This window comes from Podarcis melisellensis (assembly GCF_964234715.1).
Source record: "Podarcis melisellensis genome assembly, chromosome: 11".
Taxonomy (NCBI): Eukaryota; Metazoa; Chordata; class Lepidosauria; order Squamata; family Lacertidae; genus Podarcis; species Podarcis melisellensis.
Window position 1 is genome coordinate 6,785,059 of NC_138543.1, and position 72,089 is coordinate 6,857,147.

General features: G+C 43.8%; 1 protein-coding gene across 2 annotated transcripts; it reads right to left on the reverse strand.

The window, feature by feature from the left end:
• Positions 1 to 4,009: 4,009 nt before the first annotated feature.
• On the reverse strand, positions 4,010 to 54,793 carry SLC28A3 (solute carrier family 28 member 3). 2 transcript variants are annotated; one of them, XM_081930581.1, is made up of 18 exons: positions 54,622 to 54,793; positions 44,062 to 44,154; positions 42,276 to 42,358; positions 41,486 to 41,577; positions 36,978 to 37,167; positions 33,167 to 33,311; positions 24,608 to 24,721; positions 19,617 to 19,694; positions 17,053 to 17,133; positions 15,488 to 15,568; positions 13,907 to 14,032; positions 13,066 to 13,196; positions 11,920 to 12,088; positions 10,762 to 10,959; positions 8,956 to 9,037; positions 7,536 to 7,634; positions 6,057 to 6,165; positions 4,010 to 4,651 (listed from the first exon to the last, which is right to left on the reverse strand). In XM_081930581.1, exons 1-18 carry the CDS (start codon positions 54,679 to 54,681, stop codon positions 4,531 to 4,533), a joined length of 2,052 nt encoding a protein of 683 aa, XP_081786707.1. In that variant the 5' UTR covers positions 54,682 to 54,793; the 3' UTR covers positions 4,010 to 4,530. The 2 variants fall into 2 exon arrangements, with proteins under 2 accessions (XP_081786707.1, XP_081786708.1); XM_081930582.1 differs by lacking the exon at positions 24,608 to 24,721.
• Between the last annotated feature and the right edge of the window lie 17,296 nt (positions 54,794 to 72,089).

The window sequence follows — 72,089 nt, forward strand, 5'->3', positions numbered from 1 at the left end:
CAGAAGCACATGCGCAGAAGCGCATACCGCTTTGCCCTGCGTCCTTTTTGGCTAGCAGCCGGGGCTCCAGAACGGATCCCGACCGCAAAACAGGGTACGATTGTATTTCCAAAAATGAGACCTAACAGTTTTGGGCTGAGAAACTTACTATATAGTACTGTATGCCTCTCTACTCGGTGGGACTTATTTTTAGGTAACAGGGTACAAGCAAGAACCTCTTTAAGCTGTAACTGTAAAAACAAAAACATTCCCTTGATATTTGACTGGTTATTGTAACAACTTTTGTAAGAGCCAGAGAAAGTAGAAGACAAGTAGACCATTGAGAAATTGAGTGATTTTGTTAGGTACTGGAACATGGAAATACAATATGCTTTATGTCCTAATGCAGTTGTAGGTGTAGTTGATAGTTTTATGAATTGCGTTGTTTAGTAAATAAACAACGCAATTCATAAAATTATTTACTGTTTTCGGCTCAAGGGCTGCCTTCTTGGATGAGCGCCCTTCTGGGTGCCACACACCAATGGTGGGTGCTTCAAAACTGGCTGTGACCAAACACACACATCCCCACAAGATGTATTGTCATCATTCAAGGGCACATTCCAGCCAAGCAGAATCAGCAGCAGAACAAGGCCAGCAATTGGTGTTTCCTGGAGAGGGTGTGTGGCCTGGCCAGAGTCCTAAAAGCCAGACAGAGACCCAGAGAGCTGCATTTGGCTTGAGGTTTCCCACCCCTGATTTCTTAGTTTATATCCAGATTAGAAAATTAAGAAGAATTTATAATTTTTGCACACTCCCCCTCTTTATTCTCCTTTGAAGAGTCTTAAATCCATGTAAATTAATGATTATTTTGCAAAAGTGTAATGACTGATAATTTTTCTTCTTCTCAATTACTAAAATAAATAAGGAATTGCAGTCATGACTGCTCAGTTGCTGAAATACTCCGATTCATAGCACTGCTATGTTGTTTTTCAGTTTATTAGAAGTTCAGATTAGCTTTACACCCCCTAATTCCACTTTTAAAACTCACACATTCCCTCCACAGGAATGTCTTTACCAAGGACGTGACCAAGAAAGCTGTACGTGCAGCCAGAGAAAACATTGTGTTCTCAGACAAAGGATTCTTTTCATTACTACATTTAAAAACATGCCAGTCAAAATTACCTTTGCTATTAACATGTTTTTCTGGAAGTAGGAAAGGTGTTTCCAAGCATAAGAAGACCATTTCAATATTCTTGTAACAGGGATTTTTTAAATATATTTTTTGTACGAAGACAGAATTATATAAGAAACAATGTAGTTTTATTGACTCTAGACAATAAATAGATAACCAGTTCTTAAATTTTATTAACACTTGACATTCTTGCAAGAGTAATATTTTTGCAAACTGTAAAATGGTTTGAAGGTTGTTTGACTCTGCAGTGAAACAAATTCCGAGATGTGAAATGAAATTGACAAAAAGTATTAAGGAGGTTCAAGGGTGGCGCTGTGGGTTAAACCACAGAGCCTAGGGCTTGCCAATCAGAAGGTTGGTGGTTCGAATCCCTGCGACGGGGTGAGCTCCCGTTGCTCGGTCCCTGCTCCTGCCAACCTAGCAGTTTGAAAGCACGTCAAAGTGCAAGTAGATAAATAGGTACCGCTCCGGCGGGAAGGTAAACGGCGTTTCCATGTGCTGCTCTGGTTCGCCAGAAGCAGCTTAGTCATGCTGGCCACATGACCCGGAAGCTGTACGCCGGCTCCCTCAGCCAGTAAAGCAAGATGAGTGCCGCAACCCCAGAGTCGGCCATGACTGGACCTAATGGTCAGGGGTCCCTTTACTATTAAGGAGGTCCATACTGCAGTCCTCTGCATAGTTACCCTGAAACATTCTCCATAAAGTGCAATGTATACTCCAAAGTGCAGGGCAGCCATCACTGTGCCCTCTAGAAGTTGGTGAACTGCAGCTCCCATTGTCCCTGACCTTTGGCTGATGGGACTTGTAGTACAACATCTGGGGGACACCGGGTTCTCTACCAATGGTTGACTTGTGGCATAACAGAATAATCTTATGGAGATGTCAATGTTGGGGAGAATCCATGGCAGAATGACCACCACTTCCTGTGTCCGGCTGGTAAGATGCAGCCATCGCAAGAGATGGAATGCTGATGATTTTCTCAATGTTTTTCCTTTTCTTCCCCCCTCCCATTGACCACATTGACCTCAGCAGGATCTGGCATAGTTTAGGGACCTATTTAGGGGCATTTCAGAAGGTAGGATCCTACAGATCCAAGGCCTGTCCCAATACACCTCCACCATTTGTCCCCCCTCCCCACCAGTGGGACATCCATACCTGCAGAGCTTTCTGTGGGCATTCTGGAGTGGTATGTGCTGGCAAGCCAACATCTCCACCTCTGGAATGGTGGCTTCCTAGCGCCCCTCAGCCAGCCAAATGCTGGTGGTAGGACTGCAGCCTTAACATCTTTTAATATTGTAAAATAGGTACCAGAGGAGTGCTTCCCTTATCTGGTTCCACCAGAAGTGATAACAATGTAGAGTTAATTAACCTCTGGTGAAGTAAATAGCACCAGAGTATTGTTACTGGTCATGTAAAAACGATTGCAGTGAGATCCATGGAGTTCTATATTATGAAGCTTTTCTTATATAACAGTTGGTAGTCACATTGCTAACAGCAGCTCATGCAGTTGGTTCAGAAGAACAACCCTGCTGTTTTACAGTAACCAGGCATTAATTTCTAACTATTTATTGACATTTTTAATTTAATTTGCTGCAGATTTCATTAAATCCCGCTGGCTGAAATTGAAGAACTGTTGTTGTTTTCTTGGTCATATGGAATATCACCCCTCGTTTGCCACCTGAATCTAAAGACACATAACTTTCCAGAGATGTTCAATATCGAAAGAAAACCACAGCTAGATTTCCAACAGATCCCAAGTAGTGATTTGTCACCAAAATAAGTCAGTATTTTTAAAAATAAATAACAATAATAACTAGTTTAGTCAAAGTGATGTCCTCCAGATGTTTTTAGACTACAGCTCCTATCATCCTTGACAGAACATGCTGTCGGGGGTTGGAGTCCAGCAACGTTTGGACAGCAGCATATTGGCTTCCTCAAAGGAGGTCATGTTTGGTATGGAGAAATACGAGGGATGCTTTAATGCAAGGCAAATACAAAGCTAGTTCCAGATCAGATCTCTTAATCCCTATAACCACAATTATATCAGTGAAAATCTAAGTGTAAGACAGATGGCAAATATTAGCAGATTTAGTTGGAGAAAGTCCTACTGAGATATATACTTAAGATCACACTTAGGTAATTTTGCGTTAATAGAGCAAGACCACAGAAGGGGCTGTAACTGAGGAGAAAGGTCATGGGGGGGGGGAAGCATCTGCTTTGTATATAGAACGTCCCGGTTTCAGTCCCCAGCATCACCAGGTAGGACTGGGAAAGTACACTGTCTGAATCTGTAGGATGTGAAACACAAGAGCAGTCAAGTACAACATTCCTAGAGTGAACATGTTTACACATGGGGAGGAATGTTTGTCCAGCCAGCAGGTAAACTTCCTGTTTCCTTCTGGGCTGGGACGGACTTCCTCTGCATGTGACTAGAGGTGGGTGTGGTCTCACCTGTGCAGGTAATGACAAAAGCACAGGGCAGGGCAGCCATCTCTCTCTCTTTCACCACATGCATCGAAGACACAACATCTACTAAGCCAAAGATGCCCTCTTGGCTTCCAGCCAAGAGAGGACAAAGGGACGGTCTTCTTATGAAATAGATTCCAAGTGTATGTTACTTCATTAAGCTAAGTCTGCCTTCTGGGGTCCGATTGTGAACAGAATGTGAGTAAACTCTTTTTATACTTTTGTAAAAGACTGTGCCGTCTCTTATATTTTATGAGGGAATAAGGGAGAAATACCAGAACAGTTATTATAGAGGCTTTAGTGAGCCTGAGCAAACACATCCGTTGCAAAGTTTAAAATAAGGGGAATGTTACTCTGCTGAAATTGTGGATAAGGATATAATCAGACAATATATCCTCTCCTGCATCCCTGAACATTCCCACAGAATCCCTGTAAGTGTAGACAATATTGTCAGTGTAGACAATATTGAGCAGATAGACCAATGGCCTGACTTGATATATAAGGCAGTTTTCTATGTTCAGTGTGAGAAAGATCTTTGATTGAAATGTCTCTACCTGATCTTAAAGAGAGGCGGGAGGTGTAGGCAAATACGGCATTTGGAACAGTTTTAAATAAATATTTGAAATAGCATTTAAAAAGTTTAAACATGCCCTTCATCATGACCAGGTGCTTATGTCAGGACTTAAGAGCTCATCAGAGATACGGAGCAGATACTTACCCAGTAGCCCCAATGAAACCGCAGCATTTACACAGCTGCCAATCTACTTAAGCTGGGAAACAAGATTTGTCTTGTCTGCAACAACCACCAGACAACTCCACTGTCCTTTTGTCTTCCTACCAGTCCACCAGTGAAGTAAATCCCTCTGCTTGTCTCTTTACATAAAGTGCCCAGTTTAAAATTCTGCAGTTGTCCAGGAGCAGTTAAACGTAGACGGGTTCAGAAGTTTGCAGCATCCATTCAAGGACCTCAAGGTGTTGTTTGCTTTTACAAAAGTCTCTGTAGAACTGTTCGCACTGGTGGAGAAGGGAAAATAAGTTTTAATACTGTTGTAATAGTAATTTAAGTGCCGGTGTATAAATTCTATGGGTTCCCTAACCTGAGCCACACCACCATATTCCCTGTGTTTGAAGACTGTCAGTTTTAAAACTATTCTAAAAGAGTCACTGCATCCATGAGCTATTATTGTTGATTTCTCCCATCAGTTACTCTGAGGCTATTGGGCACATCTCAAATATCTGTTGGACTTCAGGGTACCTATTCATCACTTGTTGCTGAGAGTATGTTTTGTGTTTTATTCTACTTTTATTTTAGGTGTTGGATTCTAAAATGGTTATGTGCTCTGTTCTGGGATGAGCAATGAGAGTGGGTAACAAAACATCTGAAACCAAAGACCTAGCGGGTTCCTTAAAATAAATAAATAAATCAGTCTCTGGGTTGGCTTAGGCTGTGTACCAATGCACAGAGATTGAGAGGCGAGCCCAATGTGGATCTGCTACTTTCTGCTTTTGGCCAGATGTACACACTTCCTTAGGGACGCTGTGGTCTAAACCACTGAGCCTAGGGCTTGCCAATTGGAAGGTTGGCAGTTCGAATCCCCACGACGGGGTGAGCTCCCGTTGCTCAGTCCCAGCTCCTGCCAACCTAGCAGTTTGAAAGCACACCAGTGCAAGTAGATAAATAGGTACCACTGTGGCAGGAAGGTAAACGGTGTTTCCATGCGCTGCTCTGGTTTCGCCAGAAGCGGCTTAGTCATGCTGGCCACATGATCCGGAAGCTAGCTGTGGACAAACATCGGCTCCCTTGGCCAGTAAAGTGAGATGACCATCACAACCCCACAGTCGTTCGCGACTGGACCTAACTGTCAGGGGTCCTTTACTTTTACACACTTCCTTACAGAATCAAGCTTAGGGCCAACAAGTTCTTTCTGTTTCCAGAAGAAGTTGGCTGTGCACAGTGCTGATTGGCTGGTCCCTGTGACAGCCCAAAAAGCTTAAACCATGGTTTCTTGCTGTGCTCATGGTTTATCATGGGGAGAAAAGCCTTAAATAATGCATTTGGATGTCATGCTATGTGAGCCCTGTTGTGAAGGGAGATGTGAAGTGGGCATTCTTGGGTTGCAACATCGCTTACTAAATGACACTTTATGGAAGTGCTATTTATAAATGTGGCCTTTGTTTGTGTGTAGCTGGTGAGAGGTGACGTGCATAGAAACCAACCTCAAATTCTAAGATTAATAGTTTTTAAATGATAGCTCGACAATGTTCATGAAGTCTGAAGCATTAACCTTTGAGTTACATTTTCATTATCTTTGTATTATCTTTTTGCAGCATTGCATATAGTATTCCTGTATTCTGTAAGAGAAATAATTGAACTTCAGGTGTGATTCTGTGAAGTGAGATTCTGCCACTCTATAATTACCTGTTAAAGAGGTTTAAGCAGCAGCTAACTATTTCTGTGCTATTGCTAGTCATATGGAAGTTGTTTTCAAATAAAGCAGTGCATGGATCTCCTGCGACAGATAATATTCCTGAAAATAAAGCAGAAACCCTCCTTTATTAAGTAATAACCATATTTCTTGGTTGCATTACAAACTTTCCCCCTTTTCAGAACTTGATTCAGAAATTTAAAGTCTATTTGTACTTAATGTGATGCTTCCAAAAGCCCCACTGAACTAGAATATATGGGCTGCCAAATGTTAACAGAATCTTTTGTCTTTGGAAAGGGTGGTTTAATGCACACACTGATTTTAAAACAACAAAGCCAATTTGATCCCCAAACAAGCTTTTTATCTGATTTTTAGCCAATGAGACAGACTTCCAACAGGGGGTGCTACCACTGAATTTACAAACGGTCAGGCAGATCTTACATATTGGCCAGGACAGTTGATAGAGCATTTGTCCTTTGTTCATCCTGATAGAAAAGGGACTTATTTGGCCTTGTAGGTCTTTGCAAGGTGCTCACAGTTGGATTGGCAGGTGGGCTGCCTGCAGGCTTGCCAGAGGCTGTGAGGACAATTTGCTGCCCTTTAATTGGGCGCAAAAATAAATCAAATCTCTGGTTAAAACATCCAGTCCAGAGTGTATCAATTTGAAGTTTCTACAGATAAAAGTCCACAGTTTTAGCTGTCAAGGAACAAGCAGCCTAGACTGATAAACACCACATTTTCACAGTGCTCAGGTCTCCAAAATGAAAAGGATAACACAAGTTAAGTCCAATTAAAAGCTGTATTAAAACCAAGTTAAAAATCTCATTAATTACAGAGCACTGGTTTCAGCTGCCTCCCACATCACCACTCAGTAAAAAGAAAGCTGACAAAACAAATAAGCTCCAGGCCTGTTAATTGCTATTGGAATCACAGCTCCACATTCTTCGGTCCTCTGATTTTCAAGATAAGATAACTGATCTAAAACACGTTAAAACCAATTAAAATTGTGTGACCTGTGGAGCTTCAGAGGCAGCTGTCTGCCCTGTCGCCATCTGAACCAGAAGGCAAAGTTTCACTGATTTTAGTGGAAATTCCAGCCACCCATGTGTGCAATACAGAAGAGCTTGAGCTGGATTGTAGGTTCATTAGTACAAAACTTTCCTCTTCTTTCCAGTTTGAGAATGTATGGTGGAAGTGCAGCGTTGGAAATATTATTTTCCTTTTCCTTTACCCCTTTCAAATAGATGCACCTCCATCAGTTTGCATGCCTGCTAATATAGATCTTTAAAATTACTGATAAGAAATAAAGAGAGAAAAATTAACCTTAAAATAATAATAATAAGGAGATGAACACAGAATACATCCTTGCAATGAGGTTTAGCACCACACCAAAATGTCCTGGAGCCAGCAGGGCCTGTTGAAGAACACAAACCAAAACACTGCCATCCTGTGGTAGAAAAAATATATAGTACCTGCAATGCAAGCTGTCATGAAGCAGGCCACCGTGCCAGCGATCATGGCTCTCAAGGCCCCGCCGGCAATGTCTCTCTTCCGGGAAGGAGCCATGGATGCTGAGGAAGAGATTTGAGGAAAACGACATCCACTATCAGTTCTTGCATTCTGGAATGTGAAGCAGTTCCAGTCAAGGTTTTCCTGAACCCTCCAACCAGTGCCGGATTCACATATAAGCTAAACAAGCTATAGTTTAGGGCTCCACTCTCTTGGGGCCCCCAGAAAAATTTAAAGGGAAAAAAATTGAATGTACATTTCCACAATATAAGATAAAAAGCAAATAAAATAAAACAGTGTTTGGTGTTGTGTATGGCGTATACTCAACACTAAAAAACCAGCTACAATTTGTTGACAAGGGACAGCTGGACATATAAAGGGCCCCATTACCTTCAGTAGCTGAGGGCCTCATCAAACCTAAATCTGGCCCTGCCTCTATCTCTGCACCAGCTATACTTGACCAAGCAGCCAGGAAAGAGTCCAGTAGCCTCTGGGCCAATTTTCACATTAAAGGTAAAGGGACCCCTGACCATTAGGTCCAGTCGTGACCGACTCTGGGGTTGCGGCGCTCATCTTGCTTTATTGGCCGAGGGAGCCGGCGTACAGCTTCTGGGTCATGTGGCCAGCATGACTAAGCTGCTTCTGGTGAACCAGAGCAGCGCACGGAAACGCCCTTTACCTTCCCGCCACAGTGGTACCTATTTATCTACTTGCACTTTGACGTGCTTTCGAACTGCTAGGTTGGCAGGAGCAGGGACCGAGCAACGGGAGCTCACCCTGTCACAGGGATACGAACCGCCGACCTTCTGATCGGCAAGTCCTAGGCTCTGTGGTTTAGACCCCAGCACCACCCACGTCCAGTGCAGGACACCTTTGCCATTTTGGTATGACAACGGCTTCCTTAGGCATTAGCACCAGGTTGATGCATTCTCATGTATCATCCGGAGCCCATAAGTTCTGGCTACTCTTTGTAGATAGCCAGAATTGGTGATTTTCATGACCTTGAAATTTCCGCACCTCAGGAGAGGGGTGCAGAGTGTCTCTGACATCACACTGAGCTAGAGAGATGCTTAAAGGACCTCCACAGTACAGCACAATATCAGATTTTATTGGGATGGAGAGGGGAGGACACACTGGTGGTGAGGCCTGTGCGGTTCAAACACATCAGCAGAGCCAATCCAGTGCTCTTGCTGCCACTGCACAACCTTGCTGCCATCACACCCCTCCCCCTCTCTGCAGTGACTCAGCTAGACAGATGTCAGGTCAGCAGTGCAGTCCTGCCAAGCCATCCGAAGCTGCATTTATTGCAGCAGCAGGAGCGTTTGGGTTTGGATTATTTTTGTCCAATACTATGCCCCAAACAAGAAGTAAATGTTTTCTTACTGAGTCCTCCAATTACGAGTCCCAAAGAGCCAAAGTTTGCAAATCCACAGAGAGCATAAGTGGCAATGGTTTCGGATCGAATCTAAAATTTGAAGAAAGGAAAACATCTTGCTAGGTTACATCATCTTACCCTTTGAAATGGCAAAATCTACCAAAATATGATTTAACCAGCTTCTCTGCTGTGGAAACTGCTGCCTTTCTTTAAATGATTCTCAGGGACGTCTTAAGCATATCCGGCGCTGTGGTGCAAAGATCCCTCTGGTGTCCCTCCCCCCTGTTTCCCAGACCTTTTTTGGGGAGGACAGCGCTCCCAGCAATGCGACCAGCTTTGTGAGGCTGGAGGAGGCAGGCAGCGGCTGGACGGCAGCTCTTCCGGCACGGAGGAGGCGGAGGCTGGACGCGGCGGCTCCCGGCTCAACTGGCCGCTTCATGCCATGGTGGCCACAGCAGGTGGAGACTCCAGACATGGTGCTGCTTCGGCGCAGCATGGCGGAGCCGGGTGAGTGTAGCGAGCTGATGCCAGGAGGTGCCGCGTCCAGCCTCCACCTCTTCCCTGGCGTCCTCCAGAACTTGCCGCCCTGGCGTCCTGCACCACTAGCCTCTATTGGTAAGACACCCCTGATAATTCTATTGGGTATATACTGCATATACACATTGTTTTCCAACTGCAAGAGATACAACTATGAGCATATCTTCACTCTTCCCACCCGCTGTTCCCTGTTTATAATAAAATTATACAAGCATTTCAATTGATTATATGCTTATGAGTGCCCCCTCATGTTTTAAAGCAGCAATTTGTAGATATTTCTGGTCGCTTCTTGCCTATGTAGAAAAACACATTTCAAGGTCTCTTTTGTCCAACCTTTTCCTGGAAATGTTTGAAAGCTGGGAAGCCTCATTGTTGCAGGCTGTGGGGGTGGACATGTAGCAGAATCGACTCTATTGGAGATATATACCTGTATCTAGACTTATTAGAAGGCTCTGAGAAAAATTAAAAGTTAAAAGTGAACCTTCCAACCTCTTTTTCACTATGCCGTCATGTTCTTGCTGAATAGTTCTGGAATTACCAAAGCAGAGAACCCTTTATGATGCCTGGCATCAAACCAGGAGACACAGGTTCAAGCCTAACCACAACGATTTCTGCTGAAATATGAAGTGGCACAAAAGTTGAATAAATAAATTAAAGTGCTTCATTGCAGTGACAGCACAGGCTTTCAACTTGCTCGGGGTGTAGTAGTGAAATGACCACTTCACCATGAACAGGATGGCAGCCTAGACCACTGGAAATCAGTTTCTGATACTCCAAAATGGCAATGAAAATGGACTGTCAGTTCAGGTTCAGTCTGAAATGGTTCACTCTGAAAGAAAATGTGGCATTTTTAGGCAGAAAGTCTTGGATTCAGAACTCTCAAAGTACTTCCTAGGAAGACGCACTAGCTGTAAAGAAAAATATTCTGCCACTGTCTTCAGATCCCTAGGGAACTGTATTTTGTACCATCCCTTATTGAAACGGTTCCTGGAGATTGGGGCAGCGATAAGAATTAGCCTAGTCATCTTATCCCCCTGCCTCCACATTTGTGCCCTGCTCCCTGTTGCTAAATGGGAGATTATGCTGCTTAGCTCAGATTGGGTGCTGTGAGGTAACAGAATTAAATGGGCATTAGAAGAATATTCTGTGTTGCTATAATAACCCATGCTTAACCAAAGTGGTTTTTAAATCAGAAATCAATTTTATTCAGTGTGACTATTGGAACCTCTGAGAAGGCTGGGTCAAATAAAAGCAAAGAACTGTGCAAGGATACTCACACTCAGATATTGGTTCTCTCCACCAATGTACTTTTCCCCTCCTGCCTTCCTCAGTTTGATCAGTTCTGAAAGATCTTTATAAGCCACAAATTCATTGAAGAAGGTCTTATAGCCTAGAAGTCTACCAACAAGAAAACTGTCTTCCCAGTCGACTCCCATCATGAATGAAAATGGCATAAAGACATAAGCACAAATGACCTAAAGAGAGAATGGGGAGGTTGATCTAAAAGCCAATAAATACATTAACCACATATTGGTATTTCTCAGGGCTTTTTGTTTACGTAAAAACAACCACCACCTCCTATGTTCCATTGCTTTGCTGTGGTAACCAAGCTGGTCAGGCTCACAAATGCATCAGTAGGGCTTTAGAAAGCAAGTCAATATTAGCCAAGCCATTTCTCCCCCACCTTTTGTCATGTGAAGCTATTGGCGCCAGTGCAAAGCACGCATAACAATGAGAAACAGAAAGGAGCAGGTAATTGGGCAGTCCATTAAACTCCCCTTCCCTAATCACAGCCACCCACCCACCCCTCTCTGAAGTTGTGTTTTAATAAAATTTAAAGACAGAAAAGGGGGAATCTGATTATGGATCTCCACTGTCTCATACAGTCCAAGGACACAAGTGACGGAGGAAGGGGGCAACACCCTCCACCGAGGAACTGAATGAATGGTGCTTTGCTGATTGCTTTGCTGAATGAATGGTGCTAAAAAAAAAAAGAATAAATAAAAATTATTGATATAACTGCAGACTATAGAAGGGTTGGTTTAATGAGCAGCAGCACTTAACCATAGTTGGAAGACACCTCAAAGGTCATTGAGCCTCACTCGGTGCTGTGTAGGAAGTCCAGGACTACAACATCCCTGAGAAGTGGCCAGTCAGACTCCCTTTGCATCGGCTAAATGGGATTCATGTGAAAATATAATTATTTTATTTTATGTCAGGGGTGTGTGTGTGTGTGTGTGTGTGTGTGTGAAAGAGAGATCATGCCTTAGCTAAAAGCTTATAGGACATGAGTAAAACCTAAGTATGTTGTCCTTGTTTCTTATATTATGTACAAGCAAATAACCTTTTATAATCTACTGTCTTTTTCATCTACCATGGCTGTACTGAATAGTGATGATGACAACAACAACAGCAACGCTTATAGCACTTAATACCTCAAAGCTCAACTGTGAATAGTTGAACATATTTCCCAGCCAGGAGAGGACTGCATTACAGAAAGAGAGCAGGGCAAGGAAGGCAATCAGATTTGCAGCAATGTTTGCCACCAGAGGGATGGACGCAGAAGCCCCTTGGCTGGCTGCTTCCAACAGGTTTTTGGAGTCTCTTCACCGAGAAAACAAGAACAAAAGGCGCAGGTTAATGTGATGAGTAGGAACCCTTGTCACCTCCCCGCCCCCATAACAACAGAAACAGAAATCACCCTTTTAAAAAACCACCAACCAGAAAAATGATCAGAACCAGTACAGTGGTACCTTGGGTTAAGAACTTAATTTGTTCTGGAGGTCTGTTCTTAACCTGAAACTGTTCTTAACCTGAGGTACCACTTTAGTTAATGGGGCCTCCTGTTGCTGCCACATGACTTCTGTTCTCATCCTGAAGCAAAGTTCTTAACCTGAGGTACTATTTCTGGGTTAGTGGAGTCTGTAACCTGAAGCGTCTGTAACCCGAGTTACCACTGTACTTAATCTTGTTAACAATATTTAGGATTTACAGAGCCCTTTGGACACTTGGAAGCATTTCATGTGACACTTTCTCAGGGCCAAGCAGCACAAGATGCAACCGGTGACTGAATGTCCTGAGCTACAACTGCCCCTAACGTTAGGCAAAGTGAGATGGTTATCTTAGGACCAGGCATTTGATTTAAGGTCTTGTGAAAGGGCAGGAAATGGCTTGTTATGCAATTTACTGCAACTGTATTTTTGAATGTCTGCATAACAACTCTATATATTGTCTTTTCCCTAGAGTGGCAGAGGACATCCCTCTATCTGAGAGTCCTGTTCAAGTCCAGCTTAAAGATAAAGAACCACAAGAAGCATAAAAAAGTTGTTAGTCACCCACCCACAATTAGCACCTGGACAGCCGTCCAAGCTGCCACAAAGGCCACTTGATCACAGTCTTCTCCACTAGGATGAGTTATATTTATTCTTATAATGCATTTGAAATTTGCCTTGCCCTATAAATCAGTGCATACACATTTTATGCAAATTGACATCCTGTATTTTTGTGATGAGAGAGAGAGCTACTCTACCCTTCCCAATTCTGCCTAAGCCTTTGCACCATGCAAGTATAAACCTTCTTACCCTTTCTCCACTTTTGCAGCCTGCTGTGCAGTTATCTGGGGGTGTTCGGTCTCTGGCCAAAAGAGCTTGGCAATAGCCAAAGCTGCTGGTGCTGACATCACGGAAGCTGTTAATAAGTGGGAGGCTGGAATCTGAAATGTCAAAGGTCAAGAAGGACAACATTTAATTGGGCAAAAGATGCTGAATATCATTCTTGTGGTAACCCTGCTGAAAATACGCACCAGGCTGCCCCCCCCCCAAGATTGAAGGGGCCCAGAACACACATGTGATGTCACATGTGCATTGTGTGATGTCATGCACACCTCCCAAAGCCGTGCAGGCCAGTGTGACCTCGTGCCAGGCATGCTGGTCCCTGTGGCATCTCCTGACACCACAGAGGCCGGTGCAGCCTTCCACCAGCTGTGGGAGGGCCTGACAGCTCGACAGGCTGCGGAATATTGAGGGGTGCCAACCCTCTCTTTGAAAATTGGGCTCAGCTTCTTGCCCTCCCTAGATGGCACCCCTGCTGACAAAATAAATAGGTCAAAAGGTATGAGTGATATCTTTTAAAAAAGATTCATGGCTTGCCTGAATCAAGATATATGCATGTCTAGCTGCAAACACTAACTGGTTTAAATGTAATCAGGATAGTCACATTGGTTTGCAGCAGGAAAACTGCCTACTCTGAAGCAAGGCCTACCGAGTTCAATGGAACCTTCTCCCAGGAAAGTGCTGTTAATGAAAGATTTGTCTTCTAGGAATCTGCGTGGTTAGGGAGAACTAATTCCCTTTCACGCTCTTTGTTACTAGTCAAGTGGGGATGGAAAACAGTAATTAAGAGCTAGCATGTTTCTATACTTACGCCAAATGAAATATATGCTCCTAAGACACTTCCAGCAATGGTGGCGAATCCTGCCGTCATGACAGCATGGAGTTCAGACCTGGTGATATAGGGCAAATAAGGCTTCACCAAGAGGGGAGATTCTGTCTGGTGGAAAAGAAGCAAAAAAGCAAGCCAGCACGTATTAGATGTTGCCTCATATTGCTATATTTTATCCATAGTATGAAATTGAGTACATTTAAAACCATCTCCTTTTTCTTTCTGTAAGCTAGAAATATTGGGATAGGCGCAGTTTCCAAAGTGGTAGCCATACCAGTCTATTTCAGCAAAAACAGCAAGTCTTAAAGGCAATAGCAAAAGACCTTCAAGACTGACAAATGTCATTACGGCATAAGCTTTTGTGGACTAGAGACCCCTTCATCAAATGCACTTAGGGGGATCTGCAGGAGTGTAAGAGGGTGAAAGTGTATAGGTTGGTGTTAAGGGGCAATGGAATGCAAAAAAAAGTCAGTGACAATTCAATTGGAGCTTTGCTGTTGTTGTTTAGTTGTTTAGTCATGTCCAACTCTTCGTGACCCCATGGACCAGAGCATGCCAGGCACTTCTGTCTTCCACTGCCTCCCGCAGTTTGGTTAAACTCATGCTGGTAGCTTCGAGAACACTATCCAACCATCTCGTCGTCCCCTTCTCCTTGTGCCCTCCATCTTTCCCAACATCAGGGTCTGTTCCAGGGAGTCTTCTCTTCTCATGAGGTGGCCAAAGTATTGGAACCTCAGCTTCACCATCTGTCCTTCCAGTGAGCACTCAGGGCTGATTTCCTTAAGAATGGATAGGTTTGATCTTCTTGCAGTCCATGGGACTCTCAAGAGTCTCCTCCAGCACCATAATTCAAAAGCATCAATTCTTTGGCAATCAGCGTTCTTAATGGTCCAGCTCTCACTTCCATACATCACTACTGGGAAAACCTTAGCTTTTACTATACAGACCTTTGTCGGCAAGGTGATGTCTCAAAAGTAGGCAAATGATCATTTTGCTTTCATTTGTGCTCTAACGGAATGATCACAGTCAATCTATTTGGCCAGTTGAAGATGTGAATATATTACACAATATAACATAATAGCTAGCTAAAACTATGGGATTAACTTGTCACACCATCTATACATCTAGATCTAGACTCTGGCCATTTGTTTCTGTCCCTTTTGTTTCGCGTGCACAAGTGCCTGTGATGCTCTTCAATTGCTTTTTATGGAAGCAGACTTTCCTGCACCCAAGTTTTCCAAACTGATGTAAATCAGTACCACATAAGACTGATTACCTGCTGCATGGAAGGTAAAAAATATGTATTGGGAAGCACCAGTGAAGTGGTGGCTAAAATCTGCCCCCAGGGTTCCAAGGTTTTGCCTGTTCTCCAATGTCTTTGCCAATTGCAGACTGTTAAATTCAAGCAGTTCTTAATGGGGATCACTAAGAACAAAGGATACTGCTATTCATGACTATGGTGGACATACTTTGCTGGACCATAAAGGGGTAAAGTTTTTCATCTGCCTTGCCCCACTCCCTGCCCTAAAGCTATTAGTTTGTTTTTCCTGTTACACAGCTTACCTGTCCCACAAATATGTTGCCAGCTGCAACCAGAGATTCAACTGGACTCGTCCCGAGGGTTATTTGCATTACCCATCCAACCTAAGAAAAGAAAGATGCAACGCGGAAAAATAATTTCCTGGAGTTCTCAAGCTAATCCACATTTGTGAAATTCTAGAAGCGTCTTCGCCATGTCTAGAGGATGGTTACACATCTTTCCCAAAGTAACTATTTTCCAGTGTCAAACAAGGTGAGGTCCTTTTGTCATTCCATGTAAACATAATTTTACTGCAGCGCAAGAAATCACAGTGCATGGGGCAGAAATGCAGACAGTTGCCAGGGAGATCCAGCCAAAGTAATCTAAGCAGTACTTTGGAAATTGTCAAGTTGTAGTGTGCTGTTGCAGCAAATCTAGAAATAAGGCTGAAATCCCAAGGTGTGGTAGGGAAATGAAAGTGGTTTAACTACCTTATCCAGTAACAACCTGGACTCCTTTCAGCAGGACATGGGGAGGGCAAGGGCTATGGAAGTTTGTGGCAGTGGAGAGGGGGGCATCTGACAATGGATCTCCCTTTCCAAGCCAAGAGCTTTCTCTCTGCTCTTGGAGAAGAATACCTGATGGCCCCTAGAATCTTCTCCCAGCGACCATAGGTTTGAAAAATAAATCTGCGTAATGTCACAGGGCCACATAAGGCACATTACGAAATTCAGATAATACAGCTTGGATAATGTGTCTTACAACTTATGAATATAGTAAGAGATTCTCTAGGGTACCTACATCTGCTAATCTCCCCAGAAACAACAGGCTAGGAATTCTACCCCAACTTTACAGACTTAAAGCTAACCTATCACAGTTATGCCTGATCCTTTTTTCCTCAAGCTATGCAAGACGTTAGTGCTTGAAAGTAAAGTTTGCACTATCCTGTTCCCATATTTGATGGGTGGGCCCAGCCAGGCAGGTGTTTACCATTACAGGTTGAAAGCTGTACAATTTGGGTTGGTCGGATTTCAGAGAAGAGAAGACAAAGAAATTTGAATGGGGAGCTCACTAGTGAGTGGGAAAAATATGGAGTAAATTAAAAAATAAATGGAAGTGTTAGGAATATAGGAAGCTTCTTTATACTGAATCACAATGTTGGTCAATCTAGGTCAGTATTGTCTACACCAGGGTTTCCAAAACTTGGGTTTTTGGACTACAACTCCCACCAGCAAGGAGGACCAGTGGTCAGGGATGATGGGAATTGTAGTCCAAAACAGCTGGAGACCCAAGTTTGGAAAACCTGGTCTGCACTGACTGACAAAGGATTTTGGGTAGGAGTATCTCCAAGCCCTACCTGGATAGGCTCTGCTGCTACTGTGGACAAGGAGTGGGAGATCCTTTCTATGGGCAACAATTCATATCACTCAGGTGAGGGCCTGGATTTGTTGGATAGTGGAGGTGAAAAGTATTAAGTTGTTCCAAAGCCACAGAATCAGACTCTGTTGGCACAGAGTGGGGCCCTCTTTGTGTGAGAGACAGAGTGGAAGAGAGGGGTATTCTACAATTCACCAAAAGTATTAGAGAAAGTACCTGGGGGCTTTGTTACCTTTTTAATAAGCCACTGCATGAATCCAAGGTGGTAAAGCATAGACATCACCATGCTGAAGAAAATGACAATAGGCAGCACCTAATTAGGAGAGAAAAATCAAACAATGGTCAAGGACTTTCTTTTTTCTAAACTCCCAAAGAGAAACTCTAGGTAGACACTTCTGAAATCAGAGGATATACCTATGCTACAGCCTTCAGACAAGCCGAAGACCACAAAAGTCCATCAAGAACAAACATAAATACAGACCAGAAAATATTTACTGGCTGCAAAAACTTAGAAGCTTGGGTGGGGAAAAATATGTAGAAAGATGTGCCTGGAAAGGGCATTCCACAGTCTGGGTGCCACAACAGAGGAAGCCCTGTCCCCGATATTCACTCGCCTCATTTCTGAAAGGGAAGCCCTTGCAACAAGGCTTCTGCGTATTATTTTAAAACACAGGCAAGTTCAGACAGCTGAAGATGTGGTCCTTGAGATAACCTGGGCCTAGACCATATGGGACTTCAAAGTCAAAATCAGTACCTTGAATTGTGCAAGCAGCCAATGAAACTCTTTACTACAGGCAAGATACAGTCAGTTCTATAGGAACCAGCCAATCATCCGGTACCATATTTTGTACCATTTGAAATTTCAGCATTCTCTCCAGGGGCAGACCCATATGCAGCACAATGCAGCAGCCTAACTGGAAGTTGCCCAAGCATTTTGGGTGATTGTGGCAAAAGGATCATGCTTTTTTTGTTGTGTTGTGTTCTTTAAGGAACCAAGGTCCACAGCTGGTGCCCAAAGCGAAAGCCACATTAGGTTGCAAATATATCTGCATACTAGTAAAGGGGTGAGAGAATGAATACCGAATGGGGCATCGAAAGGGGATAGAATGGCAGATGCATCCAATATGATGGTTTAATGGTTGAAGACGTTCCCTGGCACAAATTTGCTAGATGTATATGCAGGCTGGGATTATCAGGTCTTGGCCCATTTTGTCTCGCTGACAATAATCACATCAAGGACACTTGAGCAGCACCTCTCCATCTAATATTTTTGCCTTTTAATAAGCCACATAAACAATGCTCGGTTCCTTTGTCATTCAGGGCCAGCTGCTCTCAATAATGCCTTTGATTAGTGCACCAAAGCACTAGGGCTGCGCAAGGGTGCGCAGGAACACCGAGTGCCTTGAAAATAAAAATCTGGCTGATACATTCCATGCATATTACCGGGACAGAGTCAAAAGCAACTTGGTTGAAAATAAGGTGGAGAAATGTGTTTGTGGCCATCAAATAACTGAGTAAACTCCATTCCCCTTAAATCACATATGGAACATGCATTTGAAAAAAACAGACAAACAGGAATCCATCCCTTTGGAAAGAATCCTAAACGAAATCCCAGGTGGCAAACTGGGGGAATGAATTACATTTAAAGGGGCAGCTCTCAAAAGCAGCAGATTTCAATACATTTGCCAGCCGATGAAAAGAGGGAGTAATCACAAACAGAAATAATGAACAGGGGCTGGGGGATGAGTGGGGGACTGGGAACACTTCATTTTCAAAATGAAGAATTCTTGAGAAAAGTTCCAGAAGGGTTGTAAACAATACAGATGAGGTGGACATAAGTTTCTTCCAGAAGGCCAATTCTTCAGCCTGACCTGTCTCCTCAATCCAATGGAGAAAGAGAGAATAAGAGAGAATAAGACCTTGTTGCCTGCTCTCATCTGCTCAAGTACCAAAGAAATGGAAAAAGATTGGTTGCTGGGCAACATCCCCTTCCAAAGAGGTCAAGTATTGCTGGGCTCATTCCTGAGTCTAAGGCAGGAGTGGGGAGCTTGGAGAGAGATTTTATTGATTCCTTTTGTGAATTAGAGGGCACACTTAGGGTGAAGATTACCTTTTTTTCTTTTTCTTTTTAAAGCAGCCTCTTGAGAATCACCCAATAGTTTCAGATTCCTCTTTTGAAACTTATCATTAAGAAAATTGTACCATTAATTAAGGAAATCAAAAGAATGTGTGATAGGGTTATATAAGGGTTATGTAAGCAAAAGTCTAGATTTATGCTGGAGGCTGTGCTGTTGCAGATCATTAACAAAGTTTGCTCCTCTCAGAAAGGATAATCATATAATTGTATAGTTGGGACAGACCCTGGGTGTTTTTTAGTCCAACTCAATGCAATGCAGGAATCTCAACTAAAGCACCAGTGCCAAATCCCGTTCCCATGGCTGTGGTTTCACCAGTTAGTAGGAAGAGAGAGTGGGAATCTCATTCATGCATTCATGTGTGTCATTAATTAGATTAAGTACAGAAATATATCTTGTGGGAAGCTGGACCTCTTTCCTCCAAACCCAACACTCTGATCAGTGTATCAAACAATTTCAGCAGAATAGAATTGCCACCATTCCATTCCCCAGCAGAGGACCTGCTTGAAGGGAATGACTGGCTAAGCCCTGAACAGCAATACAGTACTAAAATGAGAAACACACTGCAGCCTTTTGTTGCAGATACTACTTGTACATTTTCCAATTTACATGAGTTTGTGCAGTTGACACTATACCAGAAACATAAAGAATAACTATTTACCTTGAAGGCAAAGAAGTGGTCAGTGTATTTATCACCAAAGACAAACTTAGAGCCAGCATCTGTGTATTCCAAGAAAGTCTTAAAAGAAAAAGAAGAAAAACTGTTAAAAACAAAGCAAAACACTGGCAAAAAATCTTTCCTAGACAACAATGTGCTACAGACGATCGACACACTAAGTGTGAAAATTTGTCAGCATTTTAGTGCAAAATTCTTCCACTATACATGTGTCAGGGAACTGCCATCAGTGCCGGAGGGAGAGAGCAAAAGCCAGAGGGATTCCAGAGAGCGTCCAGGGATCGGGAGAAGCAGCCCATCTTCTGGGGAAGAGAATCAGCGTAGCACCAGTGGAGAAGGGGGGCAGGTGGGGGAAGTGGCAAGGCGATCCCATGACTCCTTGCCGGGGACGAGCGGGGAGAGTAGGGGTCCTCCGCTGCCCACGCCCTCCTTGCGCAGAAGGCTTCCACGCAGAGAGAGTAGGAGGAGACTAGGCGTCAAAGAGCTTCTTTGCTGGAAGAAGTTTAAGAAACGCCCACTGACGTTTCACTGACCCAGCCAGGTGTTTGCACCCAGCCGGGGAGATAAGCACCGGCTTACGCACGAGCAACCCCTAGAACCATTACAACATGTTATATGTAATTTCCCCTACTATATAGATTTTTGCAAACTGGTATTATTATTATTATACCCCGCCCATCTGGGCAGCTTCCAGAACATATAAAAACATAATAAAATGTCAAACATTAAAAACTTCCCAATACAGGGCTGCCTTCAGATGTCCTGCAAAATTGTGTAGTTCTTTATCTCCTTGACATGTGATGGGAGGGTGTTCCACAGGGTGGGCAGCACTACCGAGAAGGCCCTCTGCCTGGTTCCCTGTAACCTCACATCTCACAGTAAGAGAACCGCCAGAAGGCCCTCGGAGCTGGACCTTAGTGCTGAATGATGCAGGTGGAGATGCTCCTTCAGGTATACTGGACTGAGGCCATTTAGGGCTTTAAAGGTCAGCACCAACAATTTGAATTGTGATCAGAAACGTACTGGGAGCCAGTGAAGATTGTTTAGGACCGGTGTTATATGGTCCTAGTGGCCATGCCCAGTGACCAGTCTAGCTGCTGCATTCCCCTGATATTGTGCAGTTTTGCATGTTACTTTCACACTTTGCCGTAGTATATGCATTAGTGTACACATCACTTGGGGGGAGAAATGCATTGCAAAAAATGGATAAGTGTGTATTTTGAGGAATTTTGAAGGTGTGTTTCAATTCACATATTATTTTGGAAAATGTGAATTGGTAATTTTGCTCTGAGATGTGAACTGCCCCCGTCCATCCCTAGTCCCATCTGGTCTGCCTCAGTAGGTGGATCTGTTGAGAATAATACAGGGGGACTACCTAGTGGAGCCAGAGATGTTGCCAGAGATTATACATGTGGGTGAATTGATGACTGGCTAAGGATGCAATCATAGACTTATTGTGGGCCTATCCATACTTGCGTTTGTCTTGTGATTTCCAATCACAAGTCTGAGAGGTGGGTTGTTGTTTTTCTCCCACCCATTTCCCTGGAAAACCCACTATTTACTGCTTAATCAGAAGAAATATTGATCCACAGAAAGCCAGATTGGCATTTGTTTCGATTTAGCAGTAAAGAATGAGTTTTCCTGGGGAAAGTGGCAGGACGAAACAAACAAAAAACAGCTTCTTGGGCTCATGGCTTTAAATCACAGGACAAACAGGGTATGGATGGGACCTTACCTGGGAGTAAATCCTATTGAGCGCAATGAGGCTTTCTAAACCTGCAGGCAGAATCCTAATCCTGCTCCTGCCCTGCACCCCTGCACATGCACAGGCAGTTGGAAATGATGCTCAAGTCTCTTATAAACCATTTCCATCATATCAGAATACAAAGAGAAGTGGCCATCGTCATTCTTATTTTGTGTTAAGTTGGCCTGAGCTTTTCCTGATCCAAACAACAGTGCTTTAAATGTATAGTCATTGTGCAGCCTCAGTGTTTGGACCTGGGTCTTCCAGAGAGTTGCTGTAAGTTCAGGTGTGTTTGCAGTGCTTTCCACTCCCTTCCCACAAAAGCAGCTGCTAGTATAAAAGGTAGAGGACTGATGGTTTTAAACTGATGGAAACATTGTGAAGCCGCCAGTTAAATGTCAGTGTGGTTAGCTTACTGCTTTTAGAAATGTAACAGAATGTACTTGTTCTGAACAGCAAATGGAAAATGTTCAAGAGTTGTAGAGCTGCATTGTTATAGGTCTAGTAGTTTGAAATAAATGAACATCATTCACCATAAACAACTCCTTCAGGTACTGTATCTATTTACACAGGTTCATGTCCAGTACATTTCCTTGTTTCCTAAAAATAATCTGTTCTGCACTTCCTGCACTTACTTCTTTACCTGACTTTTTTCCTGGCACAAGAGAAAATATTTCTGTAAGTTTAGTTTATCCAAATAGTTACAGGTGTGAATCCAGACCAGTGAATCTGTTGGACTCAAGCTCCCATCACCCCCAGTCATTGGTCATGCAGGCTGGGCAGCAAGGTCAATGGTTGCGGATGATGGGAGTTGTAGTCCAACATACAGTGGTACCTCAGGTTACAGATGCTTCAGGTTACAGACGCTTCAGGTTACAGACTCCGCTAACCCAAAAATAGTACCTCGGGTTAATAATAATAATAATAAATTTTTATTTATACCCGGGCTCGGGGCGGCTAACAACATATTTAAAACACTTAATTGATGCTACAAAAAACCAGCATAAAATACGGTATAAAACATGAATAACAATAAAATCAAAAATCAAAAATCAATTTAGGGGGGAAATCCATCCAATAAACATTAGATGATCACCAGGACTAGCTGGCTAAATTAGTCATATTTGGGCCACCGAGGAGACCAGGGGAGAATTAGCTGTGGGATCCTAGAGCGGGTAATCTTTATAAAAAGAACTTTGCTTCAGGATGAGACCAGAATTTGTGCGGCGGCAGTGGGAAGTCCCATTAGCTAAAGTGGTACCTCAGGTTAAGAACAGTTTCAGGTTAAGAACGGACCTCCGGAACGAATTAAGTTCTTAACCTGAGGTACCACTGTAATTGGAGGGCCAAAGGTTCCTCACTCCTAGTGTAGACCTTTGCACTAATGCTTCAATTTTAACTGGTTAATCTTAGCAGAGGCATCCCTCCATTTCCCACACAGAAGGCCTTTTCTAAAATGGAACCTGCTTTGGCAATGACTCATTGAGCCCAACATCCTGTTCTGACAGTGGCCACCCAGATGCCACTGAAGCAGGACTCAAGCGCAAGTGTGCTCTGTCCTCCTGTGGTTTCCAGCAACTGATATTCAGAAGCATTGCTGCCTCTGACTGTGGAGGAAGGACAATCGCCATCAGAGCAAGAAACTGACAATATTATCCTCCATGAAAGGAAGATACAGGTGCCCTGGTGGAAAAGTGGACAGTCTCATCTTGGCCGGGAGTCACACACATGGATCAGGCCGTATCAAAAGTAATCGCTCTATGCTCAAAGTAATCTACTTTGCTGCTTGCCTTCAGAAAACCCCTCCACTGTCCCACTTTAAGCGGGACATTACAGAAGACATCCTGGCTTCGGATTGGATCCCAGGGTATCCTGTTTTGGCTCCCATGAGAGTATGCCCCCAAAAGACACACCTTTTTTGAGCTTGCACATGTCACCTGGCTCCTTGCGCGGCAGTGTGACATCTGGTGGTGAACTCCCACCGCAGTGCCACTGCTTGTTCTAAGCTTACTTCTGGGTTCCCTCAGTCAACCTCTGCTGACGTTGGGGTTGCCCCACTGAGCTAGTGAGTGTTGTTGGGATGTGTCCAGGGAACGGGGGCAAGTTGCAGGCCCCCAGCTGGCTCCAGCCCACCGGCCAGCAGCCGGGCAAACTCTGGTCTCCCTTGGAACAGCATCAATCAGCGACTGATAGCTTCAGAAACTTGAGCACGCTCTAATCAGCAGTGTGAATAACTCTTCATAATGGAAGTGGCGGACAGAGGCATATGTAAAGCGTATTTACAAGCATTTTATTCAGCATAAAGGTAAAGGTACCCCTGCCCGTACATGTCTGACTCTAGGGTTGCGCGCTCATCTCGCTCTAGAGGCCGTGAGCCAGCGCTGTCTGAAGACACTTCCGGGTCACGTGGCCAGCGTGATGAAGCTGCAGCTGGCGAGCCAGCACCAGCGCCACACACGGAAACGCCGTTTACCTTCCCGCTATAAAGCGGTACCTATCTACTTGCACTTAAGGGTGCTTTTGAACTGCTAGGTGGGCAGGAGCTGGGACCGAATGGCGGGAGCTCACCCTGCCGCGGGGATTCGAACCGCCGACCTTACGATCAGCAAGTCCTAGGCACTGAGGTTTTACCCACAGCGCCACCTGCGTCCCTTTATTCAGCATAGTTCAGGACAAAGAATACATGTCTGCTCTCTTTCGTGTCCAAGAGCAGGAAGCACAAAAACAAAAGCTATCCACAACGAAAGTTCCCAGCAGGCTGTGCTGGACTGTAAACAGGCATGTGACACACAACAGTCTTGCCTGTTCCTTTTAAGGTGGAAAGGAACATCAATATCCTAACAAGATTATCTCTCCCCCCCCCACCACCCGTCTTCTTATCCACCATGGGATGGATCTCTTAGATCTAGGTCTCTCTCTTTCTCTGTCCCCCTTTAACGTGACCAGCAGCAGTCACTCTATCACCCAAAAGTCACAGCCCCAAAAGACGTGTGTTTGGGGGGTGGGGAGTGTTCTCATGTGAGCCATGTGACTTGCATAGCCCCAAAAGATGCACATCCTGATTTTCCTCTGCAGCATGTTGGAGAGTATGCTTCAGCCCCCAGGATGTGACAGATAAACCTACTTTGGGATAGCTCCTCATGGAGCCACTCACATGGGCTCTCTTTCCCCTCCCGCAGCCACCCACGCAGCTCTTCTTGCTGATGCATATAGGTAAAATAAAATGGCTTACCTGCACTTGACCCCCAAGCCAGTTGAATGCATCGAATCCTACTTTTGTCCTCAAAGTTATTAGTCCAAGAATAAACTGTAATCCTATCCCCCAAATTACTGGTCTCCAGACAACCTAGCCATGCATCAAAACAAAGAAAGCAAAAAGAATGATAGGCACTCGATTTAGAATGCAAATTTGACCAATCTAATAGCAGTCTCAGGTGCTGAGCATGAACAAGGTTACAGTCCAAACAGGGCCACTAACAAATATGAAAGCAAAATGCACAGATATAGGGAAACTCCATGATTTGCAGAAGTACCCAAATGTTTTAAAACTAAGGGGACCAGAAGAAAACACCTTCCTAAAACAGTTATTTGAGGATTGAGCATGCTCAATAGCAATGCTGACTGACAATTGGAAAAGGAAAATTAAGGGAGGGGAGTAGAATGCACTTCTTGAACTCCTAACACCTTGCCATATATATCTTATATATTACGGCTTAAAATTTCTTGTATAAGGGAAAAAACCTGTTAAAGGCACATGTGTGTATTCGTGTTTTGTGGTTCTAATACTTGACCATTTGGAAGAATTTAACAGTCTAAGCTTCCAGAACATACTTATTTTAGAATATGAAGTATCCCACTATGAAGAGTTCTATCCTCTGCTTTGCAGTTTTCTCCCAGATTGTAAATCTCGACTATTTTAAAGCTAAGTGGGGTCAGGTTTGGATTTCATTGTAACAGAACTGGCCCATTAGGGGCAATAAGACTCATGGCAAAACACAAGATGACTGGCTTATTATCAATTGGTGTTTTTAGGAATACTATGTGGAGGATTATGGGTTACAATCAAGACATTAATTGTTCCAGGAAAGTGGTTTAACTATCAGAATTTGTATCTGTATGCAGTTCCTTTTCTATGTTTCTTATTTCCTCATATACAAAGAGACTTAAAAATCTTAGGCTCGCTGACTTCCGGTTCCGGTCGCGGCAGCGAGGAAGCGCGGAAAACCCCAGCTCGGGTTTTTTCGATCACCACGGAGGCTTGGGGTTTCGTAAGGGCTCTACGTACCCCAAAAACCCCAAGGGGGAGACCCTGGGGGGATAGGTCGCCTGGCAGCGCGGGGAGCGGGACCGCCGACTTTTCGGGCTTTTCGTCAGAGAGGTCACGAGAGTGGCGGATCTGCGAGCGCAAGCAGGGAAAGACCGACTCCGTGGTGAGAAGCCTCTAGCTTCCACTGAGAAAAGCGACGGACTACCATAGGATTTTGACGGATTCCCCAGTGTGTATACTTAGAAAAAGACGCTGGTTAAAGCTGGGAGAACCCTGGATGTCGTTGGATTTTATTTGTTTGGTGTCCTCCCGGCGGACGGATAAAATGGCGCTGATACGAAGTCGCAGGAATGAGGAAGGAGATACACGCCAGTCCGACTGAGTGAGTAGAACAAACCCACGACGAGAGAAGAGACTATGGATTTTAAATTTTGATTTAATTTAAAAGAAGAGGAGGACGCGGTTTGGTTACTTTATTCAGCATTCAGTCAAGCAGGGATTTTGTTCTTTGTACTTTCCGTTGAAGCGCCAGAAGACCTGCTGGAGCTTCTAGTGTACTAAGCCCAGTATTACTGGTGAAGAATTAGGAGAAAGAGAACTTTAGACTTAGATTTTGTGGCTACAATATCACAGACTGGTGCCATAAGGTGTACAGAGGTTTCTAGGTCAGCCCCCACAGCGCTAATGTTTCTTTTTAAACTGATGCGCAGGGGCTTATTAGCTGCCTTATTTGAATATAGACTTGAATACAGACTTGAATATAGACTCTCGGACATTCCTTTATATTCGGACAATCTATTGGACTGTATATCGGACATTCTATTGGATGTGCTACGGGACATACTATTGGAAAACTAAAGGGGGGTAGTTTATTGTTTTACTTCATTAATATTTTACTGCTGCTGGATTACCTCACCCCCTGGTGGACGGGTCGGCGTATATAAGAGAATTGATAAGAGACCTCCCGAAGACCCCGAAGAGTGTGGCTGGTGGATTCGGCGGGAGACGGTGATGGTACTCTAAGACTTTACCCATTAACCTTATCCACTAACAGCTACAGGGGGAGTTTATTTGCTAATCCTCCCCCCCTCCATTCATTCAACCGGACGGGAAACACCCCACTTTACCCCATCCTACCCTCCCCTTCCTTGGGTTAATTCTATTGATCGCTGTTTAATTTTTTATCGGCCCTGGTCCCTCTTTATTGCACCTGGTCCCCGGCCCCTTCTCTCTGTAACCTATCCCTGCCTTCAACAGTAGTGGATTTAATCCCCCCCCCTCCCCTCTCCGTTACATGAGAGTAAAGAGTGTGAGCCCGATAAGGGAGAGATAAGGGAGAGATTTAGCGATGATGGGGAGAGATGGGAAAAGGGGAGGAGGGACTCCTGGAGATAGGAAACCCTCAAAACAGGAAGAGATCAGAGACTTGGACTGCCTCTGGATTAAAATTAAAGAGGAATTCAAACAAAATGAGGTACACATAGAAACCAAACTGGAAGAAATACAGGAGATGATTGATAAGAAAATAGAATGTGCAGTAGGAGAACTTTCAGTTAAGATTCAAGAGTTAACAACTAAATCTAAAATAATTGAAGAATCCAACAAAAAAATGCAGAAAGAGATAAGGGAACAGAAAAGGGAGTCAGCAAAGATGAAAGAAGATCTGAGGGATTTAAACAAAGAACAAGAGCGGATCTGGGATAACCTAGCCATGACTGAACTAAGACAAAAACAACTCCATCTAAAATTTAGGGGAGTGGAAGAGGAAAGGAACGAGGATATAAAAGGAAAAATGGTTAAGGAATTATCAAATTGGCTGGGTTTAAAAGAAGAAGAAGTGGCCCTTACCATTGAGAATGCATTTAGAATTAAAACAAAACCCCAACACCTAAAAGCAAATAAATTTATAGGGGACTGTCTAGTAATTTTCAACTCGTTGGAAATGAAAAATCTGATCTTAAAAACAAGTTACCGGAATAAATTAAAAATTGGCGGGAGGCCCATTATTATATACAAAGAAATACCAACAAGACTGTTGCGTAAAAGAGAAGGATTTAGACAGGTGGTGGGCATTTTGAAAAGAAACGACATACAGTATAGATGGGAATTCCCGGAAGGGATCACCTTTTTCTATAAAGATAAGAAATTTAGACTACTGGATTCCCAGGAAGCTGAAAAATTCATGAGAAGATATGAGAAGGAGCTTGGCAGGATAGAAAGCAAGTTACTAGATGGGGAGGTGGATGAAAAACAAGAGAGATGGAGAGGGAGGGGACCGGGAAGGGAAGAGGGAGGGACCGAGGATGAAAATGAAAAGAGTGAAGCCGCAGTGGGAAGGGAAGCGGCAGGAGAGGAGGAGGTCCTAGAGAACAAGGGCGCCAGACTTTAAGCTGGTAGAACGGTTCTGAGAGTTTATTGTATTGCAAACTTAAACGATAACTTCTTCACTGAAATTTTTATCCTGGAATGTGAACGGACTGAACGAGAAACATAAAAGGAATAAAATCGAGAAAGTTTTGAAAAACAAGAACTATGACGTAATATGTTTTCAAGAGACGCACATAGCAAAAAAACATAGACATATTTTGGTAAATAAAAAATTAGGAGTAGAATTTGTCAACTCGGGAATAAATAAGAAAAAGGGAGTAGTGATATATGTTAAAGAAAAATGGGACCCGACTTTAATTTGTAAAGATGATGAAGGAAGAATAGTAGGAATTCAACTCAACTGTCAGGGAGAAAAATTAAATGTGGTAACGGTGTATGCCCCTAATACAAACAAAGCCGAATTCTTTGAAAAATTAGAGCAAATATTATTAGAATTGGAAGATCATAAATTAATACTGCTCGGAGACCTAAACGGGGTACCTATACCGAATATGGATAGAAACATAAAAAAGGGGAAAATAAACCAAGGGAAGTTACCAAGATCTTTTACAAATCTTGAGGAAAACCTCGACCTAATTGATATATGGAGGTATAGAAACCCGGCAGTAAAACAATTCACTTTTTTCTCAGAACCCCACCAGAGCTGGGGTAGAATAGACCAGATATGGGTATCTAGAGCAATTGTGACGAGAGTAGGGGAATGCGAAATTCACCCTAGAACCCTATCAGACCACTGCCCAATAACTGTGGAAATAAAAAAGAAGCCTTCAGGCCCATACAGATGGAGGATGAATGATTACCTCCTTGAAAATGAGGAGGTTATGGACAAAGCCAAAGACACCCTTAAGAATTTTTTAGAGTTAAATTTGAATAAGGGTACGACCATCGACATAGTCTGGGACGCCAGTAAGGCGGTCATGAGAGGCCTCCTGATACAACAAAATAGCTACAGGAAGAGATTGAGAAATCAAAAGAAAGAAGAGATCCTCACTCAACTAAAAGATTGTGAAAAAAAACAAGCGATAAAACCAGGAGACGATAGAGTTAAACAAACCCTTAACATACTACAGGCACAATATTCAGCTTTACTAGAACAGGAGGTGGAGTGGAAAATTAAATATATGAAGCAGAGATATTTCGAGTCAGCTAATAAACCTGGAAAGCTGCTGGCGTGGCAGTTAAGGAAAAGAAAAAAGCAAAATGTGATAAATAAACTTATAATAGATGATCAAAGAGTGGAAGAGACAGCTGAAATAGAAAAAAGATTTGTCCAATTTTATGGAAAGTTGTACGAAAAGGGAGAGGAAGAGGAAGCAGAAATAGAAAGATACCTGGTAGAATGTGGAGGGATTTGCTTAACCGAAGAGGAAAAAAAACATCTAAATAAGAGGATCACGATAGAGGAAACAAAAGAGGCCATTAAGAAAATGAAAATCGGGAAAGCCCCTGGCCCGGACGGATTAACTGCCAAATATTATAAGTCATTAGGAGACTACATTGCACCGGTACTTACTGAGGTCATTAATAACATCTTGCAGGGAGGGACGATTCCCGAGTCATGGAGGGAAGCACATATTACGTTAATACCAAAATCCGAAACAGAGAAAACAGACATAAGAAATTACAGACCAATCTCCCTGCTTAATAATGACTATAAGATCTTTGCAGAGATCTTGGCGAATAGGATTAAAAAGTCCCTAATGAGGATCATTCATAAAGATCAAGTGGGATTTCTACCGAATAGACAACTAAAAGACAATGTCAGACATGTAGTGAACATCATTGAATATTTAGATATGAAGATTGATATCCCGGCCGCATTGATATTTATTGATGCTGAAAAAGCATTCGATAATGTTTCTTGGAATTTCCTAATACGGTGCATGAAGACATTGGGAATAGAGGGCCCTTTTCTCGAAGGAATAAAAGCAATTTACTCAGGACAAAGGGCCAGCCTGATCATAAATGACAATCTCTCCAGCCCCTTCCCAATAAGAAAAGGCACAAGACAAGGTTGCCCCTTGTCCCCCCTTCTATTTATCACGGTTTTAGAGATATTGGCAAATAAGATAAGGGAATCATTAAGAATAAGGGGAATAAAAATTGGGGAGAAGGAATACAAGTTGAAGGCTTACGCCGACGACCTGGTGTTAACCCTAGAGGAGCCAATGGACAGCGTTAGTAACACTGTAAAGATTATAGAAGAATTCGGTAAGCTGTCGGGGTTCAAACTGAATAAAAATAAAACTAAAATTTTAGTGAAGAACCTAGATGGACCCGCCAAGAACCAGCTGGAACAATCGGTAGGCATTAAAGTAGTGAAAAAAGTTAAATACTTGGGAATATGGATCTCGCCAAAGAATATAAATTTATTAGAAGACAATTATACCAAGGTCTGGAAGGAAATTAAAAAAGACTTAGATACCTGGAGTAGATTAAAGTTGTCATGGTCTGGCAGGATGTCCGCGATCAAGATGAACATCCTACCAAAATTACTGTTTCTTTTCCAGAGTATCCCCATAATTAGAGGAACAGCCTGCTTTAAGACCTGGCAGAGAACTTTGGCGAGGTTCATATGGCAAGGAAAAAGGGCCAGAATTAAGTTTAAACACCTGACAGATGCAAGAGAGAGGGGGGGCTTTGCAGTCCCAGATTTGAGGCTCTACTATGATGCCGCCTGCCTCTGCTGGGTAAAGGAATGGGCGACCCTAAAAAACCCAGACTTATTAGATCTTGAAGGTTTTGATGCCAGATTTGGATGGCATGCCTACTTGTGGCAGGATAAGGGAAAAGCCCATAAGAGTTTTTCAAATCATATCATCAGGGGTGCCTTGCTTGAAGCTTGGAATAGGAATAAAAAAGTGATAGAAAACAACACGCCCTGGTGGCTATCCCCAATCGACATCATAACACTTAAAAAAATAAATCAAGAAGGGGAAAGATGGACATATGAAGATCTATTAGTTAAACGGGAAGGGGGCTGGAGGATTAGACCTTATGATGAGTTAAAAGGGAAATTAAACAGTTGGCTTCAATACCATCAGATTAATGCACTGTGGCTGGAACATAAAAAAACTGGCATGAGTGAGAGAAAATCGAAATATCAGGTAGAAATATTGGACTCAAATAGTAAACTCCTCTCTAAAATGTATAAGCAGTTGCTGTCCTGGGAAACCAAAGATGAGATAGTTAAGGGGGTAATGGTTAAATGGGACAGAGATTTGGGACATAAGTTGGAACAGGAGAAATGGCAGGAATTATGGACGAAAGGAATGAAGTTTACGGCTTGTGCTGCCCTTATAGAGAACTTAGAAAAGATGATGTACCGTTGGTACATCACCCCGGCTAGTCTGGGGAAGATGTATAAAACCGGAGACAGCAATTGCTGGAGGTGTAAGAACAGGGTAGGAAACTTCTTCCACATGTGGTGGACCTGTGAGGCGGTGAAAGGATTTTGGGACCAAATCTACGACGAATTAAAGAAAATATTAAAGTATAATTTCCCAAAGACACCGGAGGCGTTCCTGTTGGGAATGGTAGGGGGCGTGATAAAGAGAGAGGATGAAACCCTGTTCCAGTATGCCACGGCAGCGGCTAGGCTCTTACTGGCACAGAATTGGAAAACATCTTATACACCTACAGTTGAAGAATGGCAGTTAAAACTATTCCAATACATGGAACTAGCGAGACTGACACAGAGACTTAGACATCATAATAACACCAAACTAAAAAATGACTGGAGTAAATTCCTGGGTTATGTTGAGGTAAATTTAGGGGTGAAAAAAACCTCAGTGGATGGACTTTAATACCTGCAACGTTTAAACAACAGATTTAATTTTGTAAGCAGTGACTAAGCTATAAGAATTTCTGTAACCCAAACCGGGTTGGATGGAAGTTAACATGTATGTAATATTTGTTTTTCTTATTTTCTTTTTGCTTATTGACTCTTTTTTCCTTCTCTTTCTTTTCTTTTTTTCTTTTTTTTTCTTTCTTTTGGCTTTTTCTTTGTTACTGTTTTAAATGAATGTATGTTGATTTGTGTAAAACTCAATAAACAGATTTAAAAAAAAAAAAAAAAAAAAAAAAAAAAAAAAAAAATCTTAGGCTCAGTGACTTGTGGTGAACTAGGGCAGTGGTTATGATTCCGATGAAAGCCTTGGTTCTTGGCAAGAAAATCAGAGTTAGCTGATCTTCTTTGGTGATCAAAGAACCATGTTCTGTTGTCATCATAGCAGAGATGATTGTAGCAGATGATGTATCCCCCCCAAACCAGAACTCTCAAAAGCTGGGATATTCATAAAACAAGGGGAAGAGGACACTGGATTCTATTAAAGATGCAGTTTGGCATTTCTGGGTATGCTGGTGAACCTTCCTCTGTGTTCTTCATTGTGGCTTGTTTCTATTTATTTATGTTATACTTTATTGTTCGTAATTATATTTGTACAACATAAACTCATAATCATCTTTACCAATCCGTCAAAAAACATCAATCATCACAAAAAGTATATACTTTTTCAGCAATAAATTTTCTTCACGAACATCTGACTTCCCGTCCCTTCCATATTTCTTTCTTTTAATATTGCATGATTTTGTTTAGTTGTTTCATAACACAGTATTTAGTGTTTCATATCTTTTCCCTTAATATATATTATTTACAGAGTTTACTCGAAAGCTATTACCATATTCAGATTGCAGCAACTATTTTTTAAGTAATATCTCTTGAAACGATCCCATTCTAAAATGAACAATTCTTTCAGAAAGATAGGCTAACTCCACATATTCTGTGGCTTGTTTCTGTACGTTTCTGGAGCCCTGACTAGGTTTAGGGTATTTTCAGCCCTCTTAAACTTAGGCTGCATCTTCAAGATTCTGGTGCAACCCAATCATTTCCTTCTGAGTGACCTGGCCCAGTTGTGACCATAGGAGATAAAAGCATCTGCCTAGAGTGTTTTTAATAAATTGTATCAAAAGTACTCACATCAAGCCTCTGCCTTAGTTTGACTCCCAAATTGGGTATTTGTCGGCAACAGATACATAATTATTTAGGAATCTTGCTGCAAGTAGGCTCATTTGCCAGGGGTCCAAGTCTATAGTGTTGGTACATGAAGCCACAGACAAAGCAAATGTAGAACTCACCTTTGTTGGGTACTTGGAAAAGATCAGCATCAAGAAGACATACATTATAAGGCCGCCAAAGGAAATGAGTTGGTTGGTTCCTTGTCTGGCAGTGTCAAAGACAAGCCAGCACACGATGGCAGCTGCTAGTGATATCCACACTGCCCTAGGTAAAAAGATTTACAACCATCATCTTGGTCGAAATTTCTTTTCCCTTCAGCTTTAGGCAACTTATTTATATAAAAAATGGTTACATGCCTTTCACCATGGGGCACAATAAAACTAAATCTGGAACAACCACAAATCACTTTCAGTAGCAAAACAGAAGCACTATTCTGGTACCACCCTTCCTCACAAAGCACACACGCTAAGCCAAATGCAGCCCGCCATCTCTGTGAACGGCTGCCCACCACAGGCTCAATAACTCTCCTGTTTCTGCTACTTGCCTTAGGGTGTGACAGCAGGAGGGTGGTCATGCAGGTCACAACAGATGGCTGGTTGAACCTTGCTCAGTTTTTTTGGGTCAGCATAGGTTGTGCCATCTTCACAAGAGACAGAAATGTATGCTTGCCACTTCTTACTTGAATGGGATGGGGTTAGTTTGGCTCTTTACCAACCAATGAAGGTCTGAGTTGAGGTTATTTCCAGGAAGGTTAAGAAAGCAATAAATTCCACCAAAAATACAACTACGCGTTTTTATGCATAGCTTAGGATGCTTACATCCCAGTGAAATCAATGCAGATTAAGACTATAACGCCATGCATAGTGCAATAAGTTTGGGGTTAGACTAAATGGATTTTGGGGGGCTTCTTCAAGCTTGTGATTTTAAGACAGAATTTCTCCAAAAACTGATCAAATAGTCAAACCATGCCCTTGAGGTGAAAAACCGGGATGCGTGTCTTCCAGGGCTGCACTCCCACACAAGTCATGTGACCTGCGTAAGATCATGGTCTCAGGAGACCATGCACAAGAGCACAGTGCCCCAAATAATCCACTTTTGGGCACTGCATGAGATTGCGACCCTGAAAAAGTGCTTTTTTCAGGGTGAGATAGTGGCATGAGATGGCTGTGCCCGAAGTGGGTGCTGGGCTCTTGCTAAAAAAAGGGACATCCCAGGTTTGCCAGGACAGTTGAGGGATATGGTCAAACTGCTTTCTTTGTTAAATTAATGGCACTATCTAGGTCTGTTAAAGATTGGCTTTGTTACGTAAACTTGGTCCAAAGTTTCATTATCATAGCAGGTGATGCTTAGATGAGGGGGCTAGGCCTCCCTCCCTTCCCTCGCAAGAGCAGGTGTCACACAAAGGCCTCATCTGCTGTCTGTGAGAATCCAAGGCTGTGGTATTGTTGCTCCACCTACAAACTTAATGGTGGGGCAAGGTGTACTGGAGTGTCAGTGCTGTGAACTTTCCATCTTATGCTCACTCTCTATATATTTGAAAATAAACCATATGTCACAAAGACTCCATAAGGCTCCAGTGACCTCCTTTCCAACAAAACCCAACCCAAGGCTGGGACTCCTGTGAATTCCTTCTGCTCATCAGTTGGAGCGTTTGTAACAATATGTTCTTAGGGTTAAGGTCTGCTAAACTCAGTGGGACTTGCTCCCAAGTAAGCATGCATAAGATCAGAATGTGAAGGCCACCCGCGGGTCTACGTGAATATAGGTGTCAGAGCTGCCCAAGGTCCCAGCTCACAGAGGACCAACGCCAGTTCTTGTTATATACAAAAGTCTTTATTAAGGTTCAGTTTCCATTCCAAAGCCGCGGCGCGCAGCTCTACGTCTCAACCCTAGACCGCTGAAGCTCCGTCTGAATCTCCTCCCCCCAGACACCAGTTCAAGACCCTAGCCTTCCTCCACCTCTTCCTTTGCTCCTTTCTCCTCTGGGTCCGTCTGCCCGCCGGGGTGTTGCCCTTTCTGGACTCTTCTGATGCTGAAGAGTCCCCGGATTCTTCCCCCTGCCTCCGGCATGCTTTAGGACCTGGCTCCCAATCCTCGCTCCCAGCTGTCCCGCGCGCCTGTGCATTTGCCCAGCCGGCAACTTTCCTCCTGACCGTTACGCTGCTTCTGTCACTGCTTCCCCCTTCGGGGGGGCTCGCTGGATCTGACTTCCCCTCTGTTCCCTCACTCAGCGATAGGGGTGTGGTCAGCCCTGACTCATCCTCTCTTTCCCCTGGAGGGGAAGCCGGTTCTGACACATGGGACTCTTCCCCCCCGCTACGCTCTGGTGGGGAAACTGGTCCCGATCTCCAGCTGCTGCTTTGGGAGTCACCGCTGGTCCCTTGCTTCTGGTGCGTCCCTCCCGGGACCCCCCTTGCTCTGGCTATCGGTGCTCCCTTCTGGGAATCTTCCGAATCACTGGACAGGCTCATGGAATCTCTTGCCCCACTGTCATCCTCACCTACGCTGCCCTTGGATTGTTCTCCTTCGCTCTCCGCTTCCTCTTTCCCCTGTGCCTCTGCTCCTGAACCCCTGACAATAGGCATTCATCTTTCAGTGGTACATGACCTTTGAGAGGCATGCCGACCTCTCGGGTTATGTTTCGTCCCACATAAATGTTTTTAAAATACTTTATAATTACCTTAAAACAAATAAACAGATATAAATCATCAACACACAAAAACCCCCTGTATTTCCTCCCTGTTTACCTACAAACAAGACAAGGCATATATTTACAGCTGCCAAAAAGCAAGGAAAAACTAGTCTGGCTTACTCTTGCTAAGAACGCAAGAACTTGAGTACAGGCTGCGGGATCAGGCCAAAAGCCCATCTAGCCCAGCATCCTGTTCTCACAGTGGCCAACCAGATGTCTATGGGATGCCCCAAAGCAGCACCTCAGCACAACAGCCAACTTGTGATCCCCAGCAGCTGTCATTCAGAGGCATACTGCTTTTGACAGTGGAGGGCGATGGCATCATCCTGGCTAGTAGCCATTGATAGTCTTGTTGTTGTTGTTGTTGTTTAGTCGTGTCCAACTCTTCGTGACCCCATGGACCAGAGCACGCCAGGCACCTCTGTCTTCCACTGCCTCCCGCAGTTTGGTCAAACTCATGCTGGTAGCTTCAAGAACACTGTCCAACCATCTCGTCCTCTGTCCTCCCCTTCTCCTTGTGCCCTCCATCTTTCCCAACATCAGGGTCTTTTTTTCCAGGGAGTCTTCTCTTCTCATGAGGTGGTCTTCTCTTCTCATGAGTATTGGAGCCTCAGCTTCATGATCTATCCTTCCAGTGAGCACTCAGGGCTGATTTCCTTAAGAATGGATAGGTTTGATCTTCTTGCAGTCCATGGGACTCTCAAGGGTCTCCTCCAGCACCATAATCATCAATTCTTCGGCGATCAGCTTTCTTTATGGTCCAGCTCTCACTTCCATACATCACTACTGGGAAAACCATAGCTTTTACTATACGGTCCATGAATGTGTCTTTCAAAGCTATTCAAGTTGGTGGCCATCACTATTCCTTGTGGGAGTGAATAGGAGAGGTTCCCTCCTAGGGGGACTTTGATAACCTTTCGATACCAATGAGCTAAACACTGAAATCTGCTAAGTGCCACACATCAAACTGCTGTGAAAAAAGACAGCTGCAGAGGTGAGAGGTGGCCTCAAATGTTACTGAATTTGACTTCTGCAGGGTTAAGAAGGCACTAACATTTACTAAGAACTAGCACCTAAAGGTCCATCCTCAGTGTTCATAAAGCTGCATTTATATTCCCTGCCTCTTTAAAAATTAATAAATCATGGTTTCAAAGTGTGATTTCAATGAATACATTATGTGATGATTATGAGCTAGAGCAACTAACTCATCTGCAAAGAAAGGAAACCACCATATTTACCATTTCAGCCAAAACCACTGGGTATCCAGAAACTTTCCACAAGGGGAAAGCGATTCTGCGATTCTGTCCTCATATCTGGCCATCAAAAAGTCCCAGCAGATGAAGAAAATGCCCAGGATGGTGAGTACAAAGAGGGCCAAAGCTCTGCGAAAATTCAAGATACAGGCCGCAATTACCATGGCCAGATAAGCTGTCATGGAAACAAGCATAGTCATAAATCAGATATGCCATATATGAGGCATGCCCATTGCATACAATACCTATCCTCCCTTGTTTCCTCTCCCAACAAAATCCTCAAACATCTTTGCTATAATTATCCAAGCCTTTGTTTGGAAAACAGCACTTCAAACAGTGCTACTTGCATAAGCCAATGCACTTATTGACGCAATTTTCCTTTCCATTCGAGATAAGCAAATGCTTGGGGAAGCATTCAGTTCAATCCCTGACATCTCTAGTTGAGTTTGGGGAAAGAATCCTGGAGGAACCTGCCAATCACTGTAGGCAGCATTGAGCTAGAATCTAGCTGCTAGATGGACCCAATCATCTGGTTTGGCTTAAGGCAGCTTCCTATGCCGGAATGTCGGGGAAGAGTGAGGTCCAGCTCCGAGGGCCTTCTGGCAGTTCTCTCACTGCGAGAAGCAAGGTTGCAGGGAACCAAGCAGAGGGCCTTCTCGGTAGTGGCACCCTCCCTGTGGAACGCCCTCCCATCAGATGTCAAGGAAATAAACAACTACAGTGGTACCTCCGGTTGCAGACGGGATCCTTTCTGGAGCTCCGGTTGGATCACGAGGTTTCCGCAACCTGAGGGACCGCTTCTGCGCATGTGCGTGCGTGGTGGCAGACCACTTCTGCGCATGCACGTAGCATGGTAGAGCACTTCTGCGCATGCGCATGAGGTGAAACACTTCCGGGTTTGCCACTTTCGCAACCTGAAGTTTACGTGTAAGCCGAGATGCTACTGTATCTGACTTTTAGAAGACATCTGAAGGCAGCCCTGTTCAGGGAAGTTTTTAATGTTTGATGTCTTGTTGTGTTTTTAATAATCTGTTGGAAGCTGCCCTGGGTGGCTGGGGAAACCCATCCAGATGGGCAGAGTATAAAATTATTATTATTATTATTATTATTATTATTATTATTATTATTATTATTATTGAGGAGGGAGGATGGTAGAAGCATCCTTACCCAGCAAAGCAGAAAGGACCACTTACACTATCACATCTAATGTTTAACTAAGCCAAATTTCCATGCTTCACTGACAAAGAAAATTAGAAGACTTGCTCACATTACACTTATTGATATGTGTGTATCTGTTTGAAATTCTCTGTTGCTGATCAGAGAAGAGTTGAGAGTTCCAGCCCAACCCCATCACCACATACCTTCATATCACACAAAAGGTACATTTTAAAAAGGACAAAAGATTCTCACATGCTAATTTATATATATAGATGCACATTTGGAAATAATTACTATAATTTAAGTAAAAACAACACCACATCTACTCTGAATAAAACTTAGTTGAATTCCACTCATAGTGCTTCAGTCTCTGTTCTTGTGAAAGGGAGAGGATAATGCAAGAACTGTAGACTATCAGTCTAGGGCAGGCCCAGCTACCTGTTAGACCACAATCTGCATTCTGGTCCAGGGTAAAGGTAAAGGGATGCCTGACCATTAGGTCCATTTGTGGCCAACTCTGGGGTTGCGGCACTCATCTCGCTTTATTGGCCGAGGGAGCCGGCGTACAGCTTCCGGGTCATGTGGCCAGCAAGACTAAGCCGCTTCTGGCGAACCAGAGCAGCGCACGGAAATGCCGTTTACCTTCCCGCCGGAGTGGTACCTATTTATCTACTTGCATTTTGACGTGCTTTCGAACTGCTAGGTTGGCAGGAGCAGGGACCGAGCAACGGGAGCTCACCCCGTCACGGGGATTCGAACCGCCAACCTTCTGAGCGGCAAGTCCTAGACTCTGGGGTTTAACCCACAGCACCACCCGCATCCTAGGTTGGTCCAGGGTAGGTTCAGTCATTTGAATGGAAGCTATTTTAAGGTTCATGGAAGAGCTTTGGAAGAACCAGAGGCTCTAATGAAAGAAAAGCCATGACTTAGCAAAGCCAGTCTTTATTCTGTAATATAATGTGATCATTTAAGACAAAATTGGCTCCCATTGAGGGACTTTCATGATTTGGTAAAATGGATACATTATTGGCTCATTTCCTCCCATGGTATATTTAAATGAGGAAGTCTCTGCGATCACCAGTAAAATAAGACCTGTGTTTCTCCTTTGCACACAAGCGCCCAAGTCCCTCAGACAACAGCAGAAGTGATTATGAAAAGGAACCAATTATTTAGAGAGGCCTTTTCACATATTTTTCTCACTATTTGCCCCATAGCCTGTGTTATGCAAATAGCTAGAGACATGGAAACCGAATCCTTAAATATTAGCTCCCATGGTAAAAAATAAAAATAAATAAAGTGTGCTTTGTTTTGCACTGTGAGGCAAGTGCCTACATGTGGGGTAATGTGAGATTAATGCATGGCGTTTCTGCAATCCTCTCTTCGTTGTGTTTTCGTTAAAGATTAAGGTGGGAAGAACCACCTTTCTGATCCAAGAGCAAAAGGTAGGAATGAACAGCCAGCTTTGATAACTTCATTTTACAACTTACAGTGTGAACACGTATTTGCTCCAGGAGAATTATTACAAAAAGGGGTTTACAAAACAATATTGCTGAAACATACCGTATTTTTCGCTCTATTGGATGCACTGGACCATAGGAGGGGGAGAATAAGAATTTTTTTTTTCTCCTGTTCTCCCCCTCTAAAACAAGGTGCATTCAAGAGCAGGTTGGGGAACAGCACAAAGGCTGAGTGCAGCCTTGCCACTGCCCCCCGAGCTTGTGGGGCTGGCGGTGGGGGGAAGTGCTGCTTTCCTCCACTGCCAGCCTCAAAGATCCCTCACGCTTTTGGAGTGCAGCTGCACTCCAAAGGCTTGAGGCTTCAGGGACATCCTTTGTAGCCTCTGCAGGGCACCCCGCTGCCCTGCGGAGGCTTTGCGCAGCCATCCCGAAGCTAGAACTGATTCGGGCTGTAAGCTGCTATCCGCAAGCCTTTGGAGCCTGGCGGGAACTCCCGCGGGCTCCAAAGGCTTGCGGATAGCTTCCTGAAGCCTGGAGAGCGAGAGGGGTCGTGCGCACCTATGTCTCTCGCTCTCCAGGCTTCAGCGAAAACCTGCATTTGCTCCATAGGATGCACACACATTTCCCCTTCATTTTTGGAGGGGAAAAAGTGTGTCCTATAGAGCGAAAAATATGGTAAGTTCATTTACCTATCATGATCTCAATGCCAGTATGGCTTCATGTTGAGTTAAAATCATTACAAACCAACTGTGCTTCTGAATGCATGAACATTTGGGGGTTGACCTCTGCTGAGTCAGAACCATTGGTCCTTGTAGCTCAATATTGTCTACTCAGACTGGCAATGGGTCTCCAGCGTCTTAGACAGCAGACATTCCCAGCCCTACTAGAGAGAACATGAATTGAACCTGGAATCGTCTGCATGCAAAGCAGGTGCCCTAACAATGATTCTCAAAATGTGGGAGGTTCAGGGAGCCAACAAGTTTTTCCAGTGAGCTTTTGGGGTAATTTAGATAATTTAGGTTGAAATCCTGTACACACTTGGGAGCAAATCCCATCAACAGGACTTCTGAATAGATATGTGTAGGGTCACACTGTAGTAAGTTTAGAAGTAGGTGGCAGTCTCTTGAAATCTTACAAAGAGATTTCAAAGAATCAAAGCATTTGTACAGTAGGAAGGGACCACAAGGATCATCAAGAAGTTCAACCCCCTGCAATGCCAGAATATTTTGCCCAATGTGGGACTCAAACCCATGATCCTGAGATTAAGATTCTCATGCTCTACCAACTGAGCTATACTGAAAAGATGTATATCACATCAAGCCAATTTGGTGCAGTGGTTAGAGTGTTGGACTAGGACAGAGATGGGGAACCTGTGGCTCTCCAGATGTTGTTGATGTCCAACTCTCTTCAGTCCTGATCTTTGACCATGCTGGCTGGAACTCGTGGGACTCTAGACTAGGTCTATCTCTGGATTAGGATCTGGGAGACCAGGGTTCAAAACCTCATTCAGTGATGAAACTCACTGGGTGAGCTTGGGCCAGCTGCAGTCCCTTAGCCCAACCTACCTCACAAGGTTGTTGTGAGAATAAAATGAGGGTGGGGGAGAACCATGCATACCACCTTGATCTCCTTGGAAGACAGGTAGGGTATAAATGTAATAATAATGATGATGATGATGATGTAAGCGTACATCATATCTTTCCCTCTGTAGATCCTAAAATAAGTAGCACTACTATTCCACATGATATGCAATCAAATAATTTTCAGTTGCTGTCTAATAAGGTTGTTCCATTTTGTGTAATTAATTTCAGACACACACACATCCAAACTCTCTATACAACTAAGAGATTGTCATTTTCTGTGATGTCCAGTAAATACCTGCTATTAGTATTCCATAAATAACATATCGAATTCTGGTTTTATGTTTCCTGAAAAAGTGTAAGGCTGAATCGTATTTCTTTTCAAAACACCTAGAACGACAAAAGAGGGTGGAGGTAAGCAAACAAAATTGAAGACAAACAGAGGAATAGGAATACCGAACTGAAGCAGGCTACTCTCCAAGTAGCCCAAAAGGAAGCAGACTGGACCCAAAGCTCTGGACCCATTTCACAGATTTGTAAGGTGCTGTCTGCAGAGTAGAGTCACTCAAAAACGTATTGGCACACTGATTCTCAGCCTTTTATCCAGACAGGCAGGAAACCTTATTACAGTTCAAGGACACATTCCAGCCCGCAGTGAGGGTTTGTGGTCTGGAGATTGGAGAGAGTCCCAAGGACTAGAAAGGAAGTCCCGGAGGGCTGCATTTGGTCCTGAGTTTCCCCATCCCCTGATCTCTGACACTCTGTATAAAATATGGGGCCTTAAATGCTGGAAGTTCTGGCTTTGGGGAAGTCCTTTTCTCTCCAAGTCTCTTCCTCCCAAAATTTTGTTAGAATAAAATGGGGCAGCCCTGTATACATCCCTCTGTGTTACTTAGAGGAAAGAAACAATAACAGTTTTGGCTGAAGTTCAAGGTCAAGTGATGATCTCTGGAATAGGCTTCTGCACATCAGTGACACCTTTGGAATTACGGTGTTGAATGTTGATTTGGCAAACAGAACACATCTATGTGGTGACATTTCACTTCAAGAGGAAAGTGGTAGTGGGAAATTCGGAATGATTTTTTTACCCTTTGCACCCAGAGTCCTTGTTTTCTCCTGAGTCATGTTTGTCCACTTCCTGGTCACCTTCAATACTGATGTCTGTGTCAAGCTGGATGGGTCGGGGGAGGTGGGAAGAAACAGAGAAGAATCCTGAACATGTCACCCTCAGCTACTGTTTCTTGCAAAATTGAGTGCACAATCTGAAGGATAATTACCATGCAATCCATATCCAAGAGGTGAAAATTAAGATTTGTCTGCTTAAAGATGGAAAATCGGGTCCTCCCTTAAAGAGGGCACATACTGCGGTGAGACCTGGACAACCGACACTCTGTGTTGTGGGTGGGAACATTTGGTCAGCCACAACACCTGACTGATAGGTCCCTCGAAGCTGGGTACAATCTGGCCAATGGGACGCAGTCCAAATGGCTCGAGGGACCTATTTATGCCCATGCACATGACCCAGAGCTTCCTCTTTCGGCGTGTGCATTGGAACACCCGCCCACCTTTCCCTACTTTTAGAGCTTGTTGCGTTTGACCTTGCTATGCCGTCGTGTGTTGTCTGTCGTTGGGACAGGGGCAGGGCAGGAATTTTCCCCACTTGGCTGATTGGCTGGTGCCATTTGGGTTTTGCCTGCTGCGTAGCAAATTGTCACAACTTGTAAGGTTGTGGATAGGCTCTGGTGGGAGAACACTCTTGCCATCCCTATGTGAAGGGTATTCCATTAGAGGAATCAAGGGGCTTAATGGTTTGGTCAACCCTGTGAGGGGGTTGTGCCCGTGCCTGAGTCCAGGGGGGCATTTAGGTGGCGGAGATAGCCTGTTCCGGCTTTCCGCCTATCCAGGTGTTCACCCTTGGCTGACCTATGCTGGTGCCCTGGGTCAGCGCTACCTGCAACGGTGCAGGGAGCTAGTCGAACCAGAGCCTATGCAACCACTCACTTGCTGTAATCAATAAAGTTGTGGCCTAAATTCTGCCAAAAACCAAACCAAAATTTTGAGTCATGTGTGCATTTATTTAGGGGGGCAGTTTCTGGGTCTGAACACACAAACAAATGAAATTCTCTTCCATTCTTTCCTGCAGGCCAGTCCCAGGCATCTACCTCTGCTGACATATATGACCTTAAGCTAGCCTAACACTGTGGGTTTAGGGCTGCTATATTAAAAACACCATCACCTTTAAGTGTTATTTTAAAAAGGAAAAGAAAGCAGTAGGGGATCAGAATCATGATCACAGGAAGAGTTTCCCCTTGCACCGTGGTCCAAATGAAAATTCTCCCCCCAACAGCAATTGCAAGATGGAAGTTGTGTGTGAGTGTTGTCAGGACTGTGGGGCAGGTGGAAATGGGTAAACTCCTCCTGGCCCCACCCATTTTTAAAAAAAATCCAGATTTTTTAACACTGCTTCCCCCAGCCTGGTGTCCTCCAGATGTTGCTGAACTTGGAGGCAGATTTAAGGAGGGGGGTACAACTGGTTCACCTGCACTGAGGGCCAAGCCAGGAGGGTGTCGCAGAGGACACTGCAACAATAACTGAGAATGAGATGTGAGAGGAGGGGGCACATCGGATTTTGGTGTTGCACAGGGCACCACTGAAATCTGAAAGCCCAAAGCCTGCCACTGCTGGACCAAGACTCCTATCAACCCTGACTTGGCCATGCTGGCTGGGGCTGATGAACGTTGGAGTCTAACAACATCTGGAAGAAACCACATTGAGGAAGTCTGCTATAACAAGAAGCGTAGCTTGGCCCTTAGCTTGGTTGGTATTCAGATTCAGAAGTGCTTGTAGTAAGTGGGTGAAATAAGTAGTTCTTACCTGGTTAGGATTGAGGGGGTTGCCTTTTTCCACGTTCCTGTGTCTCATTGCTATATCATTCTTTTTGTTTGTATCATCACTTTCGATTTCCTCCTAAAAGGCACAACAATTGAAAATGGAGGATTTGTTCTGATTGGAAGTTAATAACAAACCTTTATCAGCCCATTGGACAACAACAGTGAGGACATCCCCACTTCAATGCCTTAATAAGAAGATAGCAGAGTTAAAGAGAGACAATAGACACTTTCAGACATTCATCCTCAGTGAAACACCATACTTGTCTACGTGAGAGCCTGCAGTTGTATTGTCTGTTATTACAACGTTCAAGTGAGCTCTTGTAGGGCATAGAATAGACAGTGCTGTTGACCCTCTGCTACTCATCTACACAGCTTGACCTTCTAAAAAGGGTGATTGTGAATTTTGGTGAGCAGGTTGTTGTTGTTTCAATTTATATACTGCCCTATACCTGGAGGTTTCAAACAGCATTATAGGAACCATGGGAGCACCTAATGGATGAAGCGGGAGCTGCAGAATTAAGGATTCCTAGTATTTAGTACTGACTTCATAGTATTCTGGTCCAGTTTAATTCAGTTTCCCCATGACCCATCTCAAAGATTTATTAGTTGTCCCACAACAGGCGTCTAGACTGTCCACAAAAAATACTGAACTAAACTGTGGGAGAGATAAGGAACCTGTGTTGTTGGACTCTTAAGAGCCCCAGTCAGCATGGCTAATAGTCAGCGATGATAAGAATTGTAGTCCCAACATCATCTGGAAGGCCACAAGTCCCCATCCCTGTGTTAATGTCTGTTAATGTCTACATAACTGCTGTTAAAGGCACAACTCCCATGGTTGTTTGGAAAGTTGGCAGCTGTACCAGATTCCAAATAGGCCAGAGCTCATATGCATATAATATTTTACTGACATAAATTTTGACTGATGCAATTTCCCCCCGTTTCTCATAGTTCTTCACAAGTGGGTAAAGCTATACTTGTAAACTTAGATACTAAAACCCTGAACTACATAGTATCTGGCAGCTGTTTAAAGTTTAGTCTTAGATTGTGGGCTTGTGTAGTCTAAACAATCTTGTGGTTTTGTTATATGTTGCCCTTTGGTTATGATTTCTCCTTGCTTACAATGTTTTTTCAAAACCTGTGGTCTCCAATTCACTGTAAAGATCACGCTAGCAATTTTGCCTAGAGCTTTTGTGGAACCAGAACATTTGGAAGGGACGCCTTCTTATCTGGCTAATGGGAGTTGTAGTCTGGAGCGCACCAGGTTTGTGAAAGCTGCAATCGGGTGACCATAAAAGAACAAAGGAAGGTGATGTTCTTCTTCCATTTCATCATATAGAGCAATTTCAACAGATGCCGCTGTTTGTCACATCTGCATGATGAGTTGTGCCTGCCGAAATGTCCAACACGACACAACTGGTCAAGGTATAGGAGCCCTGCTCTCCTTTGTTTTTGATCACACTTCTCAGCAAAGACGGGTCCTAGACATAACCAGGCAATGCTTGGAGTCCTTGGTGCTTCTTTAGAATCCCTCTTTGTGACTGAAATGAGTCAGTTCTCTGTTCTGGATCAAGGCCATGAAAAGAAGCACTGCTTCCTTGGACCCAATCCGCCATTGTCATAATGGCAGCATGATTATAGGTCTGACTTCACTGCTATGCCATATGCAAATACTTTTTCTTTCTATCCCGAGGGCAGGAGTGGCTCCTGAATCATCTGCTCTGACATGGCCATCAGGAAATGAAAATATAAAGTTCTTAATGAAAACAGATCCTGCCCAAGTTAAAGAAACTGCTTGTGTCAGATGCATGTTTTAAGATAATTGCATGCCACTCGTCATGTAGGCAGGTATGCAAAAATGATACAGAAACAAAAAGGGAAGGGATCACCTAAGGTTCATGGATATGAATATCTGAGAGGTTTTTTTGGGCTAGTACACACCGGTGGCTTAAAATGCAGCAAGGTGTAGTACTTTCCCTGTGCTGCATTTTGTTAAAACCATTTCAAGTAAAATTTTTATGTTGCTGTATACATCAGAGGGAAGAAGGATGTCTTCGCCTGATGTGCATTACCACAGATGTCACAAATGTACGCACCTCAGCTTAACTGTGTCAGTTTGCATTTATTGGTGCAGAAAGTGTTGATCTGATGTGTAGAGTTTCTTCCCCCTATTCTACTTAATTCAAGAGGGTTCTGGAAGCTTCTCTGTGTGAAAGAAGCAAACAGAAGTTTCCTGATGTTTGGGTTATTCCTTCTGGGAAGCTGAGTACAGCTGATTTAAACTGGTTCTGTTTTGTCTTTCTGCCTTTCTTCTTCTTCTTTGGCGATCACCCGTAGCCGAGTAAGATTGTCTTCCATAAACACGGTTTTAACAATGAGTCCGTAAGTGACTGTGGAGGCCAATTCTGGACCCACACGTCTTTCCACAGTGGGGACATTGGTTCCCAGGCTGGAGTTGATCACGGTGTGGATTTGCCAAGTGTGCCTTCCTCTTAGCACGTTTCTCCCTTGCGTTCTGAATTCGAGTCTTCAAAGTCCATGACACCTTTGGTACTATAATAAGAGGCCAGAAGGAGCATGGCTTTCACACTTTCTCTTTCTGTCTCTTGTTCTGGTGTGGTGTTCTGTACATAGTATGCTATATGCTTATTATAAGTAACTTGTAAGTTTAAGTTAAGTCTGCTGCAACTGGATTTCTTATGGAGAGTGCCAATCCTGATCGTATTGGATTTGTGACCATTATGCTCATTTGCCTTCAGTAGCAGTAAAGCTTTGCTGGATGGAATACAATTGCCTCTGGTCTATTTTGGGGGGTCCTGCAATGTGTTTAAGTTTTCACTCTGCTAACTATACATTGGAATCTACTCTGGATCACTATTGAGTAGACTTCCAATTGACAAACTGCAGCTTACATTTTCAATGCAGATGGAAGCTTGTTTGAGGGGGGAAATGCCAAACAGCAGCATTTGTCAAGAAACTACTGGATAGGTATGAATTGTGACTAATGCGCTGCTTGCTCAGCTTCGAACAATAGCAGTGGGGGCACACTGGAGCCAAGGTAAACAGTAAAGTGTACACAGCTTGGCTTTTACTGAAGAGGTTCCTGGTTCAGAGTTCAGGCCAAAGCATATTGCCATCATCCTGCCTCAGCTGTAGGATACAGGAGAGCAATTCTGAGCCCTTTAGAGATGCTCATTCAGGTTCAATGAATTCTGTTCTTTGGGCAACCATCTCCACCTCTGACCTACTTGTTAGAAAGTCTCTATAGAGCCTTCTCTGTGCACACTTGCATTTGTGTGAAGAGCCTCTTAGGCTGTACTGTTTAAATGAGGGATGAAACCTGCCACTGCGGAGGTTGCTGTCATCCCTAACCATTGGCCATGCTGGCTGGGGCTGAGGATAGGCTTGGGGAGTACAGCAACATCTTGAGGGTCACGGCTTCACCAACTCTGCCTTAAATGTACAACAAATGCATAAAAGCAAAACAAAAGCATTGAAGATACTACCCAAATAGGCAGAGTGATTCACGGGCTCATTTAAAGCACATTTGATCTGGAATTAATTGATATTGTTATAATTTGGGTATTATTGAGAGAATATTGGAAAACTAATAAAACTTATTTGAAAAGAAAGCACATTTGAAGCATGTTCTTTCCCTCAAAGAATTCTAAGCACTGTGCTTTATCCCTCAGAGTCACAATTCCCAGCAACACTTATCTGTGTGTGTTTGTGTACAAGGGCGGAGGAAGGGGTTGCTGTGGATGCGGTCCGCCCCAGATGTCACCACTGAGGGGGGGGGGGTGACAAAATGCAGGGTGGCAGTCATGGTGGGAAATGCGGCGCACCAGAGCCATGCATCTCTCCTGGGAGAGATGCGGTGGCTTGGGTGCGCCAAGGCTCCGCACTGCCCAGACAGTCCGCCCCCTACCTCCCCCCAGTTGTAGGGCAGCTGAGTGGGAGGAGGCAGGCAGACTCCAGAGGCCCCGCAGTGCACCCCACCCCTATGGGTGACTTGCCCCAAGCGCCCGAGCTGCTTCCTCCGCCGCTGTTTGTGTGTGCGTTTAATATGTTTTATAGGTACAGTGTAAACCCAGTGTAAACCACGATGCGGGTGGCACTGTGGGTTAAACCACAGAGCCTAGGGCTTGCCGATAAGAAGGTCGGGGGTTCGAATCCCCGCGACGGGGTGAGCTCCCGTTGCTTGGTCCCTGCTCCTGCCAACCTAGCAGTACGAAAGCACGTCAAAGGGCAAGTAGATAAATAGGTACCGCTCCAGCGGGAAGGTAAACGGCGTTTCCGTGCGCTGCTCTGGTTCACCAGAAGAGGCTTAGTCATGCTGGCCACATGACCTGGAAGCTGTATGCCGGCTTCCTTGGCCAATAAAGCGAGATGAGCACCGCAACCCCAGAGTCGGCCATGACTGTACCTAATGGTCAGGGGTCCCTTTACCTTTAAACCCAGCCTAAGTTTCTGACTCTGGATCAGGGATGGGAAATTGGACCTGGCCCCTCCCTGGCAGGTGGATGTGTTTGCACAGCTGTTTTGCTCCCTTATTGACTGTCCCCCCACCTGCTAAATTTTAACCGTCCACTCTGATAATGCTGATCATGTTTGTCTGGATAGAGGATATAGAGGGTTGTATGAGTGTGTGTAGGAACTGGCCTGCTGTTCAAAGGTAAAATACACGTTCATTGTTCTGCCCATGTTTGCCTCTGCTCCTGCCCATCACTGGCATTTGACCCCCAGGAAAATTGCCCAGAAGGAAATGCAGTTCTTTGTCTGTGAAAAACAAACAAACAACCCTTATCTTTGATGTAGTCAGAAACCACTCTTTGCTTAATTGTACGCTGTGCTTTGGATTATGAGGCTTTAACATTCAGGAGGTTGACATTAGTCCAGGATTTGTTTTATGGGCGGTCCTATTTTGGCATCAGAGTTTAAACCAGAGAAACGTGTATTTCCTCAAGAGATTTGCATTGCCCAGTTGCTGACGGGAAAGGCACGTTTGTGAAAGAAGCCACAGTTCCGCATAGCAGAGCGCAGTGACTAAGTATGAAGTGTAAAAAAACACACACTACAATCTCCACTTGAAATTTCACTTCTGGTGTGAGCTTCCTGCATGGTCTTAGGCAAGTCCCTATTTGAAAAATAATTACTTATTTACTCAAGTATTCCACTCCAGCCTTTCTGTGTCACTTTTGTGAGTCAAAGGCAGCTCACGGAAACGATTTGTTTAGAAAGAAAAAGAACAATGAATACTATTATATCACAAGAGCAAAATCCACTGAGAAATTATCCCTCACAAACCCCATTTGAAATGAATGAAGAACCTCTTACTGGAATGTTCAAATATCTGCTATGCCCTAAGGGAAAGTCATGCTGGAAAGTCTCCATATTTCATGTCTGTATGCCTTCAGAATGTTGGAAATGACATAGAAATAATAGAATGAATAGTGTCTGTAATGCTTCAAAAGCACACAAAACCTGCTCTGTGAGAGATGAGCTAGGGGACATGAAGAACAGGTGTGTACACCATGGGAAAAATTACTTATCATATATATTACCAGTGAGAACATTCTCTAAGAGCTGAACCTTAAGTAACCAGAACAGTATGACAGTATGATACATACGCAAGAAGAAAGGTATAACCAGGTTTAGGGGAATGCCAGCTTGGCATCAAATCTCCAAAGTAGCTTACTTAAAGGACTGCTTTCGTCTTCTTGGGCTCTCAGGGTTGGATTCAACTAAGTTGTCACATGCATGGAACAAGGTCTGCCCATGCAATGAGACTCCCACCCCCAATGCACCTCACCCCTTAAACCTGCACTGGGTGCTTGGAAGGATTCCCGAAACAGGTTTAGGGTGTGTGCATGTGATACAAGGGAGGAGGAGAAGGGAGGAAAGTGGACCATGTTGCCTGAGTCTTCTGTGCATTCATCCCTTACATAGAGCTGCATTGAATTTCACACCTAGAATTGCTGTGGATAACAACCCCCTGGCCCAAATTCTCCATTCTCTTTGAGGCATTATAGGTGTTCGCATCTTCTGTGGCTGTAGCTTCCTCATTCCCTATTCTGCCCCAGGACTGTAGGTCTTCTCACTGTTTCAGAGCAGAGGGGGAGAATTCAGATGCAAGAGCCTTTCCTACTACAGTGGTACCTCGGGTTAAGTACTTAATTCGTTCCGGAGGTCCGTTCTTAACCTGAAACAGTTCTTAACCTGAAGCACCACTTTAGCTAATGGGGCCTTCTGCTGCTGCCGCGCCGCCGGAGCCCGATTTCTGTTCTTATCCTGAAGCAAAGTTCTTAACCTGAAGCACTATTACTGGGTTAGCGGAGTCTGTAACCTGAAGCGTATGTAACCCAAGGTACCACTGTACTGTCAACTTTCAGTAACTCTCTCTCTCTCTGGGTATCTGTGTTTGAGAACCTGTTGCTGTGCAGAAATGAGTGTGTGAAGCTTTTCTTGGCTTGGAGCTAAAGCAATTAACCACTTGTTAATTGCTGATTGTCTTAGAAAAGCCCTTTCCAAACATAGAGGGAGGGAGGGAACAAAGACTGTCACTGCAAGGCCACTCCCATTAGTAGCCTAGAAAGCATTCCTATTACAGTATGACCTTTTGACCATTAGGAAGTAGATAGCTGTATGTAAGCAGTTGATATAAGCTGATAATTCACTTATTTACACTCTAGAATGAATGAATGATGCTCTTTGTTTAAGCTTAATGATTAAACTGTTAGTGCATCCCTAAGGTGTGAAACTTGGGTCTAAACACAGCAGGAAACGGGAAGTCTGTGATTGGCTAACTCCATATTTTTTAAAAGTTAAAGTAGCTACAAGGCATCCCAGTTTTGATCACTGACACTGGGAGATGGGGTAAAGGTAAAGGGACCCCTGACCATTAGGGCCAGTCATGACCGACTCTGGGGTTGCGGCGCTCATCTCGCTTTATTGGCCGAGGGAGCCGGCGTACAGCTTCCGGGTCATGTGGCCAGCAGGACTAAGCTGCTTCTGGCAAACCAGAGCAGTGCACGGAAACACCGTTTACCTTCCCACCAGAGCGGTACCTATTTATCTACTTGCACTTTGATGTGCTTTTGAACTGCTAGGTTGGCAGGAGCAGGGACCGAGCAACGGGAGCTCACCCCGTCATGGGGATTCGAACCGCCGACCTTCTGATCGGCAAGCCCTAGGCTCTGTGGTTTAACCCACAGAGCCACCCGTGTCCCATTATTTAACATAAGGAGCCACTATCCATCTCACAACCTGCAATAGAAAATATGCAGGTGCAATAGGTTCCTGATTAATCTCCTTTCCAGGGATGGGTTCAGTGGACGCTGGTTCATTAGGACGAAAGTGGCAGTGCCCCATCACCAACAGCTTGCCTCCAGCTAGCCCCTTACCTCCATGCCTTCTTACTCACAACTGGCTGCCAGGGTGACCCTGGGTGTCAGGCCTCCTCTCACTGTTGCCTGTGTTGAACTCAGCAGCAGTGGCATAGTGTGGGTTGTCAGCACCCGGGGCAAGGCAAGTAATTAGCGCCCCCTAACCCATGGATTTGTGCCCCCTAACCCCTGGATTTGCCCCCCCTAACCCTAACCCCCAGATGTTGCGCCCGGTGCGGCCGGCCCCCCCCGCACCCCCCACACTACGCCACTGCTCAGCAGGGAGGGGAAGAAAACCAGTGCTTCCCCCCCTAAAAGAATGTTTAGGCTCAGGGGTACTCTCATTTCCCCCCTCATATTGAAACACTGCCCCTCAATGAGGCCAAACTTAGACTCACAAAATGTTCAGGGGTATGCGTACCCCCAGGAAAAAAAGCACTCGACAAAACCATGATTAGTTTTGGAAAATCCTTTGGTAATCCTCATAGAACTCTAGCCCAATGGTTGCCATTAATTTAATTCTGAATTGATTTTAGAATGAATTGATTTTAGAATGTATTTCAATTAATTGATCGTGATTTTATGTAACCTGTGTTACTTTTACTGTTGTTAGCCGCTCTGAGCCCAGCTTCAGCTGGGGAGGGTGGGATATAAATAAAATTTTATTATTTTTTTATTATAGTTGCCTCTGCCTCATTGGCTCTGGATTCCCAGGCTGTTGGTCTTCATGTCTTCTACCCTACGAGCTAAAATGGACACCTCCCAGTGCTGAGTGGAGCTAATAGCTCTGGGGCAGAGGTAAGAGTAAGACTGGAATAACATTTTTCGGGAAGACTTGAGCAGTGCTACCACTTCAATCAAAGTCAGAGCCTCTCATGTCTGCTTCAGTTTTTAAAGAAGTAATTCTAAAGTACATTTGTTCCAGTTAGTCCTTCAGATCTGTACAGTGGTACTTCGGGTTAAGTGCTTAATTCATTCTGGAGGTCCGTACTTAACCTGAAACTGTTCTTAACCTGAAGCACCGCTTTAGCTAATGGGGCCTCCTGCTGCTGGAGCACGATTTCTGTTCTTAACCTGAAGCACTATTTCTGGGTTAGCGGAGTCTGTAACCTGAAGCGTATGTAACCTGAGGCGTATGTAACCTGAGGTACCACTGTAGTCTGTAACCTGAAGCGTATGTAACCTGAGGTACCACTGTAGTCTAAATTCAGTGTTCCCTACCCAGGTTCCCTAAGCACATGAGAAGGAATACTCCCCTTACTTCAGCTGGACCTGGGAACAGCCCTTTGAGCTAAGGTTTCCATCAACCAGCGACAAACTTTCTCATTTGTTAGATTTCCAGTTCTTCCGTTGAATGATATGCTCTCAGCGACTGTGATTAATGTGTCATGCTTAATTACCTCACTGGGCTTGCCCCATGTGCGGCACTCCCCTAGTTCTCAGCATAGCTGTCAATGTTTCCCATATTTAAAGGGAAATTCCCTTATTCCAAATAGGATTCCTCGCAAGAAAAGGGAAAAGTTGACAGCTATGGGTCTCAGGTTGGGGCTCTGAAATATGGGATACTCCTGACTTGGTAAACCTAGAGAGGATTATGTCCTGATATGTACTACAAACTATTAGAAAATAATCCATTTTACATTGGGGTTTTTTTTAATGGCATATTGCTGCTACATTAAAGATAGCATACTTTTGAGGAAATAGGGGGGGGGGGTAAGGAATGATGGGTTTATTTAAAAAGCAGGTTCCGATCCTTGCATCTTGGAATGTTAAATCCCAAAATGCTTTACAACCGTTTGTATTTCTTCTCACTGTTATGAAGGGTTGTACCCATTTGGTTTATTTATTTAACAAAATTTGCATACTGCTTAATCATAAAGCCTGTTTTTTAAATAGGCAATTGTTCCTGGCTTCTCTTTCCTCTTAGAGCTCAACCTGGCTCATTCTCTGACCATGCAGATTATAGTATAGCTGGATAAAAGGGGAAGGAAAACCACATCCTTCCTTCTTATGCCTTCCTATCTGCCAGTCACCCCTGGTTTACACTGATGGGCTGCAGCTGTTTGCAGTTTCAGACAAGGCCTTTGCTGTTCCTACTCAGAGATGCCAGGAATTGAACCTGGACCTATGGGGTGCAAAGCAGTTGCATTGTTACTGAACTCTACGGTCCAGGCTATGGCTATTTCCCTTGACTGGGGAGCAGCTCTACCTGGGGGAGAAATGGGTGTACCCTATCTCTACCTTCGTAGGATCATGTAACCACTTTCCTCCCTCTCCACACTTCATCTTCATCACAACCCCATGAGGGGTAGGTTAGGCTGAGAGGTGGCGACTGCCTTGTTTGTGGTCACCCACAGAACTCCATGGTCCATAGTCTGGCACTCTAACCACTTTAGGTAAAGGTAAAGGGACCCCTGACCATTAGGTCCAGTCGTGGCCGACTCTGGGGTTGCAATGCTCATCTGCCTTTATTGGCCGAGGGAGCCGGCGTACAGCTTCTGGATCATGTGGCCAGCATGACTAAGCCGCTTCTGGCGAATCAGAGCAGTGCACAGAAATGCTGTTACCTTCCCGCCGGAGTGGTACCTATTTATCTACTTGCAATTTGAATCTACTTGCACTTTGACGTGCTTTCAAACTGCTAGGTTGGCAGGAGCAGGGACCGAGCAACGGGAGCTCACCCCATCGTGGGGATTCGAACCGCCGACCTTCTGATCGGTAAGTCCTAGGCTCTGTGGTTTAAACCCACAGCGCCACCCTAACCACTTTACCACACTACCAAAGCAGCCATGGAGCCAAAATGACCATGATAATTTGCTGAGCACAATTTCAGTCAGTGAAAGGTAGCAGGAGGCAGGAGAATGTTTAAAATCTGTAAGCAAAACGAGCAAGGCTCCAAAGTTAAAACAAAAAAACAAACATGCCAAGAATTTTTCTGTCTGCTGTAGTGATACAGTAGGTGACAAAGAAAGCAGTGACTGAAGCCTCTGTTCACAATGCCCCAATTGTATTCAACCTTTTGGTCAAGAGCACAGGTAGGATACATTTTGGCAGGTGTACCAGGGATTGCAAAATCCTTTGTCCCTGTTGATCAGATAAGCTCCCTAAAACCATGCTGTGCCATTTTAGCCTTCCACAGAATGAAAACCTTTTCATCTTACCTCAAATGCAGGGTTCCTGTAGCTGTTGGCAAAACTCCCATTTCCTTCCCGTATAGCCATTTGTTTCTTCAGGTAGAGCAAAGCTGCTGTTGTTGCTTTTTTTTTTTTTTAAAAAAAAAAACTTCTCAAAGCTGTGGCTGTGGTCCTATGCAGCCACCAACCATATCAAGTTAAGCTGTGTGTACAGTAGCTCTTCTTACTACTAGAAGTTTACCTGACTGTAGCCACTCCCAGGGTTCTTATGCTGAATTCATTGCTCCACCTTCCTGTGTCTCTGAGGAGTCACTCACACCAACCAGTGTGAAAACCCAAGCTTGTGAAACTTTTGAGATGATGATTAACACATGGCTTTGAACCCAAAAGAGTTTCATATGATTGTTAAATCATTACCCCTTGATAGCCAGGGTTGTAGGTCCCCAGGAAACATTCCATTATGAGCTCCAAAATAAACTGAATACTTGGAATTTTGCTTAGGAGTTCCCGGTGAGAGGGGTTATGGTGAATATATGCTAAGCTAGAGTCACTGAATTGGGGTGGATGATGACGACGACGACGACGACAACAACAACAACATATTTCCTACCCACCCTTCACTACCAGGTTCAATAGCAGGTTCCAACCCTAATCTGTGGGTTGCCATCCGATTGGATTTTATTCTGATCCTGATCTGATTTTAGGATGTACTTTAATTGATTGCCTGATTTTATGTTAATGTGTTATACATTTGATGTTAGCCGCTCTGAGCCTGGTTTGGGCTGGAAAGGGCGGGCTATTATTATTATTATTATTATTATTAACATTTTAGAAAACATTTTAGAAAAACAATATTAAAATAAGTTAAAACAAATTACAGTCAAGAAAATAGGGTGGGTTCTAAAATATGTCTCCAGTGTCAAAGGCAGGCTAATGAGGTACATTTTCAGCATGTGACAAAAACCCAAATAATGAAGGTGCCAGACACACCTCTGTGGGATGGGCTGCCCCAGAGAATGCCCACTCTCAGGCTGCCATCTCCAGAACCTCTTGAGGGTGGTGGAACTACCAAGAGGAACCCCTATACCTACCTGAACACTCAACAAAGTCTGTAGGCACATGTGAGGCTCTGATATGCACTTTCTTGGAGTTTCATACACGCAGAGGTTTCTCTATATGCTTCAGTGTTGGCATCTGCCCAGTGCACAAATGCAGAGGTACCCTGTGCATGTAGAAGACCCACAAAGTGTGGCTCCACAGCTGATTACAAAGCAGATGTTGGGGGAAGCATAGTTAAGCTTCTATTTGTGCATTTTTGCACCATATACAGTGGTACCTCTGGTTAAGTACTTAATTTGTTCCGCAGGTCCGTACTTAACTTGAAACTGTTCTTAACCTGAAGCACCACCTTAGCTAATGGGGCCTCCTGCTGCCGCCGTGCCGCCAGAGCACAATTTCTGTTCTCATCCTGAAGCAAAGTTCTTAACCTGAAGCACTATTTCTGGGTTAGCGGAGTCTGTAACCTGAAGTGTATGTAACCTGAAGCGTATGTAACCTGAAGCATATGTAACCCCAGGTACCACTGTATTATGTACTTCTATCAATCAGCATAAACTGTGGGAAACATACATAGGATTGTCACCAATGGAGTATAAAAATGTTTAATATTTACAATATTCTTTTCTACCTCTAAAAATTCAGTGCTAAGAACAATAAATGTGTACAACATACTAAAACTTGTCAAACTTGAGATGGATCCTTTACTATTTGAATTAACAATAAAGTGTCTTGTGGCATCTTAAAGGCTAAGACATTTTTATGGCATAAGGTTTTGCAGATGGAGGTTCAGTTCATCAGATGCATGAAATACTATTATGAGTTGCAGGTTTATATACACAGGGCTGGGAGGACGATCGTAAACCAAGAAGGGGAAAAAATGGAGAAAAGTACACACAGTGACGTTTTAAAGCAATTATTAACACTGGCCATTTGTACATACACAGAGAACCAGCTGTAATAATTAACACAAACAACCAATTAACACATGTGGTGTGAAAAAAAATCCATTGTGATGATTCAATCCACAAGAGGGAACATTACAATTTCTAACAAATTTTAATTCAGCAGTTTCATGCTGCAGTTTCCCTTTGAAGTTTTTTTATACAATGGGTTACAGGGTGCCCTATGAGGCTGAAACAGTCAAATCCCAGATTTGCACCCATTTATTCCTTTGCATAGAAGCTAGCCTATTTTCCCTGTGAACCATGCAAAATTACATATTGCATATATTGCATTGGAAAATGAGCAGCTGAATAATCCCCTGATGTTGGGGATGATATAATTAGTAGTGTTTCCAGAGTAGAAATGGGGGAAGCATTGACGTCTATATCTGCCACAGGCGCTGGTACCTGTGCCCTTATCTCTGTCATGTGCCTTTTTGTTACTGGTGAGTAACTGTTTTGTGTTGGGAGGTTGCCTATAAGCAAGTACAGGCCTGCCGCCTAAGGTGTGTGAGAGGGCAAATGTCATTGTCTTGGCTTGTGGCAATATTGAAAAAAGGATTAAGGGAACATTTCAACCTCCCAAGACACACTGTCAGTAACCTTAAGGTGGCTGTACTGGAGCAAAGAAACTTCAAGGGGAAACTGCCGTTGCAAAGGCACACACCATAACACACTTGAGCAATATTTAGCTATCAAAACAACAGCCAAGTTCCAGTAACAGAAACTATGCTTCTCTCTGGAAGACCATTCGAAACAAACAGAAAGCCTTATATTCTGTTATGAAGGTGAAATAAAAAAAAATAAGGTCATATATGTGTATGTATGTGTGTATATATATATATATATATTTGCTTTCGTAGATTTTCACGGGTACAGGAATGCAGGTTTTGGTGTCCTCGGGTGTCTTCCCGTGTAAAAGTTGGGGTGTCTAGGCGACGTTTCGACGAGGTCTCACTCGTCATCTTCAGGCTGGTGCTTTCGGCTTCTTGTTACTGGAACAGAGCAGGATCTCAGTGTTTGAGTTCCTATAAATACTGTTGAGGGGGTGTGGTGTATAGCCTCCAATGTTCTGGGCAGAGAGGAAGTTCCCAGGCTAGTGTGCCTTTTCTTCTTTTGTTCCTTAATTACTTGAGGGATATCCTGAGTGATTTCTTGAGTGATATCCTGAGTACCACTTAGGTGGGTCATTAGGTGTGGATTAGACACAAAGACTTTAGCAACTAATCCACACCTAATGACCCACCTAAGTGGTACTCAGGATATCACTCAAGAAATCACTCAGGATATCCCTCAAGTAATTAAGGAACAAAAGAAGAAAAGGCACACTAGCCTGGGAACTTCCTCTCTGCCCAGAACATTGGAGGCTATACACCACACCCCCTCAACAGTATTTATAGGAACTCAAACACTGAGATCCTGCTCTGTTCCAGTAACAAGAAGCCGAAAGCACCAGCCTGAAGATGACGAGTGAGACCTCGTCGAAACGTCGCCTAGACACCCCAACTTTTACACGGGAAGACACCCGAGGACACCAAAACCTGCATATATATATATATATATATATATATGCTTTCGTAGATTTTCACGGGTACAGGAATGCAGGTTTTGGTGTCCTCGGGTGTCTTCCCGTGTAAAAGTTGGGGTGTCTAGGCGACGTTTCGAAAGCACCAGCCTGAAGATGACGAGTGAGACCTCGTCGAAACGTCGCCTAGACACCCCAACTTTTACATGGGAAGACACCCGAGGACACCAAAACCTGCATATATATATATATATATATATATATGTTCATAACTGCATATATAAACCACATGTCTGAAACCCCACAGAAAAAGTCCTGAAACCATTTTGTCCCTCCCAAATTGACCTCAGATATTTCTCTGCAAAGTCAAGGAAAATGGAAAAGCCTCCCCATTGCCTTTTCGTTCACAAATCCTGTCTTAAGGGCATGTCTGTGTATGAATAGGGTGAGCCTGTGACCTGGCTCAGGAACTAAGTATTTGTCATTACAAAAGACTGGCCAGGCTCCCCAGGGTATCCAGTCAAGTGACCATTAATAGGTAACCTGCCAGACAGGAGATAAACAACGCACTCAGATTTCTGTTGTAGACCGCCTTTTCTGTGATGTAGGTATGATGTTTGTGGGGGGTGGTCTTGAGTTACACCCCTTCTGTGATGTATGTATGATATATGGAGGGGTGGTCTTGAGCTCCAGGGAAGGCAATTTAAAATGTCTATATAAGGGCGGACATACCTTGGTTCTGGGTCCTCCTCCTTTCCTGCGTGTGGGGGGAGCACCCTGTTGCAACAGTTCAATAAAGATCAGGCCTACAAGCTGCTTTGCTTCACAATATTCTCTGGTTGGCCTCTGTTATTTTCTCCGACCGATGGAGAACCTACAAAGGACTCTGTAAGGGCTCTTGTGTTCCCCATAAGAGAATAAGGGCAGATTTTTGTTTATTACAAGGAATTTAGAGAGACCTTGCTAGAGAGCATTTCCTAGGGCTTCAGGGTGATGGCTAGAAAGACCTAGTCTGCCTTGCAAAGCCTTGTTCTTACGTCTAATGTGTGCATGTTTGTGGGGGAGGCTTTGTGGCTTTGAGCTGGCTATCCTTCCATAGAGTTCAATGCTTCCACTTGTGACTACAGTACTATTCACATACTAAAAGAAGCAATACCAGCGAAACACTGTAATGGTAAGGAAATTCTGTTGATATCATGAAACACAAGTCCTCGTGAACAGTTACAATAGTTGTGTGCTCCTTTACGGCTGCTGGCTTGTGGCCACGCAGTCATTTCCTGGTGTATAGTAATAGGTGTGATTCTTGCTAATGAACGCTTTGGTGCTTGATTATGCAACTATTCCAGAATGAGTCATGCTAAGGTCACAACTTTCATCTGAAGTTGTAACTGTGTGTCTTCGATACCATCAAGAAGCAAAGGGCAAGCAGATCAAGGCCCAGGGCATAGATGCTTTTAATATATATATTAAAAGAGAGAGAGAGAGAGAGAGAGAGAGAGAGAGAGAGAGAGAGAGAGAAAGAAATAGCAACCCACAGCAGCTAGGAGTGGTGCAGAATGCACACTATGTACACTAAGATGTTGTGAATCTGTGTCTTGCTAATACTCAGACTCATACAGAATATGCCGCAAAGTGACTAGATGAAGGACATGGAACATTAACCGCTGTGCAGGTGTCCTTTTCAGTAAAGTAAAGGTGGCAGCTTGACTTAACAGTGTCTTTAATGAGTGGGCAGCATGGTAAAAACAAGGAACGATAACTTTGTCTTAAATTTAGGCTCAGAGGGAATCAAAGCACATATTACATGGAGTTCTGCTATTCTTTCCTCCGTATGTTTTTTTAAAAAATAGATCAATTTATTTTAACCATTAACAAAACCAAAAGGCTATAAGCGGGGAGTCTGTTTTGCAGCATGTACAAGACATACATGTGATGGTTGAGATTAGAAAAATACAACAGCTTTCTTCCAACCTTTGATTACTTTGGAGTTTTTCAAAAAGGCTTCTTGCTCAGCTTTCACCCTGATTTGCTTGCACGGAGATTATACGATGCCTGCTCTTTATTGAGCGTTTGCTGTCATTTGCCTCACACTTTTTAATGCAATTCCCCATAACTTTCCTTATCTCTGAAATCCCTTTTTTTAAAAAAAGCAGATCTGTTTCACCAGTGATTTAACACACTCTAATTGAAATAGTGACATTGGGGAGTTAACCTGAGAAAACACAAGGTATTTGATTACATCAAAGGGCTTTTTCAAAAGGAATCATGTCAGCTGGGTGGTCTACTATCCTCTGTTTACAAATGAGATAAAGGAAAGCCTTACGCCTCAAAGGTTCCACTTTTGACTAAATCTTTGGTGCAAATGTGGTCACTGCCTCTTATTCAGTGTAGGACATAACCAAACCAAAGAGTTTTTGTAGCTTACATTATTTTTATTCATTGGATTTAGATCCCACCCTTTTTCGTGTTTGAGCCCAGAGTGGCATTAATGGGACAATTCTCAGTCTGTATAAACTAAGTTTTATTAAGTCCTGTCCTCACCTTATTCTATAAGCATCAGTGACTACTTGAGAGCTACAGGGGCAATTTGGTCCTTTTGCATAACACTTGGGTATGTTTAATTCCTTGCTATGAGCATCGCCACCAGCACTAAGCCCTCAAGATGGGGGGGGGGGTGTTCAGCCCCATCCCAACAGATGGGTGTGTGTGTGTGAAAAGACACACCAGTCCTATAGAATTGGTACCTATGCCTGTAAATGCTGATTACTAGCTAAATTTCACACAAGAACAATGAAAACCTTGATCAAATCTATCACTATTTTAATTTTTTTTAAAGATAAATGTAGTTGCAGGAGGAATTGGGCTGGGGCTACAGCGTGGGAACAGGGGAGCTAAACCTCCACCCAAAATACCATTTCCCCAATTTAAATTGCCCCTCAGCTGTCATTTGCCTCACTGAAGACAGCATACAGTTTACTGTGTTTTTCACCATGAGGCAAATGCTAACTGGGAAGGGGCCAACTTAAATGGGAGAAGCGGAAAGAGTTAATCGCTTCTCCTGCAGCACCATGGCCCAAATCAGATTTGCACACCCTGCAACTCAATTCACTTTTGGAAGAAAAAGCATGGGAGACCCAGTCATGGACCTGCTGTCATTATTTCTAACTTGAGCCAATGAGAGACTTGATGAAAAGGAACCATCTTAAGAAATTGCCACATCCTCCAGCACAAGTTAACTTCAAGAGACCGTGTCAAAGCCTCTAGAGATCATTGTCACTGTGTGATTCTGGGATATTTGTCAGCAATAAGGAATGGAAGCCAGAGGTGCTGACATGCACCCCAGATTTGGGGGGGGGCAGTGTTGCATGTGTGATGTGACATCATGCTCACACAATGCTGTTCTCTGTGCTCTGGAAGTATGTCTGTGGCTGCAGCAGGCCTCAATGGAGGCCTTGTGGCAGAGGCAGAAGCTTTGTCCTAGTCGCTCTCATGGTGGCAGAGAGATGGTGAAGGCAAGGTGGTGGACAGTGAATGGATGGTTCTGGTTGTCTGAGGCATTCTTGGCCGCATTTATAGGCAAGGAGTGGCATTGGTGGCATGTGGCATGCAAGGCGCACATCGTCAGGAGGCCAAGGAGGCATGCGTCGTCGGGAGGAGGCCTCAATATTGGAGCTTGGCCCCCTGCCTACAAATATTGAGGGAGCTGAGGTGGCCTCAGCTCTACAGAGATGGCACCTAGGATAGAGATACCACATTTTTAGGGCAGTGTGATCACAAAAGAAGCACCCTCCATTGTTTCCAATTCAGCACTGTCTTTTCTCACCAGAGGCAGGCCTGAACAGATAATTTCTCTTAGTTTTCCACCAAAACTGGTTGTGCATGGCACGGATTGGATAGTGTTGATGTCATGAAGAATCTGTCCTCAAATGCTGTAGGATGTTTGCCCTAAAAAAACAACAATATTTTAATTATTAAGAGGGTAGACAGAAGTGCACATTTTGCTTTTTTAAATGTAGGAGGCACAAGACTAAACAAACCTCAGTTTGCTAGCATGTACGCAGGTCACTTGAGTTATAAAGCCAGAAGCAATCTTAGCTCGCTCCATAGCTCACTATCGCCTCTGTTTTTATAGAAATTGTCAAATGACCTTCAGAAGTCCCAGTCCTAGCCTTCTGCTTCACAAAGGGTGTGGAGGAAATGTTGAAAGTTCATGATTAATTGTAGAAAGTTGCTGCAATGGTTCCCTTCCATCAGGAAGTTCGAGTCCTGAGCCTTCTAGGAAGAACTGGGTGTGAAATTTTGTAAATATTGTAATTCCTGCATTGCAGGGGGGGTTGGCCTTAATGGCCTTCAGGGTACCTTCCAACTCTACAATTCCATGATTCTAGGAAAGCTTTGCCTGTCTAGAATTTGTTTTAGCAAAATAGTAGCATGCTCCCTTATTCAAAAACCAGTAAGAAGAAACAATCTGTTTAATTAAACCGGATTTTCCAAATTTGCTTATTATGAATTTTGAACTTTTAATTAGTGACACTTCCTATTTTTGCATTTTCTGGCTTGAAAATATTATTAGTGGCCTGTAATATTATCCTCAATTATGAGGCAACCAGGGTGCCAACTTGAATCAAAGATTAGGTGGGCAAGGTAAACCATGCCCCACATAATCAATCACAATATGTGGCATATGCACACCATTTGAATGGCAATGCCCATAAACTGGGCAGGGGGCTCCTCAAATATTTTTTTTGGGGGGCAAGGGACCTTGGCCCCTAGGAGTTGGCTCCTATGAGTTGGCTCCTATGTGAGGCAAGCATTTCATCCTGGAAAGTTAGAAGTTGATGTGAGCTGGAGAAGAAGTCAAGTCAAGCCTGTTGGTCTCCCATTCACCCACATATGTTCTTTGCCCTTTGGTGGTCCTGCATGTCCTCCATGACATCTGGTGTGTGGACAACTGAGCCAGACAGATGGACAGGTGATGCAGTGCCTCAGAATTCCACCCAAGGGCTGGAGCCTGTCTCTTATTGGTTATCAAGACAGAGTGGGGTGGAGCCAGCACTTTGGGAGGGAAAATAAAAGGAGCCGTTTCTGAGAGAAGGTTCAGATAGTTTAAGCGGAAGAGAAGGTGTTGGTTCTGGTCCATGGGTAACATTCGCTCTGAGGAAAATATCTACAGCTAGAGAAAAGAGACTCTGAGCTTAGATAGAAAGACAGTGTTAAGGTCTTGTGGGAGTATTTAAACAGCAGTTAACTGGAAGGCAGAATTTGAACAGGAGAAGTAGAAGCTGTGAGGAGACAGCCTCCTTGGGTCTCATTTCTGTCAGGAGGGGAGAGATCTTCTAGATGGAGAAGACTCCCAAACCAGTTAAGAAAAATTTGGGGATCCCCTGGGTCTGTTATGCTGCTAGAAGTACCTCAGGAGTGTGATTGAAAGAAACCTGTAGCATCTAACTGAAGAGTACCCACTGAATATAAGCAACTGAAGTTTAAAAGAAGCTGTGCATTTACTCATTTAAAAGGCTGTAACATCCACTAAATTTATTATAATTGTAAATAAGTTAACTGTTTCCTAAACTTTATCTCCTGTCAAATCAGCTGTTTTACCAGCTTTGTCCTTTAAAACAAATCTTTATTTGTTCAGCTTCTTCCCGAGTTTCCAAGTGTCAAAGCTGTACCTTGTGTAAAATCACAAGGCAGCCCATATACATAGCAGCGGGGTCCGCTTCAATTGTTGGTAGCGGTGGGATATCTGCTTCACTAGGATTGTGAGTTGGGTGCAAAAAGATCTGGAACTCTGCCTGTGAAAATCCATTGAGGGAATCACATGGAGCAGAACAAATGTGGTTGAGGGAAAGATTACACTGGGAAACAAAAATTTTGTTGCATTGACACCTGCTGTCGTTCTAACCTAATTTCGACGTGCTGATTTCATATCTGAAGTTGGTTTTGTTCTGTAAGCTCTAGTTTTTTTTTGCAATTCATGTTTTTCACTTTTCACCATAACCTTTGTTTTTCACAATGCAAGAATTCAATATTTTATTAAACACATAGCCAAAGTAGTACAATAGGAGTATAAATGTAAGGGACTTATCTAGCATTGAACATGACATGTATATCTATGTACAGTTGGAGGTATGCAAAAAAATGTATTCCCTTGGAATACACAGTATCTACAAGCTGTTGTTATTCAGGTAAGAAATTGAGCTTGTAGCTCTTGCATTTGTGGACTTGCACAGGGGATTCTCATTTGATGGTCCAAACCACTTCTCTCGCCCTTTTTAGTCACCCTTTGTCTCTAGTTCCTGACACGCAACTGCGGTCTCTTCATTTATTTACAAGTGGGAGTGCAACTTAATGTTGCAGTGTGGAATGTCATTTCTGCTCCCCACCTCCCCCCAGTTTTCCATTTCCCTCCATCAACATGGACTCAGCCTTCTGTGGCTATTGAGCATGTTCAATCTTCATTGGGTTGTTTGAGAGGTTTTCCTTCAGTTCCCCTAGAGTTTCTGGGCTTCTGCAAAAACTCTGGTGTTCCTCCATTCCCTAATAAATACTTATTTGAGTTTTGCTTAAATGTGTTTTTAGACAAGGGTTAAGGAAAGTGGTCCTGTCATCTCTGGCTATGGTGCCTGTGGTTGATGGTAGTTGAAGTCCAACATCTTTTGTAGAACCACAGGTTCTTGGCAATGCCTTCTCCTTATGAACCACCACTTCCTTTTGCTGTCAAGATAATTTACAAGGTCTTGTTCTATCTGCTGCTTTCGTTTTTTTTTTATATATCATTTTTTATTAAGGTTTTTTTCCATACAAGTACATATTAAACAAACAACATTAGTTTTTTATAACATCTTTTCATTCTGCTATGGACTCCCTCACGCCTTCTGCTTCCACTTACATCATTAAAAATAAAACTTTTCCAAGCAAATTATCGTTTTGTTTGTAAACCTAGATCCAATAAATTTAGTTAATCTCATATATAAAATATAATTTAATGGTAGACAGTTGTTTCTACTCTGGCATCTTTGTTAACATTCAGCCAAATTGTAATACTTTTGTAAATAAATCTTAAATTTCTTCCAGTCTTCTTCAACCCTCTCCTCTCCCAGGTCTCGGATTCTGCCAGTCATCTCAGCTAGCTGCATATAGTCCATCAGCTGCATCTGCCAGTCTTCCAGAGTGGGTAGATCTTGAGTCTTCCAGTTCTTAGCGATCAGTATCCTTGCTGCCGTTGTTGCATACATAAAGAATGTTCTGTCATTCTTTAACACATTCTGGCCGACAATACCCAGGAGGAAGGCCTCTGGTTTCTTAGTGAAGGTATACCGAAATACCTTTTTCAGCTCATTATATATCATTTCCCAGAAGGCCTTCACTTTAGGGCAGGTCCACCAGAGGTGAAAGAATGTTCCTTCGTTTTCCTTACATTTCCAACATTTGTTATCAGACGAATGGTATATTTTAGCCAACTTAACTGGGGTCATGTACCATCTATATATCATTTTCATTACATTTTCCTTCAGAGCATTACATGCAGTGAAGTTCAGCCCAGTGGTCCACAACCTTTCCCAATCTTCAAACATAATGTTATGCCCAATATCCTGCGCCCACTTTATCATTGCTGATTTGACCAGTTCGTCTTGTGTATTCCATTTCAGCAGCAAATTATACATTTTTGACCATACTTTAGTCTTAGGTTCTAACAGTTCTGTTTCCAGCTTCGATCTCTCCGCCTGGAACCCTAACTTTTTATCATTCTTAAACACTTCCTTAATCTGAGCATAGTGTAACCAGTCTCGCACTCTATCTGCTGCTTTCGACAAAGGTTAATTGATGGGCACCTGAAGCAGGGTCTTTTCAGTGCTGGCACCACTGTTGTGGAATTCCCTCATAGGAAGCCTGTCAGGTTCAATACTTTGCAGTTTTTAGGAAGTTTGTTGAAATATTTTTGACCATCCTTTGTGTTGCACGGATTATTTTACACCTGCTGTTTCAATATGTCTTTGTAGTTCCTGTAACCCTTTTTATCTGTAAACTACTATGAAGGTTTATAGCTAGAAAAGCAGTCTAGACATATTAAAATAAATAACATAGAAAATGAATACACACACTAAATGCTATGCCACCTGAAATCACATGATAGGTTATATTAGAAAAAAAATCTTGAAAAATCTTGAGGGCCAGCTAGAGATGCCTTGTTCCTGGACCTGAGGTTCTTCACCACGACTTTAGGTTTCTTTATCCTGTTATAAGCAAGTGTGAAGAAGTTAGAGAAATGAACAAGGCTTATTTGTTTCTGACTTACTGACACCTTTAGGGGCAGCTCTCATTATTTATGATTGATTATCAATTTTATTCAGCTTTACACTTAAGCACCTTAAAATATATTTCACAATTCCAAATGGAAGCTGAAAGAAAATTACCTTCCAAAGCTGCCTAAAGCAGCTACAGAAAAGATTAATTGTCAGCATCAAACTATAATGGATGAGAATCGTATTACGGCCATAATAGTGACTGATAGGGAATTATGGGTTGAATTTGGCTCCCCGCCCTTACACTCTAACTGCAAGTATTATATGGCTTAGAGGAGATGAGATTATGGTTCCAAAGTCACTTGAGGAAAGTCTCATCTACCCTAAACTGGTGCAAATGTGAGGCAATTTCACTGATTATGCTGAACACTCTATATTTATACTAGCAGAGATCTGAATGTAATTTCAGCTTATTTCAGAGTAACAGACTGCAGCTTTGCAATCTCTGTGGCAGTCTAGAAAAAGACACCAGTTTATGCAGGAGCAGCCTGTTATCATAGTAATATTTTTTACTATTTTACATTTTAAGGGTGGGAGACAATTTTCAGACTGAGGACCACATTATCTCATGGGCAACCTTTCAGGGGCCACATGTCTGTGGTGGGTGGGGCCAAAGGGAAACGTAGGCAGAGTAATGGATGTGACTCTTACCTTTATACAGTAAACTGCATACCATACTGTGCATACTGCTGGACTTTCTTTGCCAACCAAGTTTGCGCAGTGGCTGGGACGATGGAATAAAAACTTGCCCGCAATATCTTTGCTTGGCTTTATTTTAAGTAATAATCAAACAGCTGCAAAATACCCCTTCTCACCACTACACACTCCTCCAAATTCTTTAACACTACCCTAGTCAAACAGAGAGTATAAAATAAGAGAGTAAGATAGCAAGATATGATACAAAGCATTTGGTCAACTTAAATACAGTATTCAAAATAATCAATTATCCTATCACATCGCTGCATTCAGTGCAGCAGGTAAACTCCCCCTGCTATTGCTAACATACCGCAGATATGCTGAATTGTTGATAGCTCACAGGTGTGCCGCCATGCAGGCTAAGATTACAAACACACACACACCTCTCTGAGTAGAACCATTGACCACATTAATATTAAGAAAACCTAGCACATACTTCTTACAGGTAATAACCATTTTGCACACGTTCAAAGCATACAAGACCATGCATGCATGCTCCATTTTTGGACCTGGAAGAGGGTGGAACGGGGGAGGGGCAGGTGCAGAACAAAGCCAGGTGGGCCTATGTGGACTCTGCTGACACATACGATGACACATAACACAACCCCCGCACAAATTGGGGTTTGGTTGTACAACATAATGCATTTTTCTATATAATTTCCACTGCTGTGCATTTTATGCACACTTTAACCTAGCATATACATTTTAATACACATTATTTGCACAGAGAACAGCACTGGAAAATTTAAGTAACAGATTAATCCCCAAAATTTTCAGAATGAATAGAATTAGCATGGGCTTGAAAGTCTTTCTCTTCCGGGGCCACCAGGGGGCGCATTGGAAGATGGCCGACAAGAACATCTCTCCGACCCACACGAGGTAATTAAGAGGCTGCTATGGGAAGTATGCAGCCTTCCCACCCCCCACCCCAAGGAGATGGGGGGACTGCCTTGCCAGCGGTGGCCACAATGCACCCCCGGATTCAAAGAATGGGGTGCCAAGTCACTTGGCACAAGCCCTCGGTGAAGTCGGCTCTTCCTGACACCGTCTCCAATCAGCGCCCAGGTTCGCTTTAGCTCGGAAATATAATTGGAAACATATAATTGGAAAGAAGCTAAACCACATACATCAAGCGAAATTCGGGAGATATGACTGCTGATTAATGGATCTCTGTGACCGGAGCGACGGATGGGACAAATAAATCAAGTGATGAACCACCATCAAGAGACTGGTATGTTTTGGAGTGAAACGGAAGGGGGGTGGAGGGGAAAAAACTTTTCTTTTCTTTGCCTTATGTGAGTATTAATAACCCTCCACCCCAGAAAGAAGTTCGTGGCATTTTATATTAATCACAAGCAGGAATTTAAGAACTGTGTGGACTGAATTACAGATCAAAGAGATAATTGATAAACAAAGGAGAACAGAGGAAAGTTTTATGACGCAGTTTTAAATGGCGTCTTGCTAAGACAGGCTTGTCTAAGAAAGACGGGGGGAGGAGGATCAGGATCATTGGAAAGCGAATCATGACTGAAACGTGATCTAAACCTGGCAGAGCCCTCCTGATATTTTGATATACTGGCAAGCCTGGAGAATTAAAGGACAGACCGAGGATAATTTTTTTACGGAAGAGTGAAATGGTGTCTGTTCCTAAGTGATATGATTCTTGGAGAGAGTAAAACCCACACAGAGGACGTTTGTCTCCAACCCGCTTGTGAAGATTATCAGAGATCGCAAAGAAAGGATTATATGATAACAACAAGAAGATGAAGAAAGTAATAAAGAGACTATCTGGACAGAACTGGATAGAACTGTTTAATTAAAGCAGCAACATAAGTGATGCTTGGACCCCCATTTTGAGCTTGAAGTATGGGTACCCCCAACAAAATTTTAAAATTTGGCTGTATAATTTGGAACTAATGTGATTTGGAAATAATGTGATTTGATTGGCCTGTTAATAAAAAATATTATTAAAAAAAAGAAAGTCTTTCTCTTCAGTGTGGGACATCAACAAACTGTAAACAGGCTGGTTTTCATCATAGAAACGGGTCTTCGAGATGATGTAATAAACAAATCCAAGTCGGGCATGTAGATGGACCACCAGTAGATCAGTGTTTCCCAACCTTTTTTGGGCAAAGGCACACTTGTTTCATGAAAAAAATCTCGAGGCACACCACCATTAGAAAATGTTTAAAAAATTAACTCTGTGCCTATATTGACTATATATAAAGTAACTCTCTTTAATAGGAATCAAATAAACACAAAGAAAGTATTTTATAATTACTTTATTATGAAATAGTAAGTAAACAGAAATATGAAAAATTATAAAATACTTTATTCAGTGCGCAACCTGGGCCTGTTTGGCTGAACACAAAGCTGATATTCTGGCTGGAATCGAAGAAAGACACACACGTAGCTCTTCGTCACCAGCTCTCAGTCTCTCTCTGTATTTAGTTTTTATAGCAAATGAAGGAAGAGTAAGCAGGCTGGGGTGGGTTAAGTAAGGGCTGAAAGTGCCTAGATGAAGTGGGGGAAGCTAGAGAGGAGGTACATTCTGACGTTTGAGGATAGACTAGGTTCTTTATGTGAATGATAGGTGAGTTATTTGACAGATCGAACTGAGAGCAAGGTGTGGCTTGTGTAGCTGGGGTGGACATGAATGTTTGGGGTGCAAACCCCAGGCCAGCCAGGTCCGAGGGGGGGCAGGGAGAGATGGGCCTGCCTGCCTCTGCCTGCGCTGTGGTGTGTTTTGCCCCGACCGACGGACGGACCGACCTGCCAGCTGTCTCCGCAGTAGCAGCGCGGACTGGAGCTCCGTCATTCTCCCCGCCGGTGCCTGGGGAGGGGAGTGTGGGGCGGCCGCTGTGGAAGTGACGGCGTGCTCCTCCTCCTCCTCCTCCTCTTGCCGGGCTAGAGCCAGCCGGCTAGCGCTCGCCCCTCCTTGCTCGAGCCGACCCCGCCGCCGGGGGCCTTCCCGTCCTCTCAGCGGCGCCGCCTCGCATCCCTCGTCCGGGGGTTGGGAGGGGGCTGGGGGGGAGGAAGGGGGCGAGGGGGAGCAGCCGCCGCCGCTCCTGAGGAGATTCTGAGGCGGTGGCGGGCGACGCGTGGCGGAAGAGGAGGGACCCGCCAGCCCCGCGTTTCTCTCTCTCCCTCACGGAAACCTTCCCCTCAGCTTCTGCCGCTTTTTCTCTTCTTTCCCTCTTCCTTTTTTTTTAAAAAAAATGAAAAATCTTTCCTTTCTCTCTTTTCCAGCCCCCCTCCCCTCTTCACGGAATTTCCGGGCGCCGCGGCGCGCAGGCGCACTGCCCGCTCCTCTTTCCGCGCAGGCGCCTTCTCTCGCTCTTTCGCCTCCTTTTCTTTCTCTCTCGATGGTCCGCCTACAAAGGAGCGAGGGAGGCGCCCGCCATGTTTGGATTTGCATCCAGCAGATGCCGCCGCCGCCCCGCCTCTCGCCGCCTGACTCGCCCGCCTCCCTCCCACGGCACACCAGGCAACGTCTCGCGGCACACTAGTGTGCCGCGGAACACCGGTTGGGAAACACTGCAGTAGATCCCTTCTGTGGATTGGCTGCAATGACTGGAATGATGCTTTCCTGGAAGAGCCACACTAAGCACATGACTTCCCCTAAAGAATTATTGGGAATGCAGTCCCCCCCCTCACAGATTTACAAACTACAGTTCCTAAGATTCTTTGAGGGAACTAAATTGTTTTAAATGTGTGTTGAATGTGCTTTTGCTGTATGGAGTGGGTGTTCCCAAAGTTGTTTGGTTTGTCTAGGTCAGAGCTTTCCTAACATTTCAATTTGGTGACTTTTTAGACGTGCATCATTTTGTGACATAGTAATTCAGTTTTACTAGCAAATTGGAGGATAAACTAACCCCTTTCCAGCCCCGGGAGAAGCACGGGGAGTGCAACACACCTACATACTGCAGCCGACACACTAATGTGTTGCGACACACCATTTGGAAAGCTCTGGCCCAGATGCTCTAAGTTCTACATCCACTTCTTTGCAATCTCTATTATTGTGCTAAAGGTCTCTTCACAAGCTTACCTGTGTTGTTTCATTATTCCTAGCAACTCTTGCACGTGTGCTTTCATTTCCATTACATCCAACTTCGCAGACTTCAGAGTTTGGGTGTCTGGCTCTAGCATCAAAAAATATTTGCTTGTAATCACAAGACAAACAATAAAAATGGATGTCTGTGAGGCACACGGACAGAATATTTGATGCAGTGCAATGCTGAATTCAAACCCAAGTGTTTATTTCACGACTTTCATCTACTTTGGCCTCATTGCAATCCATGAGATAGAACTCAAAACATATTTTCACATTTTACAGATGAATAACACTGACACAGGGGACGTGGGTGGCACTGTGGTTAAACCACAGAGCCTAGGACTTGCTGATCAGAAGGTCAGTGGTTCGAATCCCCGCGACGGGGTGAGCTCCCGTTGCTCTGTCCCAGCTCTTGCCCACCTAGCAGTTCGAAAGCATGTCAAAGTGCAAGTAGATAAATAGGTACCGCTCCGGCGGGAAGGTAAACGGCGTTTCCATGCGCTGCTCTTGTTCGCCAGAAGCGGCTCAGTCATGCTGGCCACATGACCTGGAAGCTGTACGCCGGTTCCCTCAGCCAATAAAGCGAGATGAGCGCTGCAACCCCAGAGTCGGTCACGACTAGACCTAATGGTCAGGGGTCCCTTTACCTTTAACACTGACACCAAGGCTAGTCGCATGGCACAGAATTCAAAATGTGCCCATCGTTTCACAGGACACAACATATGGTAAATCAGAAATGGAGAACCTCCTCCCTGTGGAGCCAAGTGTGGCTCTCCAGGCCTCTCTGCCTGGTTCTTGGCACTGTCCCCAAGCCATACTCCCTCCCCAGTCACATCTTTGGCTGGTCCTGCTTTGCCCCCTGCTGGAGTGCTTTGCCTGGCTGGAATGTGCTCTTGAACGCTGCTCACGCCTCT

Bases quoted from the DNA above. Each gene is read 5' to 3' on its own strand.
- SLC28A3 (XM_081930581.1), bottom strand. From the start codon at position 54,681: ATGGCTATACGGGAAGGAAATGGGAGTTTTGCCAACAGCTACAGGAAC. The intron at 42,359-44,061 runs GTAAGAACTACT...CGACCCATCCAG, and splicing joins ACCCCCTCAATCCTAACCAG to CTTGACACAGACATCAGTAT. The intron at 9,038-10,761 runs GTGAGTATCCTT...TTCAAATTTTAG, and splicing joins GAGAGAACCAATATCTGAGT to ATTCGATCCGAAACCATTGC.